This window comes from Myodes glareolus, chromosome 10, assembly GCF_982192425.1.
Source record: "Myodes glareolus chromosome 10, mMyoGla1.1, whole genome shotgun sequence".
In the NCBI taxonomy this organism is placed as follows: domain Eukaryota; kingdom Metazoa; phylum Chordata; class Mammalia; order Rodentia; family Cricetidae; genus Myodes; species Myodes glareolus.
In genome coordinates this window covers 21,003,021-21,071,398 of record NC_142035.1, presented here as the reverse complement: position 1 = coordinate 21,071,398, position 68,378 = coordinate 21,003,021, and the positions used below count along the sequence as shown (strand labels likewise).

Sequence of the window (68,378 nt, the reverse complement as noted above, 5' to 3'; positions counted from 1 at the left end):
TGGAAGAGAGGCTGTAAAAGCCCTGGGGCCGGGGAAAGCAGAGAGGATAAAGGATGGATAAAGAGAATGTGGTACTCGCACGCAATGGAGTTTATTCTGCCATAAAGAAGAGCAAGATTATGGGACTTGCAAGGGAGTGGACGTGATCTTTAGGCAAAACGCACCCACTTCTCAAGACAAATAAAGAGTATCTTTCTTATACATAGAATCCAGATGTCTGTGTATGTGCACGTGCATGCGTGTGTGCATGAATGTGTGCATGTGTGTGCATGCATGTATGTATGACACAGAAGCAGAAGAGGGTCTGTTTCAGAGAGAAGGAGGGAAGTTGGGGATTGAGCAAGAATGGGTAATGGGGTTGATTATGAGCCAAGGAGGTGACGTGCCTGCGTGAGAGTGTCCTAGCAAAACCCGTTACTTTATATGAACATTTAAAAAAAACATCCATTTTCTCCATGAAACTAAACAGACGAAAGAAGCAAGCAAGCAAGCAAGCAAGTAAGCAAGCAAGCAAGCAGGAGAACAGGAGAGTGCATGACTTCCTGGACAGTCATCCATGCTCAGTTCAGCCAAGTGTCAGCAAGCTGGACTACATTGCAAGATGGTCTAATTTTTCCAAGAGAAGCTGGACCCCTGGATTTACACGTGAAAACTCTTTCAGAAAACCAATTCGCCACTCTTATTAGAAGCCGTTCCCCTCCTCTGGGGGTCAGTGGCAGAGGTCCTCACAACAGACTGTGTGTGGTCTGGGGAGGACTCTGTTCTAGGAACAACCCACTAGCTTTTGGACAGAGCTGAGTCCCATCCTACCTGAGTGCGAGGGGTCAGGCTTGGAGCCCAGCCCTGCCTTCAGGCTTCTTGTCAAGAGTCTTACTGACCGTGGCACTGGCGGCCCCGTCCTGTCTCTGGGTCTGTTTCCTCTCCTGAACATGAAGAGATGATGGATTTCTGAATACCCCCTTCACCCCAAAGTTGTGTCATTCTGATGGACTTATGTCTTCCAAACTGTCCTTTGTCATCAGAAGGACTCCGACTGTGCATGTGTGTAAGAGAGAGCATGTTAGTAGTGTGTGAGTCTGGTTGTGTGCGTGGACACATGTATACATGCATATGAATGTATGTGGACACATGTATACATGCATATGAATGTATATGGAGGCCACAGGGTTGCTCAGGTGTCGTTCCTCAGGTATCATCCGCCAAGTGTTTTGAAACAGAATTTCCCAGTAGACTCAGTTGGCTGGCCATTGGGCTGCAGAGGTCTGCATGTTTCCTGCATCCCTTGAGCTGAGATTATAAGTGATGAACCAGCCTCGGGATGAGATTCAAGCCAACATGCTCGCCATGCAAGAGTTTGGTTGACCGAGCTATCCTCCAGGGGCCTGTTTGGTTTGTTTGTCTGTCTGAGACAGGGTCTCCCTACGGAACCCACTTGACCTGGACTTCCTGGTCCTTCTACTTCAGCTTCCCAAGTTCTGGATTCTATGTGTGCCACTGTACTTATTGTTAAATAAAATTCAATGTCCGTGTTTCTTAAATAGCCACCAGGCAAGAGGCATGATGGGTACAGTCAGCAAAACTAAACCCAGCTGGAGCTGAGATGTGCAGTTAGCAGAGTGTTGCCTAGCACCCCATAAACAGAAACTGGTGATGCATGCCTAGAACCCCAGCACTCAGGAGGCAGAGGCAGGATCAGATGTTGAGGGTCATCCTTGCCTACTTGGTAAGTTTGAGGTCAGTCTGAACTCCCTGAAATTCTATCTCAAAAAACAAAGCCAAACCCACAGTCCGTGTTTGTCTGGCATAAGCAGTCTTGAGATAGACGTGATAACAAGTCTCCAAAAGACATGATGACAAGTCTCCAAAAGAGAGTGGTAGCTGGGCATCGTGGCGCACGCCTTTAGACCCAGCTCTCAGGAAGCAGAGGCAGAGGCAGGCGGATCTCTGTGAGTTCGAGGCCAACCTGGTCTACAAAGGACAGCCAAGGCTACACAGAGAAACCCTGTCTTGAAACACACACACACACACACACACACACACACACACACACACACACACACACACAGAGAGAGAGAGAGAGAGAGAGAGAGAGAGAGAGAGAGAGAGAGAGAGAGAGAGGAGAGCGCTTTCAGAAGGTACTGTGAGAAAAGTTCACCTTTCTGGGTGAAAACTGGCTGGGTGGATAGGGACAGCTCCTCCGAGGAAGGGACTCGAGCTCAGCTCCAAAGGGCAATTAGGGGTTAGGTAGGACAAGAAGGCCATCCTAGAAGAGGAACAATGTGGGAAAGCCTGGATGGGGAGGGTGGGGAGGGTGCAAGGTTAAGTTAAGGTCCCAAAAGGCCATGTTGTCTCATGTGGTAGGAGAAGGCCATGCATAGTAAGGCCAGCAAGGTTTGGGAAGAGCTGGACATGCAGATCTTGGGGTCTAAAGCTTGGATCTCTGGGAGAGTGCCATGAAGGTGAATCTGCCCCCAGTCTCTGTGAATCCATGGGTGCCAGGTCCCAGCAGCAGCTTCCATGGGGTAGGCAGCCTCCAAGGCGGCCCCATGAACCCCTGGTTTCCCTGCCCTTTTATCATTATCGCATGGATTCATTGGTCAGCTGGAATCCAACCAACCAGAGGCCCCAGGTGGAGAGAGGTCAATGTTGTGATGGCAGGTGACAGGCTTAGACGTGGATTTTCTGAGCCCTGTCAGCACCTGGTGAGGAATTGTGGAACCTGATCTCACCCCAGGCAAGCCTCAAGGTGACTGTTGGTAAGGCTAATGCCTTGATTGTAGCCGCCCAGAACCCCAGTGAGTCAGAAACACTCCGCTAGGCCTTGTTCAGAACCCACCCTCAGAAGCAGACGGAATTAGTTTATGGTTCTGGCAGTGATGTCCTGGGTGACTGATACACAGCAATAGAAGACCATCACAACTCATCCCCCTCGGGCTGTGCCTGGCTCCACTGCCTGGGGATGGAAGGGGGAACCCTAGAGTCTGACTTGAAGGAAGGCAGCAGGGATTTACTGAGTGACTAGGGGCATTGGCACTGCTGCCAGCCGGTCCCGGCCCTCCCAGGGTGCTGGTCAGAGGAGGGGCTCTTGTTGGGGATAGGGACATTCTGAAAGCTGGTATTTATTAGTGGCTTCTCCACCCTCCATCTGTCCCTGATGAACCAGTTATGAATAGAACAGCAAAGCTGGCCCAGATCCCCAGCAGGCATCAGCTCCATCCTCAGATCTTCTGTCTTAAGAGTCAGAAGAGGGACTTTAGGGTTATCCCTGGTACCTAGGCAACAGGGAAGGAAGCCTCTGTGATGGGGAGCCCGTATTCTGGCCAGCTCCATCAGTTCTCGGCGAAGCAGGCACAGCCATAACCCATTTTATAGGGGAGAAGATGGGCTATGGGTCTTGCAGAGTTCAGGACTGTCTGTCAGTCTAGCCCCAAAGTTGTCTCTGCCTCCTCAGCTTCTCCCTGATGAGGATTAGTGCCTTAGCAGTCTATGGGAGCTACTTCAGAAGAGGAAGGGTAAGACAGAGCTATAGAGGCAGGAATCCTTATCCACACCTGCTCTTATGACACCCACTGGGCCATGCCATGTCATGGAAAGTTCCATTTGAAACAGCTACAAACCCCAAAGCCAAACCAGGCAACATGGCTTTTCCAGAATTTGTGGTCTGCTCAGAGGATGTTCCAAGTCTCAAGTCTCCATGTTCTGTGTCACCTGGGAGCTGACAGAGGTTCCCAGATCGTGGGGATTTATGATGGGGACTTGGGGGAGTCAAACATGAAAAGCTGTGAGAACAAGGTGACCTCTCGGGATGGTGCTGGGGCTAGGCCACCGTTTGTTTTAGGATCTGTAAGCGAGTGTGCCGGGTGCACTGTGGGAGTGGCAGGCATTCCTGAGCTAGGAAGCAGGCATAGTAGGTGGGAGTTGGTGGAGGGAGGATCTGGTGGGTTTTCCCCTGAAACCAAAAGCCTATTAGACAGGCAAGAGGAGGGATTGCTGCCGCCACTTCCCGGAGTCATAAATCTTGGCTCATTTTATTGGCAACATCAGGGAGATTAAGCGGACTCTGAGAGGAGCCAGAGGAGCAGAGGCTGCCTCCCAGGGCCTCTGAAGAGCTAAGGGCCTGTTTGGGGAAGGACCAACTTCTCACTGAGCACCCAAATCCTTATACACCAGCTTTGGAGGCAGCTGGTCCTGTCCCCGCCTGAACTCTTCCGGTAATGCTTCTTTGCAAGTGGAGTCATCTGTTTCCACAGGGGTCACCCCGAAACGCACAAGAACTTCTTGCCTATGCCACATAGATGTTTTGCCAGCAGCTTCCTTGAGGGCCCGCCGCATGTCTGTGGTATAAAGAGGGAAGGACTGGGCACTGAGTAGGAATGAGTCTGAATGTTCGGGAGGTCAAACAGATTTATTCAGTCGTCTCTTATCTATGATGGCCGAACTTGGAATTTTCTGGCCCCGTGATGGCGTGAGAACAGAATACATTCAGTAGACTTTACTCTGGTCTTTGAAATTCATTATTTTGTGGGCTAGTGATTTGAGGTGCAGTCTTTCTTGAGGTGCCGGTCAGTGACAGGAGGGTCACGACTCCAAATCGCCCATGCCATCACCAAAGAAGACATCACAGCAGGGAGCATGGCAGCAAGCAGGCAGGCACGGTGCTGGAGCAGTAGCTGAGAGCGCACATCCTGAACCACAAGCATGAGCAGAGAGCTACTAGGAATGGCGTGGCTTTTGAAACCTCAAAACCCGCCTCCACAACTCCTGGTGCTACCCAAAACAGTCCCGCCAGCTGGGGACCCAGGCATTTAACAATGTGAGCCCATGGGGACCATTCTCCTTCAAACCACCCCCAGGATAGTCAGTGCATTTTATTTAAAACATTTTCACCCTCAGAGGCTTAATCTGATTGCAACCCTGTCCTAAATTGCAGGCGGTAAGTGCTGTGAGAGAAATTAGAACGGGTGAGGACTGTAGATGTGGCTCGGTTGGCAGAGAGGCTGCAGAGATGGCTCTCGGTAAAGTGCAGGGATCTGAATTTGGTCCTCAGCACCCATGTAAAAAGCCAGGCACTGGGTCACATGCTTGAAATCCCAGTGTTCGGGAGGTAGAGACGGGAGGGTCCCTGGGGCCTGCTTGGCAAGATGGTCTAACTGAATCAATGAATTCCAAATTCTCTGAGAGACCATGTCCCAAAAAGTAGGATTGGAGAGCAGTTAAGGAAGACATAGAGTGACCTTTGGCTACCACATGAACACATGTACACACATGAACATTTGTACACAATACATGAACATGTATATACACATGAACACACACATGCACAGGGACTATGATAGCAGTCATGCCAAGTCATGTCTGGATTCTACTGCTCAGGCTGATTTTGTCCTTGTGTCCTTGGGGTTTGTTTTTGGACCACTTTGTCTTGGAACCAGGTGCTGTGAGTAGCTGAAGCTATGTGGAGTGTCCCTGTGTAGGTGCCATGGCATCAGTGTCAGCTTGGCGGGGGGGGGGGGGGGGGGGGGGGAAGAGGGGTTGTCTGCTCATCCCACAGTAGAGGGAGCCTTCCGATGTCAGAGCCCTCCACATCTGACTGCAGCAGCTGAGGAGAGCCATCCACCGAGCCCAGTCAGTCTCCGGAGCCGTGAAAGGTGGCTGCCGTAAGCTGGTATGGTTAGAGTTTGGGGTGGTTTGTTATATAGTAAGATCCTACTGGAGGCCAGCAAGATGGTACAGTGGGGAGAAGCTCTTCCTACAGAGCCTGTCGGCCTAAGTTTGATCCCCAGTACCAACTTTTAGAAGTTGCCCTCTGACCTCCCACATGTGCTGTGGTATCTATCGTCCACCCCACCAGATAGAGTCATAACAGCAATGATAGCAATAGTAATAATAAACAAAGTGAAACTTTAAAACTAAAGGACTGGAATACTGGTGACCTAAATGGAATATCTTTCACTATAGGCCTCGAAGAAGCAAAGGGCTTCTGGTATCTGAAAGACCAAAAATGGTCAAGTTTAACGAGTCTAGCAGGCAGCTGGGGTGGCAGAAGCAAGCATGGGCCAGACCACAGGGACTGTTGAATGAACCCTTCTGGTGTCTGAGAGTAGGTGGCAGAAGGACACAAGACCCTCTGGGGTGCTATTAGGCTTATGGGTGATCCTGGTGACTTCGAACATGGAGGTCAGACTTAGTGGTTTGGGAGTAAAACTCATCAGGTCTGGATGGGTAGGACAAAGGTTGAGGGAAGGTGGTGGGGTTTGGTTTTGAGCAACTGAAGGGCCAGTGATGCCTGTTACTAAGGTAGGACAGGTCCAAGAAGGAGCAGGTTAGAAAAGAGAATTCTTTTTTAACCCATGGGAAACTTGGGGTCCTCAGGAGCAGCCTCACAGGGATGGCTGTGAGTGGACGGTGCATGTGTCAATCTAGCGTTTAGATGGATGTGATTGGACAGTGGATGTGTCAATCTAGCATTTAGATAGATGTGAGTGGACGGTGGATGTGTCAGTCTAGCATTTAGATAGATGTGAGTGGACGGTGGATGTGTCAGTCTAGCACTTAGATGGATGTGAGTGGATGGTGGATGTGTCAGTCTAGTGTTTAGAGGAGAGTTCTGGGCGGGTCAGCACACAGAGCTTCAGCTAAATGAGCTGAGCAAGTGGTGTCAGGTCCAAGACGGGAGTGAGCTCTCAGGGGTCCTGTCGTCCAGGGTCAGGAAGAAGAAGGGGAACAGAGTGAAGTAGATGAGAAAGAGTGGCACCATCAGACAAGCAAAAAGCCTGGTACCACAGGCCTGCTCTCTCTGTTCCCGGCCACCTTGAGGTAGGTCCTCTGCTCACTGTGCTGTCCCTGACAAAATGAACTGAAAACGCCTGAGTCGTGAACCAAGAACCAACATGAACCCTTCCCCTAAGGTTGCTCCAGTCAGATATTTTCTCACAGCAATGAAACGTTTGGCTAACACACACACATTTTGAATACGTATTACTTATAAGATGTAGGTCCCCTCTGTCTGAGTCAGTAATCCTTGCCTATCTCTAGCCACCCCGGACCCTGGAGGCAAGCACCACATCCTTAAAACAGTCGCCTGGCTAATCACAGTGCAGACCAGATGTTTTCATCATTTGATCATTCTGTGTTTACTTTGAGGAAAAAGAAAAGGGTATTTCCACAATGAATAAATTGGCAAATCAGGACCAACATGTTCTGTTAGTATGGTGGTTCTCAGTCTGTGGGTTGAGGCCCATTTGGAAAACCTCTATCTCTAAAAATATTTGTATCGTGCCTCATAACCACAGCAAAATTGCAGTTATGAAGTAGCTATGAGAATAGTTTTGTGGTTGGGAGGGGGTCATGACTACATGAGGAACTGTGTTGCAGCATTAGGAAGGTTGACAACCACTGCACCAAGAGCTCATTTCTTGAGGGAAGGCTGAGAAAGTAGACATTTAGGATGAATCCTCTGCACACTTTTAAAGATGCCATTCATAGCCTGGCGGTGGTGGTGCACACCTTTAATCCCAGCACGCGGGAGGCAGAAGCAGGCAGATCTTGGAGTTCAAGGTTAGCCTGGATCTATGGAGCGAATTCCAGGACAGCCAGGGCTACACAGAAAAACCCTGTTTCCAAAAACCAAGTAAATAAATAAAAATAAAGATGTCACTGCTGCTATTGTTTGAATGTGAAATGTCCCCCTGCAGGATCATGAATCTGAACATCTGATTCTCACCTTACGGAATGTTTAGGTAGGAGGTTGTGGAACAGTTGTCGGGATGGAAAAGCAGACTAAGGCGGCTTAGTAGTTGGGGCTCTTGGGTTATTGCCTGGTTTTAGCCCGAGCACATTGTAAGGGCTAAGAGACTGACCGACTACAGCCCCTACCCAGGGTTCCAAATGTGCAATGCTTCTCCGGTGCGAAGGAGGAGGTGAAAGATCGCTATAGTAACTTCACACACACTCTGAGGGTCATGTCCTTCATTTCAATTGCTCTTTATTGTTCTATTTCTACTCTAGTACCTCATCCTACTGCTAACTTCTCCATACTTCTTCTAGCTTCTCCTTCTTCTATTCTAAAATCTCTTCTCCTATAGGAGCCTTGAAGCAATAAGGAGGTGAGCCACTCACCATGGCAACATGAAGGTCCAAGGCCATAGCAACAAAACGTCAACCAAACAGGGGGAGCACAGTGCCCAGTGACAACTTTGAGACACAGATCCAATGTTAGCAGACTGGCAAGTGAAGGATTGGCATGCTTTTTCTCAGTAACCTTGGCTGGACATCTGTGACTCTCACCTCGTGGAAGCTGCAACGTTTTCTTTTTACAAAAAAGACTTAAGTCTAGTTGAACTTGTTCTGAGGTGAAAGTGAACTAATTGTGTGTAGTTAGCAAGGCAGGCTTTTAGGTGTCTGTGGTCCTTGTGAGACAACAGACGTAGTTATGAAGCATGTCCCAGTATATATCCTACATGTAGCTAAATAAAAACTCATCTATCTACCATCCATGAATATGTGTGTCCATAAGATTGAGATGCAATCTTAAGATTTCATGTACACACTGTATGAAAATGCATGGTGGTGGGGAGATATCATAGCTGTTATTGCACAAGTGAAATTCCAGAAGACAGCAACAGTTTTTAGAGTCAGCTGTAATTGCTCCAAGGCCTGCAATAACTCGTGATGAACGCTCCTGACAGCACACTCCTGTTCCTGCCTGTCCCTTCCTGATCCACTGAGGTTTGAGCAAGCAGTCTCCTGCTCTGGCTGCCATGGACCTAGGTCATTTTGAAGGGTTACCATGACTTCCCTGCCCTGATGGACTGCACCCTATCAAACCATGGGCCTTGTTTCCTCTTTAGCTGCTACAGATAGCACAGAGGTGAGAACTATATAGTAACTGTATAGTTAACTATGGATGCCTGTGGCTTGCCATTCCCAGTGCTGGGCTCTGGGCACTCAGAAGGTAAGAGGATGAGGTCTTCTGTCTCCGGAAGCTCATAATAAAGTAGCAGAGGCAAGTTGAGTCCTTAAATCTTGTCAACTGTAGTAAATGTCAGAAACCCGATGGATGATGCCCTGTAAATCATCACATGCTGAGGGCTGAGAACCACCAAGGAGTTCAGAGGACAGACATGTGCTTCTGACCAGAGTCTATTGAAGAAGTCTTTGTAATGATCCCTGAGCCGGCTGGGTCATGGAAATTCACAACTCGTAGTCACTGGGAGAAACAGAAGAAGGTAGGGGCAACTCGAGAGAGACAACAGCCTGAACAAAACCACGAGAACCTTCTTACCTTAAGATTTCCTTTTCTGCTCGTGTGCGTGTGAGTGCAGTACTCATGGAGGCTAGAGGCGCCAGGTGCCCCTGGAGCTAGAATTTCCAGTGGTTGTGAGCAACCTGGTGTGAGTGCTGGGAATTGAACCAGGGTCTTCTGCAAGAGCAGCCTGAGCCCTTAACTGACGAGCTATCTCTTATCCTCACATCTTTTTATTTTAAGATGCTCTAATGAGATACAATGTATGAACCACACGCTCACCCCCTGAAAGCGTGGAATCCAGTATTCTCAAGTCTGCTTAGGACTCTCATGGCCACCATTGTCATCTTTTACTTTACAGGAGTTGCATCATTCCCAGAGAAAGCACTCAGCAGTCACCTTGGCTCCTCCCCCATGCACCCATGTCTAATCTACTCTCTGCCTACTGGTCTATTTGGGGCTATTTCACATAATGGAATCATACAATGTGTGGTCTGTTGTGAGCAGCTTCTTTCTGGTAGGAAAATGTTTCAAACCCCATCCGTGGTTGTGCACATATCACTCCTCACTTCCTTTTTACTGCAGGTCAATATTCCACCGTGTAGCTGGCCTCTATTGCCCCTTATCAGTTAGCGCAAGTCTGAACTGTGCCCACTCTTCGGCTGCTGTGAATGCTCACGGACAACTTTTGTGTGGACGTGTAGTTCACTTTCTGGTTTCACCCTGGGAGGAACCAGCTGGTCAGATGTTTGCTCTGTGCTTAACCGTTTGTAATATGCAATTGTTTCTCCCAACAGCTGCAGCACAGTGTCTCCAGTGGAGCTCTGAGAGCATCCCTGCTCTCCACATCCTGCCTAGGGGTCACAGTCCCCAGGACTGTGATGGATCGCTTTGTGGTTTTGAAGTGAAAACTTGTGACTAAATATCTTTCCAGGTGCTCCGTAAGCCTTTTGTATAGAGCCTCTCCCTCTCTCTCCCCTGACTTCTTGTGTGGTGTTCGTACGTGTATGTGTGTGGGGTGTGTGTGTGTGTGTGTGTGTGTGTGTGCACATGCATGTGTGCATTTTATGTGATGTAAGACTTCAGTGGCATTTGGAGAGGCTGATGATAGCAATTCATTCCTCCTCTGGGTCATTGTAAGGGGCAAATGGTAAATGCATGCACAGTGCCTCACCCCGGGTCCCAAATTGGCACGTGGTTACTTTTACTGTAATTATTGTTAAAATCTAGCTCTGGGCCTGGGAAGATGGCTCAGCAATTAAGAGCACTTCATGCAGAGGCACCAAAGCTACACAGAGAAACCCTGTCTCAAAACAAAACAAAACAAAACAAAACAAAAAAGGGCACTTCGTGCCCTCGCAGATGACCTAGATTCAGTTCTTAACACCCACATCAGGTGGTTCACAATCACCTGTAGCTCCAGTTCTAGGAGATATGACACCTTCTTCTGGCCTCCACAGACACCTGCATGCATGCAGTACACATGCGCGCGCGTGCGCGCATGCGCACACACACACACACACACACACACATATAAAATAAAATAAATGTTTAAAAACAGAGGTTATACCTAAAAAATTAGTCCAGCTCTGCTCATTATTTGGTGGTGACTTTGACCTCAAGTCGTTTCCCTTTGCCGGGCTTCATTTTTCTCAGGACCACCAGGGGCCTCAGCAACCAGATTGTGGCAGCATCAAGTTCAAGAATCTCTCCCCCTTCACCAAAGAGTGGGCCAGTGAAGCAGGGAAGAGAAAAGGGGGGGTCTCTGTGATGGATGAGAGACAAATCGCCAGGGCTGAGAGGATTTGGCACTGCAAAGCACTGGGTGTGGGCGGCTTGTCAGCACTGAGAAGAGCCAGCCAGGCCTGGGAAAGAATGGAGGGGGAGTTGGCAGAGAAAACTCTTTCCGGGGTTTGGGGTTGGTGGTGCCTGGTGGGGCTGAGCTGCTGGTGCTCATCTCAGCCAGCCCTGGAGGGCAGGACCACTGTAGCTCCCTCCTCCTCCATCCCCATCATGGCCCCTACCCAATTCCCTCTTTCTGGCTTTGCCCAAGCCTCCCAGCCCACCTCCCGCCTACCTCATCTCTGCTGTGTCCACCATGGAAGGCCTCTCTGCCATCTCCCTTTTTGGGCAAATTTGCCGCTGTCCCTCCCAGGTGTCCCCACTTCTACCCTGGCCCAACATCCCCTAACTGGATACAGCTTTCTAGAGGAACAAAAAGATTGGCTCCCAATGCTGTCCAACCCTCCAGGAGGCAACCATCATGAAAACACATCCCAACATTTCCCTGTTCAGAGGACAAGCCAAGGTTTTGAAGAGCCTTGTGCTTAAAGCATTCCCATTCAGGTTTAACATGTACATAGAGAGGGCACAAATCAGCAGTGTGTGTGGGCTCATGTCTGTAATCCCAGTACTAGGGAGCTGGGGCAGAAGAATTACTGAGAGTTTGAGGCCTAGGCCACTTAGTGAGTGAAATCATCTCAAAAGAACAAGAAAGGGGAGGGTGGGAAAATGGTTTAGTGGATAAAGGGTTTGCCTAGCAGCTATGAGGACTTGGAGTTCATATCCCCTCATGTAAAAGCCAGGCAGGCCTGGTGACCACCTAGAATTCCGGCACGAGGAGACAGGGACAAGGCATTCCCAGAGCAAGCTGGCTAGTTCAACTGGCAGGAATTGGTGGGCTCCAGGCTCAAGGAGAGCTCTCACCCCAATAAACTAAGTGGAGGTTGATGAAGGAAGACACCAATGTCAGCTTCAGCAACCCCTCCCCACACGCGCATGCACACTTGAGCACACGTACACACATGTACATTTGCATGTGCATGCACCACCTCACATGTAAATATACACATAAAGGCAGGCCTAGGGATGTAGCGTAGTTGGGAGAGAGTCTGCCCAACACACACAAAGCCCTGGATCCCATCCCCAGCACTCCATGCAGGGTTGGAGGCAGGAGGATGAGAAGTTTGGAGTCATCCTCTGCTCCAGAGCAGCCTGAGGGTCGGCCTGAGATACCTGGGACCCTGTCTTAACTAAAACATTCCGTTATTGTGATAAAATACAATGACAAAGGCAACTTCAGAGGGGGACGGGGTTATTCTACTACTCCAAGAGATACAGTCCACCACAGATGGGAAGGCACAGGCGACAGGACCAGAGTGCTACCTGGTCACATTGTATCTGCACTCAGGAAACAGTGGATTGTCAGTGGCCTGGGCTATAGCCCAGTGAGACTCCGCCTCCTGCAGGTTCCACAGCCATCCCCATCAGCACCACCAGCTGGAACCAAGTGCTCAAACGTATGAGTTTATGGGGAATACGAATTTCACATTCAAACCCTTCCCCAGGCGGGGGGAGGAAGGAGGAAGAGACACGAATGTTAAGTACACAGTTACTAGTGTGTTTTCTTAAACAGCATCCAGACTCCAAACACTGCAGCTTCCACCCCTGCCCTCAGAGCTCCCTGTTCCAAGTGCCCCTTCTGAGCTGTTGCCCATCTCCTAAAGGCCCCTGCCACCCTGACCTCCATCATTGTGGGTCAGTAATGTTTGGGATGGAGCTTCCAGTGAGTGAAACCGTCCCATCTGTGCTTACCAGCAGGTGAGATGCAGCCCACATGCAGTCCCAGAGTGCCGTGTGGTCATTTCCCCTCCCTATGGCAATATCTGCCCGACTGGCCCACGGATTCAGTATCTATGCTGTGAGTGTCGGGCCCTATATTGTTTCCAGCATTGGGGTATCTTGGAAGAAAGATGTCCTGAGAATTCTTTTTTTTTTTAATTTTTAAAATTGTTTTTGTTGAGCTATACAATAGCTCCCCTCTCCTCCCCTCCCTTCGTCCCCTTCCCCCTTTTACCTTGTCCTGTAACTCCCTTGCTCCCAATTTACTCAGGAAATTTTGTCTTTTTCACCTTCCTTTGTAGATCCATGTATGTCTCTCTTAGGGTCCTCTTTGCTGTCTAGTTTCTCTGGCCTGTAGGCTATTTTTTTTTTGCTTTATACATAAATGCCATTTATGAGTGAGTACATATTATATTTATCTTACTGGGTCTGGGTTACCTCACTCAATATGTTTTTTTCTAGCTTCATCCATTTGCCTGCAAAGTTCAAGATGTCATTATTTTTTTTTACTGCTGTGTAGTAATCCATTGTGTAAATGTACCATATTTTCTTCATTCATTCTTCAGTCGAGGGTCATTTAGGCTGTTTCCAGATTCTGGCTATGACAAATAACGCTGCTATGAACATAGTTGAGCACATGTCCTTGTAGCATGATTGAACATCTTTTGGGTATATACCCAACAGCAATATCACTGGGTCTTGAGGTAGGTTGCTTCCTAATTTTCTAAGAAATCGCCATACTTATTTCCAAAGCAGCTAAACAAGTTTGCACTCCCACCAGCAAGGGAGGAGCGGTCCCCTTACCCCACATCCTTTTCAGCATAAGCTGTCATCAGTGTTTTTGATCTTGGCCATTCTGACAAGATGATGGAATCTCAGAGTTGTTTTGATTTGCATTTCTCTGATGGCTGAGGATGTTGAGCATTTCCTTAATTGTCTTTCAGCCCTTTTGAGATTCGTCTGTTGAGAATGCACTGAGAATTCTTGCTTGTGACTTTTGGAGGGCATGTGGACTCTCCTCTGTCTGCTCTATGTCCAGCAGGGCTTGCTGGCCCAAAGGGAGAGATAAGCATGCCTCTATTTAAGCTTCTTCCTAATGTTCCCCAGGATGATGTGCCAAATCCCCCCTCCCACAGCCTGTTGCACATCTTTGCTGACAGTGTGTGTGTGTGTGTGTTACACTTACTGATAGACTGCTATTTAGACTTTACTGTGGTGTAACAATATGCTCACATGGGGATAACGTTCTTCACTTGTAGGGACACATTTAAAAATAAAAAATAAACAAACACAGCAGGGCAGGCTGTGATGACAAGACTGTAACCTTAGCACTTGGGAGGTGGAGGCGAGAGGATCAAGAAGTCAAGGTCATCCTTGGCTACAGAGTGAATTCAAGACCAGCCCGGGCTACAGGAGACCCTGATTCAAAACAAGAGAATGAATAAACAAACAAACAAACAAACAAACACCCCAGTCCCAAACCAGAGCCATGCGAGTGTCAAGCCTTTGTTGTGAAGTGGGCTTTGGCCCAGTCGTAGGCTGTTGGGGTGGCCAGAGCATCTCTGAGGGAGGCTGGGCTAACAAGGGTGTCCAGCTGGTCATGTAGCAGATACATTGTGCGGAGGAGGGTGAGGGGGTTTGCAGGGGCACTCTCCTGGGTGGGCTCAAGTGGAGGCCGGAAATGATATCCAGATTCCTTCCTCAATCACTTCTCCATTTTAATTTTTGAGCCAGGGCTCTCTCCAGAACTGGGAGCTTGATGTTTTCATCTAGACCGACTGACCGGCCAGGGAATCCTCCTGTCTCAGCACCCCAATGCCGAGGTTACAGAGGCAGTGCTGCCAAACTCAGCTTTTCACCTCCCGAGCCGTCTCCCATCCCATAAACACATTTCTCCTCTAAGGTTTAAAGTTATGCTAGGACTCACCGGAAGTGGACGAATGTGTACTTTTTTAATTCCTTAATTTTATTCCTCTGGCAAGACAACGGTAACTCTATTCTTCGCTTGGCGGATTGGATTTAAGGAGGGGACTACAAAGGGAAATGATGAAGAGCCGTTTGGACACAAAAGTAAATATTTAGTAAGACGGGAAAAAAACCGCAGCAAATTGCTGGAGACCTCTAAGCTGTGGATTCCTTTCTCCTGAAGTTTCTGAAGCTGTTCCCAGGAGCACTTTCTCTCGCTGGGCCCACACAGATGCGCAGATGTCCCAGCCGGGGTACCCTTTGCTCCCCTTCCAGCCTCCCCACCCAGCTCACAGGCTACCCTCCCTGCTTGTCCCTGACCGATCCCCCTCAGGCCCTCTCCACAGCAGCTTCCTTGCTCCTGCCTGAGTCTGCCCCTTGTGTGTAATGTACATTGTACCAACAAATGGTCACGTGCTGTTTGAGCTTACCGAGAAGCTGCCTCTGGAGGTGGGGTTCACCGCCCCCGTGTCTCAAAAAAAAAAAAAAAACATCCCCTAAGGCTCCTGTCTGGGGATGGGCTGGCCACCCTAACTCTGTGACATGGAGTGAAAGGACACAGCAAAACAGTCGGAGAATAGAAACACGTGTCCTTAAAAACAGTTAGAAGGCGGTCATTGCTGTGTTTATCCCACAATACAGAAGCTCAGTTAATAACCCATCCCCATCCGGTCTCTGCCCGATGTTGTAAACACCCAGTCTGATGGTGTTGCCGTTTTGGTTTTTTTGTGTGTTTTGTTTTGTTTTGTTGAGGCAGGATTTCAGTGCGTAACCCTAGCTGTCCTTGAACTCATAATATAGACCAGGCTGGCCTCGAACTCTCAGAAACCTGCCTGCCTTCGCTGGGATTAAATGTGTTTGTTCTTTTACGTGGAAGCCATACCTGAGGGGACACAATTGTTCTTTTTAAAAATATTATGATGTTGGGATGGCCCGGGCGGCCTGCAAGCCAGGCAGAAGCTGCCGCCAGAGCAGTACAGGGTCCCCGGGCGAGCGGCAGAGTCAGGCGGCTGGATGCGGTGGACGGCAGAGTAAATGGACATAAGGCTATACATAAAGCTAAACATTTATTACTTAAAGAAGGGGAGACATAGACAAACGTAGAGAGAACAAAGACATATGTACACACGACACAAAACACACACATACACACAGGCACACACACACAGGCACACACACACACACACACGAGAGAGAGAGAGAGAGAGAGAGAGAGAGAGAGAAGATGGCGGGGGGGGGGTTGATCAAAAGTCGCTGAGGTGGGCGTGGTTAGTTCTTAAAGTGTCCCAAAGTAATAACAGACACTATGCTCTACTTATTATGACTCTCTCTTTTGAGGACTGGGAAGCTGGGAACAGTGCCTGTGGGCCACCTTGTCTGGCTGGTGCTCTGGGCTCTACCATCTATTTCTAACCTGTGTGATCTTGGGCTGTGCAGTAACTTCCCTCGCCTCTCTTTGATCTGTTTGTTCTACTGCAGGACGGGGCTGTCAGGACCCAGGACCTCATGTATGCACGACTCTGAAAGGAAGCTTGGCTCTTAGGCCACCTGGCCAGTGGGCTCCTGGGACCCATCTGCCTCCACCCCCAATGCTGGGTTTACCTAGGTGTTGGGGATTCAGATTCAGGTCATCATGCCTACAGAATGACTCTTATCCGCTGAGCCATTTTCCCAGCCTCAGCTTGGATCTTAGCCACATCTCTACTCTTCTCTGCCCAAGTCCCTCTTCTTGGCTCATCTCATTTCTCCCTGGAGTCTGCTCAGACACCCTATAGGGTAGTCTTGCCTTGGTGACCTTCTGTCCCTAAAGCCTAGTATAGCACCTATCCGTATTAACTCTGATCCAGTCAGGTACCTCTGAGCTATAGCTTCCAAGACACACTGAACCCTGCCCCACCCCTCTGCCCACCCCGCCCCTGCTGGGCCCAGTAGCCCCTCTGCATTCCCTGTTGCAGGAGCTGAGAGCTGATTAAACAAAGGAGCCCTGTCCCTGGAACCTGTGCTGATCCCATCGGTGTGTGTCTTGCAGTTAGAGTTCCTGCTGGCCTCTGTGTTCTTGACCCTCCATGGTTCATAAGGCCCCTCCCTTCTGTAATCTCAGTCCAAGATTGGGTAATAGGCAGTGTCCAGGGTGCTCCATTATAACAGAGGCCCAGAGAGGACAAGTTACTTACTCATAGTCACACAGCAAGAGAGTGCTGGGAGATGGGGCACTAACCACCCAGAATTCCTCAATGGTACCATCTCAACTTGGATCCCAGGGCCATTGTCATCCCTTCAGGGATCTTGGCCACGTGGGGCCCCTCAGTTCTTCCAAGAAAGGCAGGCCCAGCTTTTGTTCTTCTTTGCATGAGCATGCTCTGATCCCACCCGTGTCTCAGTTTCCTGGCCATAAAAATGGTAATCTTAGCAAATGGAGGCGAACCACTGTTCTGGCTGACCCAGCAGGCATTTTCCCTTGGCCTGTCTGTCTGTCTGTCCATTCCAGAATCACTCCACAGGACTGGATGTTGAACTGGCGAAGCTAGACTCCCTGATCTTGCCTCTGTCTGTCTTTACTTTCTTTTTAAGAGGCAGGGCCTCACCGTGTAGCCCAGGCTGGCCTCACCACGCAGCCCAGGCTAGCCTCACCATGTAGCCTAGGCTGACCTCAAACTCATCCTCCTCCTGCCACAGCCTCAGTGCTGGGATGACAGGCATGTACTACACTGCTCAATACTTCCCGACCTAGGGCAGTGGCTCAGGACACTATCCTGAGGTGGCTCGTTGGCCCTCTGTGAAGTGTGCAGGTTAAGGGTGACCTGCAGGTGGCCAGAGCAGAAGTAGTGGTGAGTGATTAGGTGTTTACCAAGGCCCCGAGGAGCGCTCTGACTTTACCCTGGAGCACACGTAATCATGGACAGATGACATGAAACAGGTAACATGCTCCCACATTGATGGTGATGCCCCCTCCCTCCTCCCTCATTTCATAGCAGCAATAACAAAGACTCCGGGAGGGGATGAGATTTTCCCTGATAGTGCCCAGGCAGAGTCCCTGAGACTGAACCCAGGCCCCTGCTCTGAGCTCAACCCTTTCCCTCCCTAGGCTCATATTAATTATCTAGACAGCTTTGCTGAGATAGAACTCGCATGCTTCGCAAGTCACCCATTTAAAGTACACAGCTCGATGGCTCCAGTCCAGACAGCTGCATCCATCCGTACAGGTTACAGCGTTTCCATTACTGCTTTGGTTCTAGCTCCGCATCCCTCAGTTCCTCAAGCCCCAGGCAGCCACCCATCGGCTGGACCGATGCGTCTACTCCCTGTATGCCGGACAGTGCATTCCGCTAGCGTTCGCTTCTGTTTTCTTTCACTTACATGATGTGCGCATCCTTACTGATACAGCATGTTTATTTGTCTCTTACTTAATGGGTATCTGGGCTGCTTCCACTTTTTGTCTCCTATGAATGATGCGGCTGTGGACAAGACCAAACAACTTTCTGTGTTCGTGCATGTCTTCATTTCTCTTGAATAAATACCTGCAGGTGGCATTTCTGGGGTGTAGGGGAACTCCATATTTACCGGTCTGGTCTTTTCCATCCTGACTTTCTCAGCTCCTGGGGCTGCTGATGACAAAACTATGTGTGGATAAACTCAGGACTGGATAAACTTCCAGGTTCGGGAAACAAGCCCACCCCTTCCCTGCTCTCTCCATGTCCTCTCCCCTCCTCTTTAGGCCTTTCTTCAGAGAGTTGTGGGCCAGCAGGATCCCAGCTCCTTTCTGCTTGCTGGGGCTTGGGTGAGTCCGTGGCCTGTGACTCTGTTGCTCTGGTTGACAGTTGTGGATTCGTGTGAACTGTGTTACAAAATGGTGTTTCGTGTTTGCTGTTTCTCTCAGCGCACACTGAGAGTCTGGCCCTGTTCCTCAAGGCTAGACATGCCATTGGGCACAGCTTCTCATTTCGATGGACTATTTTCTTATCTCTCTTGTCAAGAACCCACGGGTTGCATGGGGTTCCTAGGCCCTGTGTACTTGCTCAGGCCTGAGCTCAGGAGGAAGCAGGGAGGCCCTAAATAACACCCCTGGCCTGACAATTGATACTCGTGGCATACACAACTTGTCTTTTCTCTCCTCCTCTCCTCCCCAACCCCCAACCCCCAACCCCCCCCCCCCCCCGTGGCTTCCCTTTCCTTGTCTTCCAGAGAAAACATACCTTTTGGAACCTAATAATTAACTGTAGAATGAACCTTTACCAAGAAAAGAACCAAAAAGACTCGAGTCACGCACTTCCCTAATCAGTAACTTTTCTTTAGACCTGCTGAACCCAGAGTACCCAGTGGCCTGCAGATGACGGCAGCTGGGGAGAAAGGCCGACCCCACCCCCAGCCGTTCTGCCCCCTCAGCCCTCTGTCTGTACAGGCACAGCGCTCATGCCTGGAGACGCTTTCTGAACAAATCTTTTCTTTGTCCCAGCCGCACGTCCTCCAGCCGCTGGCTTTTTTGACTGGGTGTCCCTGTAGCTCCAGCCCCGAGGTAAATGTGCTTGGAGGAGGCACTGGCTTGGCCCCACCCACCCTCTCTTTTGGACTGCATCAGTGTTCTGCCATTCCAGGCTTGGCCGGAGCTGAGGGGTGAGCTGGCAGACATCCTAGGCAAATAAGAGCAGCTGGAAAGGAAAGAGGCCCCTGGAGTGGGAGGATGGACCCGACCCCCTATAGGGCGAGAGCTGCCAGGCCTGTAGGAAGGCCTCCATCCCAGGAGTGCTGGCCCCTGGTGAACATGGAGAATGAAGGAACAGGCCTTCGTGCCACGCTCTGTGCTGGGCATAGCTGCTTGTATAGACTAAGGTTCAGTTTTGCAACCTGCCAGCTGTGTGACTTGGGGCAAATTGCTTAACTTCTCTGTCCCTCCATTTCGGTATCTACAAATAGGTGAAATGCCACAACCTCCAGGGTTTCTAAAGTCCCAGAGGAAGATTTGGGAGTGTGCCACATCAACACATTTGAGACATTCTGCCTCTCCACAGAAGACCCGCAACAAGAGCCAACCTGTGTGTGTCCTGTGCTAACACTTCTATTTCTCTAGGCTTTCACTGGAACTTTCTCTAAGTAGACAAAGGACCTGTTGTGTGAGTGTGAGAGTGTGTGTGTGAGTGTGTGTGTGTGTGAAACTGTGTGTGTGTGTGTGAAACTGTGTGTGTGTGTGTGACTGTATGTGTATGAGAGAGACTGTATGTATATGGGAGACTCTCTTTCTGTGTGTGTGTGTGTGTGTGTGTGTGTGTGTGTGTGTGTGTGTGTATACATGCACATGGAGGCCAGAGGTCAAGGTCAGGTTTGTTCCTCAACGTCTCTCCAGCTTACTTTTGGAGACAGGGTCTGTCACTGAACCCAGAGATCACCAATTTAGCTAGCCTGGCTGACCCTAAGATCCACTTACTTATCTTACCTGCTCAGATTTGTCCTCCAGGACTGGGACTGCAAACTTGGGTGCCATGCACCCAGCTTCTATGTGTGTGCTAAGGATCCAGACTCAAATCCTCACGCTTGCGCGACAGGCATTTTCCTAGCCGAGCCATGGCTCCAACTGTGGCTGTGCTTTCAGAACACGGGGAACAAACAACAAGTAGAAGTGTTTATTGGGGAGACGGGGCCGGGTAAGCAAGAGAGGGGGCACAAGTCGGCTGAGCTAGGTACAGCAGAGCTGGCTGGGGCAGCTTGGCCTCTCTGCATTAGGGGTTGGGGGTGAGCAGGCAGGCAGGCAACCAGAGTTGGTGGCCTAGACTTTCCCTGGAAGCCTCTTGCTGTGAGTCTGTCCCTGCCCTAGAGCACCCAGAACACAGGCAGGTGTAGAAATGGCTGCTCACAGCCCTGGCTGCCACCTGTATAAACATCTATCTAAGGCAGACGCATCTGGCACAGCCTAGGAAGGCCTCAGAGAGGGAACCTCGGTGGGGCCAGGTTTCGCAAGCCCAGTAAGAGTCCTCCATAACGGGAAGTCAATGACAGTAGGTCCCATCCAGCCCATCCTTCCCCTTGCTTGACCACCTCTGCTTTCCAGGGGACTTTCCCAGAGTCCTTTGCCAGCTGGTCTCTGGTAAGGATCTGCCAGCAGGTAACAAGGAGGAGGATTAGCCAGACCAGCCTGCTTCTGTAGTAATCCCTCTACAGTGAGATAGCCTTTGCCACCCAGGCCTTCCAGATTCCTGGGCCTTCAGTGCCTTCCAGGTCTTTAGGAACCCTTTTCCTTAGGAGAAGACAGTTTTATAGATAGTATATTAATTTATTATTAATTGATTGATTGATTGATTGATTGTGTGTATGCGTTCGCATGTGGAGACTAGAAGACAACTTCAGGAGTCTCCCCTTCCACCACGTGGGTTCAGTCACCAGGCTTGGTGGTAGGTACTTTTTCCTGTTGAGCCATCTCACTGGCCCTGTTTCTGACGTCAAGCATGTCACTTACTGAGACAATGCCCAAGCCACCCTAGCCAGCTCAGGAATATAGTGTTCAGGGACCACAGGAACTTGGCACCCAGGAAAGGTGATGTTGGGATTATTTTGCTTTTCGTATGTGTGTGTGCATGTGTGTATAGGTGTGCAGGCATGTGTCTGTGTGTGTGCGTGTGCACGTCTGTACCAAATGCTAATCCTAGGTGTCATTTCTCAGGCACTGTTCATCTTGTTTTTGAGATAGTCCTGGTTGGCCTGGAGTTCACTCAGTAGGCTAAACTGCTTAGCATCTGAACTGGGATTACATCCCTAGAGCTGGGTTTATAGATGGGCACCACCACGCCATGGTTTGTTACCCTAGCACACAACCAGAGGTGACCTTCGTGTCAAGCCAAGCAGATGACTCCGGGCACAGGGAACCACATGCAGAAGCTAAGAGGTGCACAAGAAGGAAGGACATTGGGGAACACAGGAAGTTCCTGGCTCTGCTAGTGGGAGGGCTTTGTGGGTAGAGCCTCGAGAGCCAGGAAAGTGTGGGGCCGGGTTAAAGCGTGGGTGATAAAGCATGGGCACAGGTGTGAGTGAGCCTCTCCACACCCCCTCAAAAGCTCCCAAAGGATAAGGGCAGACCCTGTTTGAATGTGAAAAATAGATCTTTATTTCAGTGCTCACACGTGCTTCAAAAGCATGCCTACTCCTGCCTGGAACCCGAAGCTCGCACACACCAAGAGAAGCAGAGCTGTGTGGGAATGGGGCAGATACATGGCTCATGGTGCAATTCTCTGTGTAAAGCGGAACGTGTTAAAGGCATCTATGTGATTCTTCCCAAGTTCTTCTCTGAGATTTCAGGGGGGTCCCAGAGTCTCAGACCTCATTACCCCGAGACCTCCCTCCACCTCCAAGGTCTTCCAGCTTGAGGGCCCAGACATGGGGAGGTAGTGGGGGTTGGTGACCCATAGGCTCCCATGCTTTTCTGTAGACAAGTGCTGTGTCTGAGGGTGCTGGCTGAGAAGGAAGGGCTGGTCGGTGGAGGCGTGGCCCTGGTGGGAAGTGACCAGCATGGACAGTTAAGGCTTCTCCTGTGAAGTCTAGTCTAGGCACTGTGAAGGCAGCTGCTGGGTAGTCCTGAGACTGTATGTGCAGGATCCGGACATAGGTCTGGTGCTGCTGTCTCCTTCCCAGAGTGCCCTGGGCCTGGGTGGCAGGTTTCAGAAGCAGAGGGCCAAGAGACTCTGGAGGTGGGACCGCCAATCATTGCTCTGGTGAAGGAGCATCAAGCCCAGAAGAGGAGAGCAAAGTGTGGCCCTCCTTGGGGCTCAAACCTAGGCTCTGACTCCCAGCTCCCCAGCCTCTCTGACCTCTCCTTACCTCCTCAGCCCAACTGTGTCCTTCCAGACTGGTCCCATATGACCTCTCTGACTCACTCAGGTCAGGGCTGATGTCACAGAGAGAGTACTAGAGTCCAAGTCAGATGGCATAGGCCCTGTTTCCAGGCTCACCCACTGGCCCTGTAAGTGGTGGCCAGCCTACTGGCACAGCGCAACATGGGCAGCCTCTGTTTCCACCCTGCAGTTTCTCATGCACACTGAACAGGTTGGTGACACTGTGAGAACCTGAGGTGTCTAGCACAGAGTAGTTCCCTTTTGGGGGGGACCGGGGGTGAGAGACCAATGGCCAGGGCAGCTGGGTTCCTTCATTGAGCCAGTGGACTCATCATCTGTTTGTGCTTGCTCTGAGGATCTAGGGACAGTCCAAACAACACAGGGTGCTGGCAATGGCTCTCCTCTCCCCTAGCTCTGTCTGCCAAGGCCAGGATTCTGACTGTGTTGGCACAGAACATTCCTCACAGCTAAGGGGACAGATGGGGAACAAGACCAGAGGAACGGGGTGGATTTGGAGTACATTTCCTCCCAAAGAGCCCCCAGGCAGCCATATCGGCCTGAAGGGGTGAAGTTGCTCATTATCTCGGGATTAAGACCAGGTTGAGTTGAGGGTTGGCAGCAGGTGGGGTGGAGCTGGGTGAAGGGGTCCCTTAGGCTGGGCCGATGATGACGTTCCGGTAACCCTTCACAGACTTCAGCTTGTCACACTGGAAGTTCACCACCAGCTTGTGGAGGCCAACTTCAGTCGGGAACAGGTCGACCCTCACCTTTACCACTTCTCCCGCTGGCACAGGGTCTGAGCTGAAGAAAGGAAGAAAGAGAGTGAGGAGACAGGCCTAGCTGCCACGTGAAGTGTGGGACACATGAGACTTAGGCTAGAGCCTCAGCAAAGGAGAACTAAGGCCAGAATTCATGACGGGTCCTGCTCATGGCCTCTGCAAGGCCTACAGAGTTGGTAAGCAGTTCCACACCTCCTAGAGTGGTGTGAGTGTGCACGTATTTGAGTGTGTACACAAGTTTGGGTGTGTTCGAGACGATAAGTATATATGTCCATGTGTGCACAAGTATCTATAGGCATGCACAAGAATGTTGCTTGTCGGGGCTGGAGAGATGGCTCAGAGGTTAAGAGCATTGTCTGCTCTTCCAAAGGTCCTGAGTTCAATTCCCAGCAACCACATGGTGGCTCACAACCATCTGTAATGGGGTCTGCTGCCCTCTTCTGGCGTGCAGGCATACACACAGACAGAATATTATATTCATAATAAATAAATAAATAAAAAGAATGTTGCTTGTCGATGGGCAATCATATGTGGTGAGTAGATGTGCCCATGTGCTGGCAGTGGGTGGTGGAGGAGAGGTAACACGGACATGCTCAGTGGCTACAGGAGAGATAATACATCGTGTGCATTGTGCATGTGCATTGTACGTGCACTTGACTTGTTTTGACTGTGTGAGTTACATGGCACCAGAAAAGAAAAACAGGATGTGTGTGTTCAGATGTGAGTGGGTGAGGACACACTCATGCCTGTGTGTGCATTTACACATAGACACATGTGTGGGCACCGAGTTCTGTAAGGACTCTGGAGACGGCACACTGTGACTGATGTGTCTCAGGTCAGGTGTGTGCTGGCGTGGGGATGGCCTGCAGTTGGCACACTGTGAGAGCCGAAAGGCTGCCTGTGGGTGCTCTGGCTTCGGTTTAGGGTGGGTGGGACGCAGGAGAGCAGGAGATGAATGGAGCGGGCTGGGTCTAAGGGCCTTGCCTCCTGTGCCTTCAGCCTCCGCCTCTCTGAGACTCGGGTTCCCAGCACTTACACTTCCACAGACTTCTGCTCCTTGGTCAGGCCAGCCCCCTCCACGGTGAAGACACAGTCATTCAGGGACTCAGAGAGTGGGTTCCTCAGGGACACCTCAGCCACCAGTTTGCGGTTCTGCTTGGGCTCCCCCAATGTCTGGAAAGGAAAGAGATGAAGGTTAGGGCAAGGAGTCAGGCTGGAGGCCTAGGGAATTCATCCCAATGTTTGCTAAATGAAGCTGCTCTCAGCTCTGACACTCCCAGAAGAAATCTTGGTGCCTGTTTCCTATCTGCAAAACACAGGTGATGGCTGCTCCCCAGGTCTCTTCCAGGGGGCTTTACTGAGGCTCCCCCATGAACCCGGGGTGTGTATGAAGGACCTCCTGTTTCTCAGAATTTGAAGTTGAGAGGTCAGGACTGGAGCTTACTGACCCTGCTCTGCTCTACTGTGTGATACTGGACGCTCTCTGAGCTCTGCAAAAGTTGCCAATTCTTCAGAACAGGTGAGCTAAGGTGTGTAGCACTCGGCAGACCCTGGCCCATGACCACAAGCTACTCTAGTGCAACTGAGTCTGGAACTCAGGAGTACCTCAGAAGGGGGCTTGGAGGAAGATGGTGGTGACAGCACAGTCGGCTTTTACCAAGTCTCCAAACATGCAGGGCACGCCCTAGATATTTCCTGTGGCCCTACTTGGATTCTCACAGCATCCCTAAGTGCCAGCATTGACCGGGTTCCACAGAGGAGTGAACTGGGGCTCAGAAGGGCGAATTAGCACCTTCGGCACCACCCAGGCACCATGGATCACCACGCTTGTCACCCTTCTCTGGCCCCAGCAGTATCACCAAGGTACATTGATCTTTTAAGACTACCTGGGTCCTAGATCCCAACAGTCCCCTGACCCCAGGGCTCAAGAAGCCCTTCCTAGAAGCTCCAGTCCTGCGTTCTCTTATCTTTATGACACTCTCCTTTTACCAGGATCCTGAAGCACAGAAGGGCTCCAGGCTGCAGGGAAGCAGGCGTATGCATGGGTGCAGGCTGCCTTCTCTCCAACCCTGGACTGTTCTGGGGCCCTGTCCGCTCCTTACCCTGATCTTGATTTCAGGATTCTCCAGGTAGATGTCTCTCTCGGCCAGCAGGTAGCTGTTGGAAGCTGGCTCGACGAGGAGACCCCGCACCTTGATGAGGTTTGATTCTGTCAGGTACTCATTGTACTTCTCGTAAAGGATGCGAAGGGGGATGCTATTCTCTGTGATGAGGGAGAGAGGGGCGAGGTGATGTGTGAGTTGTGAGGGCTGGATCCAACCAACTGCCGAGATTACAGACACACACCACCACACTGGAACAGAACCCAGAGTCTCATGCACGCCAAGCAAGCACTCCGTCACCGACTTGTGTTCCCAGTTTGCCTCTGTTCCTTCTAGCTGATGACGCAGCAAGTGTCCACCTTCTAGGACCTGTTAATAGGATCTGGGCGGTATGGGTACTTAGGAGGCTAGAAAGGGTTTCCAGAATGGGACAGGGAGGCACCTAGCTGCTGCAGGGGATGGACAACAGCTGGTCGCCAGACACCATGCCTCTCCCAAGGCCTCCCAGTTTACCTTCTTGACAACCCAAGCGTGACTGTGTTTGGATCATATCCCGGCTTACAGGCAAGGAAACCAAGGCTTGGGCAAGTAAAATGGTATTGTTATGCATCATCACACAGCTGAACATGCCACCCAGGCACCTGAACCAGAGCCCAAGCATCACCTGTGCCCTGGGGGTGAACTCACTGCCCACTGGGCCCACAGCCTTGACCCATTTTACAGATGAAGACATGCCTTCGCCAGGAAGCACTCACCAACTGGCTGTGTGAGCCCAGGAAGATGACCACCTTGTCTGTTCCCTCTGTTTCTGGGGCCACTAGCATATGCATGGCAGAGCTCTGAGCTGAACAATGGCACACAACTGAGGGACTGAGGGTGGACTTAATCTCATTTTTTTTCCGGCAAGAAAATGGAGGCCTGAAGGCAGTAGGATTCTGTGGGATGCAGGAAGGTTGGGAGAAAGGAGCCCAGAGCTGGGATCTACTGGCTTGCACAAACGTTCTGTCTCCTCATCTACTGAGATCCTGAGCAAATCCCTTTTGCTATCACATCATCATCACTACCATCACTATCAGAAGCATCCCCATCCCCATCAACAGCATCAGCACCACCACCACCTTCATCACCATCATCATCATCACCACCAACATCACCATCATCATCATCACCACCACCATCATCATCATCATCACCACCATCATCATCACCATCATCATCATCATCATCACTATCATCATCATCACCACCATCATCATCACCATCATCATCATCACCATCATCACCACCACCACCATCATCATCACCATCATCACCACCACCATCATCCCCATCAGCAGCATCAGCCCTACTACCACCATCATTATCACCACCATCATCATCACCACAATCACCACCACCATAATCACCAACATGATCATAATCACCACCATCACCACCAGCAGCATCACCACCACCACCATCATCTTTTGTTAAAAAAAGATTTTCAACATTATTTATAGCAAACTAATACCACAATAAATATAAATACAAACCAACAAAGTCTTGCTTACTGCACTCTGGCAGAAAGTTCACGTCACAGGGGCCAGGGCTAATTGATAATGAGAGGTCTTGCTAGGCCTGGGAAGCCAAGGACAAATTAGCACTGCTCAGCTCCTACCAGGAGACCGCTGCTCGGGTCAGCTGGAGGATTGACAAAGCTGGGGGCAGTGACCTGCTCAGTGTTGGCTCAAGCAGCAGGTGGTACAGACTTTAGAAAGCTAGGGAGTGGGTGGCCTTCCCAGGTGCATCGTCCCCAGAGGGACCTATTCCAGCCCAATGACATGATTGGGGATCCAAGTCCTGAGCTCATGAAGACAAAAATGTGGAATGAACAGCCCAACCCTGAGGGCAAAATAGAAAGAGAAAACACTGGACATTAGGAAGATGTGGCCATAACTGTTGGCTTTACTAGAGGGCCAGGCCAGGCCAGGGCAGGTCCTGGAGAGCCAGTGTTCACAGATCAGTGACCGGGCCTCGGCCTCAGGCCAAATGCCTTCTGGGAGGAGAAACTAAATGTTGTCAGCCTCAGTCCTCCCTTGGACATTATGCCCTGTTCTAGAAGGTCCCCTGGGGATAGTCAGTGAGGCACACTGACTGCTTTCCTGACCTACTGGTGGCTGAGGAAGGAGAGAGAGAGAGAGCAGGGTGGAGGAGGGGGAGAGCAACTGGGCTGCAGCCAGGCTGGGACAACTGGACTCCATTCAACTGTCCTGGGCCTGGTTTCCTGTCCATTAGCACATGGAAGTCCCCAGATCATATCATCAAAGAGCAATAAGCATCAGCAACTGCCAGAAAGGGGGAAGAATCGGTCAGGTGCTCCTTGGATTTGGAAGCCCCAACAGGCCATGTTGGACTAGCTGTACCTCCCAGCCAGAGCCCAGCACACAGAGCCCCTGCCCTGTCCTCCCTGTTCCCTGGGCTGTCCCTCAGGCAGGACACCCTCAACTGCACGGTGGGCCGGCCGGAGCTCCTGCAGCACAATGCAGGCACTCTGATGCTATCTGTGGGGCAGAGGTGATTCCGCAGCTGAGAGTAAGGGCTTGGCCGAGGTTCATCACTGCCTCCCTCAGGGTAGCTCATAAAAGGCTCAAGTGAGTGGTACAGCCTGCAGGGCCTCAAAAGATGCACTGATCTTTCTACAGATGGGGGCCTGTGGCCTACATGGGAAGAGAAATGCCCAGGGCAACAGCACAGGTGGCGGCAACTAGAATATGGGTATCCAGGCTATCTTACATGGCCGTGGTGATGAAGCCCTGCCCTTTACTTGGGATCCAGACAGAGGGGTCACTTGTGTTCTTCCTATGTCATCAAGGGTCGCAGAGATACCCTGAGCTGACACTGCCTCGTGTCACCCTAGGGGTAAGGAAAGACCCGGCCTCTCAGTCGCCCTGGGTCTCATACTGAAGCAGAAGCGTGGCTCCAGGTCCTGGCCACAGTGACTCCACATCTGCTCTCAGTCCCTAAAGCTGTCCATCAGGTCAGTGCCATTGCCTCACGTGATGGGCATGGTCACCTTGCCAGTCCGTACTTCGTGCACTGTGAAGGTGGCAGAGGCAAACGCCACGCAGGTCCAGCTGGCTTCAGAATGCATCTTTCCGTAGTGTCAGTGCTGGGACCCTGGCCCAGGCTAAGGGGATTTTCCAGGCCTGGGAGTCAAGAGCTGGTCCCAAATACAGGCCTGTCTGTCCAGGAAAGCTGACTTTGACAAAGGGCCTGAAGTGCAGGCAGGAGTGGGAGCAGGGAGAGTAACAGCTTGGCTGCCCCTTCTCCAGGCAGGTCACACCGGCTATCCATGACCAAGTATTAATGGTCCAACAGTACATGAAGTCCATACTGGCCAATGGTGAATGAGCTATGGAGCAGGACTGTGTCCTGGCACTGTGCTAGCTAGGTGTATGACCTCGGGGTCCAGAACAATTTTAGAAGAGCACCAAGGAAGGGAATTAGCTGTGGCAGAGGAGCACAGTGGCTGGGAAAGTCAGCAGGGTCGTGGGAAGATGCCATGAAACCCCTGGCTTGACCACTGTGTGCCTCCATCTCTTCATCTAGAAAATGGGTACAGGGATGGAATCTACATCCGCCCCCCCCCCCATCGCTATTTTTTTCTTGAGACAAGATCTTACTATGTGGCCCAGGCTGGCCTCAGATTCTTAATCTTCCTTCCTTAGCCACCAGAGATCTGGGATTGCAGGAGTGCTTCATCATGCCGCCCCCCACTTCTCTTTGGGCTATAAGAATTAAGCATGCTGGGAGGCTAGGGAGACCGCTCAGTTAGTAAAGTGCTTGCCTTGCAAGCATGAGAACCCAACGGGGGGGAGGGGTAGGGGGTTGGAGGGGAATTGGGGTAGCACAGAGTTGGAGGGGGGTGCGGCGGAGCCTGGCTTGTAATCACAGTGCTGGCAAGAAGGGACCAACAGATCCCTGGGACTAGCTGGCCAGTGAGAGAGCCTGTCATATACAAAAAAAGGTGGATGGTACCTGAGGGATGACACTGTGGTGCCGTCTGGCTTACACTCGCACACACTCGCGCCTGCATGCGCGCATGCCCATGCACACGCGCATACTTAAAACACCACAGTACTAAGGAAGTGCTTAGCATGGACTTGGCCCCCCGTGATGCCTGGCAAAGGGTCTGGGAAGTGAGGTGCACACAAGTACTGGATGCTCCGGGCAGGCAGAGCCTTACCAGAGTAGGGGTCCAGGGTCAGGCTGAGGTTCTCAGCGCCGCACTCGGGCCCCAGCACCCCGTTGTAGCTGACGGTGCGGGCGCAGAGCAGGAGGCGACAGTCACGGCTCTCGGAGGTGTCGTTGCCGATGTGGGCGAACACGTCAAAGTCGTTGCCCATGCTCATGCTCTCGCCCACGCGGATCCGCATGGACACCCCCGTCTCCTCCTTCTCAGCCAGTTTGTTCAGGTGGTTGGCCCTGGTGAAGGCTTCTCTCTCCTCAGGCGACCCTGCACAACAGGGAAGAGAACTCTGACATGATCCGCAACAATGGGAGAGGGTTGGGACAGGGCGAGCTGGCTACAAGGTTACATTTTTTTTTTTTTAAATCTCTGTGCCACATTCAGAGCTGTGACAGTGGCTGGTGCACAGGAAACAGGGACACAGTGTTTGTTTGGACAGGGGCAACTCCGCCTGACTGCCTTCCCTCCTCTTCCTCACTGAGTCTTCCCCTGTGTTCCGCTCACCTCTCCCCGTGTACCCTTTCTTTTTCTTCCCCGTGTTATTAGGTACGTATCTGTTCTTCATTTTTTAAAGATTTATTTATTGTATGTGTATGGGTGCTTATCTGCATATATGTATGTGAACCACATGTATGTCTAGTGCCCATGGAGGCCAGAAGAGGGGCTCAGATTCCATGAAACTGGAGTTACCAATGGTTGTGAGTCACTGTGTGTGGGGGTGTGCTGGCACTTTGGAGGTGCCGGGAACCAAACCATGGTTTGTCCTAAGAGCAGCAAAGCCATCCCTCCAGCTCCACATCTGTTTTCCTATTGGTCTATCAGCCCTGAACCTTTTGAAGACCAGAGGAAGCATGTTTTTTCCTTCTGTCTTCTCCTTCCCAGAAGCATGTACCGTATAGCATGTCCATACGGTACTAACCCCAGGCAGCCCTGGACTCAGCGAGGGACAAGCAGGGCAAGGATTACAGTATTTCAGTCAGCTCTGTTAGTGTCACGGAGGCTGGCACACAGTGAGACTTGGTACTGAGTGGGCTGGTGTACACACCCAGTCTTACAAAGCCTTTCCCTTACTGATTCTCCAGTAGCAAGAAAAAGATGCTGCCTCTGGGTGGGACTGAACCTGTTACTGTCAGGTTTCTAGGAATGCACCTCATGGCCTCTCTGGACTGCCAGTCTTTCTGCCACAGATATACTGTAGCAATGGTCTGTGTGCAGCTAAAGACCCCGCCCCAGTGTACCCCATTAGTACCATAAAACAACATAGACATACCACTTTCCCTCCTGAGATCCATGTCTCTCCTACTTAGCAGCTATGCTCTCCAGTTTTACTGAGACTCAGATCAATGAAAAATGAGACTTACAAACCAGGGAGACAAAGGTGGGGGCAAGGTCAGCTCACCTCAGATCCTTGGCAGTCTTGTAAGGACCAGGCATGGAAGTGCATGTCTGTAAGCCCAGTCTCGGGGAGCTAGAGATGGGGGCTCCTTGCAGTTTGCTAGTCAGCTCGTTTAGTCAACTGGTGAGCTCTGGGCTTAGTGAGAGACTGACTTAAAGACTGGGAGATGCTCAGAGGTTAAGAGCACTTCCCACGCCACCACAAGGGCCATTTCCTGATTTCTCCACAAAGCCTTGCTGTGGCTCTAGAACCTTCAGCTGGTGTGAACTATACGCAGGTACCCTGCAAATCCTGAAACTGGAGGTTAAGAAAGAAGGCCTAGGCTGGCAAGATGGCTCCGTGGGCAAAGGCTTTTGCCACCAAGCCTGACAATGTGACTGAGTTCCAACCCCAGGACCCATAGGGTGGAAGGAGAGAACTGATTCCTGGAAGTTGTCCTCTGACTCCCATATACATGCTAAGTCACACGTGCTCTGTAAAACAATGGTGACGGGGCAGAGAATGTAATAAAAAATTTAAATGAAAAAAGAAAGGCCTGAAAATCTAATTTTTCTATCTGGTACCAGACACAGTCCTCCAGGTGCTCCTGACTCTGCATGAATGATACCCTGATGAACCTTGTTTAACCTCGGTTGGTTTAGCAATGGGATAAGGAAAATACAGTGTCATTGGTTTCTAAATGCATGAGCCATGGGGGATAAAGGAGCGCTTCCTGTCCTTCCAGGGTACCTTAGTTCAGTTCCCAGCACCCATATCAGAAAACCCACACCTATCTGGAAAGCTAGCTCCAGTCCAGTACTTTCTTCTGGACTCCTTGGGCACATACACACACACACACACACACACACACACAGATCACATGAATAAAAAAAAAGTCTTTTTAAAGAATGGAGAGCAGTAGAGGAGGAAACTAACTCTTCTGGCCTTCAAATGCATGCATGTATGTGCATATGCATATGTCACATGGACACACATATACCAGATGCAAGCATACATGTACATGTGCGTATGTCACATGGACATGCACATACCAGATGCAGGCACATATGTGCATATGCATATGTCACATGGACACACATACAACAATTCTCTCTTTCTCTCCAGATAAAAATCTATTTTTTTTTAAGATCTCAGATTAAAGAGATGGTTCAGTGGTTAAGAGCACTGGCTATTCTTCCAGAGGTCCTGGGTTCAATTCTCAGCACCCACATGGCAACTCACAACTGTCTGCAACTCCAGTCCAAGGGGGTCTGACAGCCTCATACAGACATACATGTAGGCCAAATACCAATGCGTATAAAATAAAAATAAAACAAATTATCTATAAAGCAAAAAAAGATAAAGGGCCTTGCTGTGTTGGTCTTGAACTTATGATTCTCCTGTCTTAGCTTTCCAAGCAGTGGGGATTACAGGCATGTACCGTGTCCAGCTCAGACGAAATCTTTTTGTTGAATGAGTTTTCTAAACAAATCACCCTTTACTACTACAGTAAAGATACATCAGTGTCTACACCTATTTTCCAGGAGTTTCTTAAGATAGAATGTAACACGCGGGTCACTGACATACATGGGTTGCCATGTACACACATGTATACACAAGGCTGATGGGCTAGTAAAATTAGCTGCTCATCTGCAAGGCTCGGTTAAAGGCTCCGAGAGTGCAGACACCTACCTTCTGGGTACTTGTAGGTGTGGGTGATGTCCTCCCGCTCGTCACGGCCCACGCTCTTAGTGCTGATTTTCTGCCCCACCACCAAGGAGCGATTGATGGACTTGTGCACAGACCCATCTTCCTGCCGGATCCAGTCCACCACATCAGCATTGACCTCGGCGAACACAAAGGCTGAGTCGTACTTGGTGCTCAGGTCACCCTCCTTGATGGCCCGCACTGAGACAGGGCCACAGCAGTATGTCCCTGTTTGGGATAAGGGGAGAAGTGGGCAGAGCTACACAGAGGGTGACACCCGAGCCCTCCACGATTGCCCCATGTGCAGCAGACGCTCTCAGGACCAGACAACTCTTTGACCAGGGAGGTTTATCCCAGAATGCATCTGGGGTAAGGATTCAGGACACAGACTCCAGAACTGGATGTTGGCATTGAAGTCTGAGCAGCCTCCTGTTAGCAAGTCAATCACTTCTCCAAGCTGCATTTTACTGTGGAGTTCCGTCTGCACCCATCTGATGATGGTCCATGAACCAAAAGGTAAAGCTACTCTCTATGAAGCTCCATGGTCTTTGATAAGACAAACAGAAATGCACCCTAAGGCATCTTCAGAGCATCAGGAGGCCAGGTCTCACTCCCACCTACTGAGTACATTGAGTGGAAATCGATGCCCGTGAGAGTCTGGCCTCAGCCAATGCAGAATGTGAGATCTGGGTTTGTGTGCCTGGCACTGTCCACACCTACAGTGTTAGAGGCTAGAGATGGGTGTGGATATTCTGTCGTGTCCTGAGATGGGACATTGTCATAGCAAATAAAAACACAGGATTGTCACACTGCGATACGGACAAGGTCATAAAAGGTCACCTAACACTGACGCTCTTCACCAGCTCCACACAGTCCCTGCCCAGCGTCTAACAAAACCTAAGGGACCAGTGACATTAGGTGTAGAAAAATGACGTCTTTAACTTGCAGAACTTTGGCAACTTGTCCCCTAATGACAAAATCAAGTGACAAAGCACGGGGCAGTGACAACTGCCACAATAAGAACCACAGACATTCCCCGTGACCTTGCAGTTGTCCCAGATAGCAGGAGCTGTCACATATGCGGGCCCCAGCACTAGAACTCACTCTGTAAGGATCAAGTGTTACTATGCCATAAAGGGGTTTTTCTAGAACTCTCTAGAACTTTGACAGTCTTTGTATCCCCATGCCTTGAATTCTGTGCATTTAAAAAATATTCCGAGGGGATTTCCACGCCCTTTGTCAGACCTTGCCTTCGTGCTGTCTGTCTGTCTCACACTTACAAACATCATATTTGGGATTGCTGGAAGCAATTGATGAGGCTATTTTGGGAGGGGGTGAAGATGCTGCTTTTTCTTTGTGCTCGTTTGCATTTGCCTCCTGCACAAGGTGGGTGCCGATTTCACAGATGAAGTGCTGCCGCACCATTGCTGGCCTCCGGCTGGCATCTCAGCGCCACCATATTGCAGCTCCTCCATCCCAGCTCCCCTCGTGGGGATGCTGTCCCTACTAACCTTCGCTCTTCTCCTGCGGTGTGGGGTCAATGGCCTGCCACCCCTCGTAGCCCGGCGTTAGGTCCGGCCTGGTCATCCAGGACTCCACCCAGCAGTGGAAGTTCCTAGGTGGGGACAGAGGCAGGGGACAGTTTTCCAGTCACTCCCAGGGACCCTACTCACCACGGCCTATGGGAGACCGGGAAGCCCTGACCCCACCTCTCTGGCCTCCCCCGGAGCTGTCTCAGTAGCAAGTTCTTTAGTGGGGACTTCTTGTCCTCTGACCTTCCACAATCTCGGAACCCTTTCTTCTCCTCCAGGTCTGGCTGACTAACCTCTCCTTCCTTAGCTCTAGCTCCTTTCCTGGTCCAGGCTCCTCTCTACCCCCTGAGCACCCCAGCCCCAGCTCCCTGCTCCAATCCTGGCCTATAGGGATGGCTCAGTCCTCACCTACCCTGAAGCTTAGAGTAGTCCTGAAAGCCAGCCAGGATCCCAACTATCATTCCAGACCCCCACCCCCTCCCTTGCAGGGCTGCTTGTGGTGAACTTCCTCTCAGCCTCCACCCAGTTTTCTCCAGGCCAGTTCCCCTGCCCATTCCTGTTCAGCCATCGAGGTCCAGTTCAGCTACGGCCTATCCCAAGAGGCTCCACAGGTTTTCCCTGCCGGCCTCACTGCGGGCCCCTCACCAGATCATCTCGCTCTTGCCGCTCTCCAGCTCCCCAAACTCATTACGGAAGTACTCGATGAGCAGGTTGCTGTTCTGGTCGTGGGCCGAGTAGTAGTTGGTCACCACTCTGGTAGGGATGCCGAGGCACCGCAGCACTGGAGGTTGGGCAGTGGGGAGGTGAAGAAGAGTCCACAATGTTCTGAGGCTCTGGACAAAGCCACCCTGCTCAGGCCTCCACAGGCCCATCTGCACCCTAGCGAACGAGGGGCCCACCGACTGTGTGGTGAGATTATGCACCAGCAACTCTTGCCCGGCAATGATGCCTGCCTGGCTGGTCACCCCACGCCCACTATGTTCCTCTGTCATGATTCTGAAATACAAATAAAACCTTCGGTGGCGCCCATAGCACCGGACACCAAAGCCAGCTCTCTGGTGTGGCCCCTGATCACCTCCTTGCACATTTCACTGCAGCCATACCGACCTCCAGTACCCTCTGGCATGACAGCCCTGGGAGCAAAGGGCAGATGGTGAGGGAGGTCAGACCCGGTCTGGAACAGCAGGGGAGGAGCAAGGTGCTAAGTGGTCCGGGTAGGCTAAGCTCAACTCCACAGGCTCAATACAAAGAGGAGGACAAGAATCATAAATGCCCCTCTCCACTTTATTTCGGGACAGGGTCTCTTATAACCTGGTTGGCCTAACTGCGTAGTCAAGGGTGACCTTGAATTCCTGAACTTTGAATTTCTGTCCTTGATCCTCCAGCCGCCATCTCCTGTGTTCCGAGATTGCGGGCATTCACTATAACGCCCATTTATGTGGAGGTGGGGTGCCAACCAGGGTCTTGTATACGCTAGGTATTCTACCAACTGAGCTACAGCCCCAACTCTTTTGTCTCTTTGCAAGTGCCTTGAACCCACTAGGCAAGCAGGGTAACCCTGAGACACACTCAGCCCTTACTGTAAAAGGGACAGATTCACCAGGGTGGGAAAAAGAAAGTATCTAAGAGATAAAGCCAGACCAAAAGTTCACCGAGGGAGCCAGTCATGGGACTTGTGCCTTACTTTTCATTTTGATTGACTTTGAATCTTTGAAGGGGGAGGCTGGGTGTGGCCTTTGCCCTTTGCCCTACATTAGCTTGTGAAAAGAACTTCCCAGATGGCCATGGCTTCTGGCCAGGAGACACAGAAGTGTTTGGAGGAGGAGGGACAGCAGTGACCTGCTACCTCTTGCCTGGTTCCTGCAGCCTCAGCTGAAGTTGGTGTAAGCCCTAGGCCTTGTTCTACCTATATGCAGTGTGCCTCTGGTTGCCTGGTTGCTGTCATGGAGTCAGCACCCTTCCTGTCCCCGGGACAGTGTCCTGAAAGACCTCATCACCACAGTCTAAGGACTTGGGGCTTCCCCAGAGTCATACATACCTGGCTCAGGGCCAGACTGTGCCCTGAGCCAGCAGTGTGACCTTGGGCAAGTCACTTCCTCTCTTTCCACTTCCCACTGGGGAAGAGGAGCCTGTTATAGCAGCTTGCTAGGATGTGGCGATTCGGAGAAGACATGGGTGTGGCAGTCTCTTCTGCCTGATGCCCAGAGCAGCACTGGGAGGTACTATGGGACAGCCAGTGTGTCACATGTCCTCCAAGGCAAACGTCAATGTGGTTGGTGCTGCTGAGGGCCGGGCACTGATACCAAGAAGCCCTGGGACCCCACCCCAAACTGTTCTTGGCTTGAAGGCTCAGCTGAGTGGCACTGTCTCAGAGCTCCCTGTGATCAGTTTATCACTATTGCCTCTATTTCTCATGTGGGGAAACTGAGGCTTGGAGACACCGATTCTCTGGCCCAAATCCATCTGGAGACTGGAAAGTTAGACTAAGCATTGCTCCCTGGGTCTCTGAGCTGTGGACTTGACTGAGGGTTTGTCTCTTTACATACCAATCTGGAAGGTGGTCATAGCCAGAGACAAACGCACCTAGGTGTGAGGCTGGGGTATGGGATCTCTCTAGGAGACTTCAGGAGGTCCCTTGGAGGGAAGGGGTCTTAGGCTCTAGAGAAAAGGGTTAGTGTATGGAATCCATAGGAAAAAGAGAAACAGGAAAGGGACTAATGAGTTGCCACATTCTCCAGGCCACACAGTATCTTAAGGGCAGAAACAGTACTGACATTAGGTCTCCCTGTGTCCCCATGGGCTACCAGAAGCTGAGACTGGTCCCAGGCTACCCAGCCGCAGCTTACCTGTGCAGGCTACGGCCGCAAACACCCAGCATTGCCCGTACTTCACTTGCTGACAACCATGTTCCTTCCAGCGCCGCAGGATGTCCACGCTGCCAATCCAGGCCATGGGACTGATACCATCCCCATAATTGTTGTCCCACCGGCCCAGAAGTACACCCTGGTCATCATTGCAGTTGACCTGCAATCAACAGAGCATCATGGGTGGCAAAGTCTGGGTCAGGGTGGAGAGTAGGTCAGGAGGAGTAGGCATAGAGCAAGGGATCAAAGTCAGGTCACCCTAGGAGGAAGGGTTGGAGATGCAGTGTGCCATGGTGCACCAGATGGGATGTTAGGGATAACTGGGGATGCAGCCAAGGGCTCAGGAGACAGAGAGGAAGACCTAGCAAAGCCATGGGCAAGGATCTGATTCAAGGCCTGAACCTGCCTTGTGAATCCAGGGTCATGATGTGATTGAGTTTCCCAAGCACCCACACTGGCTCCACGTGTCTCTCAAGCATCCACTGCTTCCAGAACAGAATCCAACCTCTGGTCCATAGCCCATGGCTCTGGGTGCTCTGGCCCTGCCCACTCAGCTCTTTCTGCACCCACACATTCCCCTTGCTCACTCTCCTCTAGCCTCTCTTCATGCCCTCAGCACAGGCTGTGTATCTTTTCCTGAGCTCTGGGGACCACACCAGAGGGAGGTCCCTCAGTCCGCCCTGTGGTGAGATACTGTGCTCGGTCACTCGCTCGTGCTGCCCCCCCCACCCCTAGCCTGTGCCACTTGATCGATGCCTGTGCACTCATTCCTCATGTTTCTACTAGTGTCTGTGCCTCCTCTCACCCAGTGGAATACAGTATTATGGAATTTAGGGCCACACACAGTTTAGACCCAGCTCTGCCCTAGTGTCCAGGACATTAGTGGTCGTTAGTCAGTATTTGCCTGGTGAATGACTGAATTGCATTGGGAACCTCGTTTGTGTAAAGCTTTCTAAACTTCTTTTGCTGAGACTTATCTCTGCCCCAAGCCCTCATTATCCCCAACACAGAGCACGGCCTCATCATCCCAGAAGGGAACGGCCTGCCGGAACCCCCAAACTCACCATGCCGCTCACCACGCGGCCCACGTAGATGGGACTGTTGCGGCGTGAGCAGTCCCGGGCACGGTCCTTCAGGAATTTGGGGTTCACGTCCAGGAGCATCAGGCAGGTGTCTAGGATGCCATCTTCAAACTGTGTCCAAGCAAGCAGTAGAACAGGAAGTTGGGATGCCAGCCTCTCCCGGAAGCTGTCCTATATCCCCACAGCTGAAGGGACCACACTCCCTCTCACTAGTAGATGGGAGTCCAGCTGTTTCTGGGCATTCCAGGACTCCAGCTGCTGAAGGCCGAGGAGGGAACAGTGTGACATCTGGGGGGCATGGGTGTGGAGAGGGGGAGGGGCATGCCCATCTGGCACCTCAAGGGTTCTCCTTCCTTCCTCTGCTCCTCATCTTGTGCTGTTCAGGACCAAGCCTTGTGCCATGCGACAAAACAGCCCTCTAAGGGCTTGCTGTGGTCCCTGTTGTCATCAGTCTGATGCCAGGAGATAGTTACAACCAGGATTTTCCCCATCTCACCTCTTGAGGTTCCATTACCCACAACGTCCTTCTCAGGCAGGATTTAAGTTTTCCCCACCTCTGAGTTCTCCCCACAGAGCTAGCCTCTTGTATGGCAAACTCTTACTTGCTCTTCAAAGCCCAGCTCAGACACTTCCTATTTCTAGAAGCCCTCTCCGATAACCATGGACAGTGAGGATTCCTCTCCATTTAAGTCTCGGCAAAGAAGAACCATGGAGGTCAAAACAGAGACGCGACCCTGTTCCTCAGAAAGAGAATGCAAAGCCCTGGGAGCTGAGACTGATTTGTGGTTTATGCGTCACGGAGACACGGCTCACTTACTCCCACAGCCAGGCTGCCTGTGCTGGGTAGGGATCTCTGTTGCTATGATCCCTCAGGAGGAAGCTGTGGTCAGCATGACCCTGAGGCATACGGGAGGACTTCGCTCCACCCAAGGAGGGTCTGAACATCAGACTTAGATCCAGAGACTGTAAGATGCGCTCCACCCTTGGAGACCACCCACCACCCATGCACCAGCAGCCAGGTGTCATGGTTCTGCTTTCTAAGTTTTCTCTACAGGATCAAGAGGTTTTCTGGGAGCCTGGGTAATGAAGGAAATGAGTTTCTGGGTTTGCAGAACTGGCCCTGCCTGGGAACCGGAAACAGCAGGACAGATAGTCAGCCAGCTCGCTGTCTGAGCCCAGCCCAGCCGGGACTCCGCAGTCTTGCCATAGCTGGTCTCCATTTGTAAGGAGCCATGACCTGGTTGAATGGTTATTACTTTCAGCCACTTATGTGGTAGGCTTGTTTGTTACTGAGCAGTGGCTGATTCAAACACGTGTTCTCTGGACAGCAGCATCAGCACCCTGGGAGTGCTTGAGAAGGTAAACTCCAGCCCCACCCAGATCTGTCTATCAAAAGCTAGGTGTGTGGCTTGGCCACTTCTGCTTTCAGGTATCTCTGAGAGAGGCTGTCCTTAGGAATTATTGTCTCAACAAGGTCCTCACCCACTTCCTGGCACAGGCTGAGCACACACTGAATACCTGCTGAGTGCCATCACTAATATCAAGGGTCCTTCACTACCTCCTCCTCTGAGAACCCCAGCTGGTTTCATTGCTTCCCAGACTCTCCTCATTCTTCTCCCTGAGCCCATGGGTGCTGACTCTGCTGTGTGACTTTAGGCAAGCCTTAGACCTCTCTGGGCCTGTAGCTATATGGGCACCCTGCATTTCTAGTAGGATGGGACCGGTGACTCTGCAACCCCCTCACATCTTGGAATCTCAGGCTCCCCCAACACAGGCTGACTTGTGGTCACTGTGAGGGGCAGGCGCTGTCCTACCTGCCCGAAGTTCCAAGGCACACTCTTGATGAACTTGACCGAGCCCTGGTAGATGAAGCCCTGCTGGGAGAGGACGTATTCCCGTCGCTCCTCCTCTGAGTTTAGGTACACGTCGTCCGCTGTGGACAGAAGCAAGGGGGCTCAGCTTGAGCTGGCAAGTCAGGGGCCCTGCAACATGGCAGCCGGGAGCTAACTCCCTGGCCCAAGCCTCTCTCAATTAGAGAAACGAATCGTTTAGAGACAAGGCTGCCAACATCCATTTCCCAACATGCACATAGTTGTGATGAAAGCAGAACACACGTGAATCCATTTACTCTCTCTATATTAAAGATGGGGAAACTGAGGCTCCGGTGTGTACCGCAGTTGAGAAAGCTAACATCCAAATAAATGATGGGGGAGGCTGGACTAGTTGTTGTTGTTTTGTTTTTCACGACAGGGCTTCTCTGTGTAGCCCTAGCTGTCCTGGAACTAGCTCTGTAGACCAGGCTGGCCTCGAACTCAGAGATCCGCCCGTCTCTGCTTCCTGAGTGCTGGGATTAAAGGCGTGCACCACCACTCTGAGCATCGGCGCCCCGCTTCGATGCTCATTTTCAATGTGACCTGGGCCTTAGCCCATCTCAGCACCTCCTGGAGTTGCCTGAAAGTGCAAGGTGTGGCAGATGGGGAGTGCGGGAACAGACTCCTAAGCCAGCCTAGGAAGGTGCAGGACTCCCTGGGGAGAAGGTTCCAGAGCCATAGAGACACCAAGAAGGGTCACCGCCGTCCTAGGGAGGCAGAGCTTGGCCAGCTTTGGGGTCAGGGATGCTCGGTGAGACATGACCGAGGAGTCTGGAAGGTCACAGCATAAGCCTAGGACACCTGCCAAAGCTGTGGTCCAGAGAAGGTATGGGTTACAGGGTTTTCTGTGACTAGGGGGGAGGAGACAGGCCAACGAGGCTGAGGCTTAGTGGTCAGGCTGGCTTTATGATGTCAGGGAAACTGAGGCAGGGAGGAAAAACCCAGGGCCTCATAATGACTCTGGTAAGCCCCTAGCCTGGGTGTCTATTCTCTTTGGATTCCTCCCTCCATCACTGAGAAAATTCAGCTATGCTTGATGTCTTGATATCACACAATGAAACGGTTTACTTAAACAACAAAAACAACAAACGTTTTCAAAGGCAGGGTCTCATGGATCGCAACTTCAATTGCGATCAATTCAAACTCTATATGGAGCTAAAGGTAAAACCTCACATTTCTGATCCTCCTGTCTCTATCTCCTGAGCAGTGGAATCACAAGTGTGAGTCACCTTGCCTACTTTTTGTGGTGCTAGGTATCAAACCTAGAGCTTCGTGTATGTTAGGCTAACACCTTATCAACTTAGGTGCAACCCCAGCACAGACCTCTTTTTTTTTAAAAGAAATTAAAGTATCTTCATGGTGTCTAAAAAAATGGCAAACTCCAGTCTCTGCTGAACCTGCTGGAGAAAAGGTCCTGGGGCTACTGCAAGGCAAGGTTAGACCACCAGGTAGACCGTGCAGTGCCCAGCACCTCTGCATTTCAGGGAGGAAGGTGAGTGCAATGGCACCCTGGGCACACTGCTCTCTGGCTCCGAGCTGGGGCAGGGGCTGGGGGAGGGGTCTTAGCTTTCCATTACTGAGTGAAGGAGGGGAGTAAAAGAGAAAGTGAAATTCTGGGTTGCCCCATGGAGTGTGGTTATCACATGTGGTATTGGGATCATAGCTCTGACTTCTGGTGACGCTGAATGCTCTGGGAACAGGAAGCCATACACACACCGGCACTATCCTGTGACCTTAAATCCAGGACAGGGGCACCCATTTCCCGGCAGAACCAGCCCTTTCCCATCCATTCTTGAAATTTCCCTGCTACAGCTGTCCCCACCCGAGCCCAACTTCCTGTCTCCTCCAGACCCTGCAATGTGGGTCACCTTAGTCACTCCTTGTACTGCTTGGCCAGGACCCACTCCAACCCTCAGGGCAGGGTGAGGCAGAGCCAGAGGAAGGGGGACATCCCCGGGAGCTGCCCTCTCCCTGCCCTGTGGGTTGGCAAGGGATCTTCCTCCACCCAAACAAACTGCAGTTTGTCTCAGCAAAGTCACCTCTGTTCCAAAAAATCATTGTATTGTGTGCTCTGTAAGACACCCCACAGGCCGCTGGGGATGACCTCAAGGCCATTAACAGGTCACTGGGCAGATGCAGTCCATGTTGGCAAGAACCAAGGCATTTGGACTCTTGGAAAGGCTGGGCAGCTGGGTTCAGAGCACTGTGCACAGGTCTGAAGACAGCTGTAGGAGAAACCAGATTTTAGCTGGTTGGACCCAGGCCTTCAAGCATGCTAAGCAAGCACTCGGCCACTGAGCTACAACCCCAGCCTTCTCTTTTGAGACCAGTCTGGCCTTGAACTCACAATCCTCCCATCTCAGCCTTCAAGTATGAATATCAGGCCTGCGATATCAGGCCTGACCTTTCATGTTTGATAGAGGGCATCTTGGAAATAGCAATCTCCCCAGTGTGTATGGACAGAGCTTAGACTGACATAAGCCAGCAAACAACAGAGTCCCCGGTGTAGTGTGTGTGTCTCTGTGTGTGAGAGATCCAGTGTGTGTGTATGCGAGTGTGCATGTGTGTGTGTGTGTGTGTGTGAGAGAGAGAGAGAGAGAGAGAGATCAAGTGTGTGTGTATGTGTGAGAGAGCACTGTGTACATGTGAGTGTGTGTGTGCCTGTGTATGTGTGTGAGTGAGTGTGCATGTGTGTGTATGTGAGTGTGCATGTGTGTATGAGAGAAAGCATGTGTGTGTATGTGTGAGAGAGCACTGTGTACATGTGAGTGTGTGTGTGCCTGTATATGTGTGTGAGCGAGTGTGCATGTGTGTGTATGCGAGTGTGCATGTGTGTATGAGAGAAAGCATGTGTGTGTATGTGTATGAGAGCACTGTGTACATGTGAGTGTGTGTGTGCCTGTGTATGTGTGTGAGAGAGTGTGCATGTGTGTGTGTATGCAAGTGTGCATGTGTGTATGAGAGAAAGCATGTGTCTGTGTATGTGTATGAGAGCACTGTGTATGTGTATGAGAGCACTGTGTACATGTGAGTGTGTGTGTGCCTGTGTATGTGTGTGTGTGAGGGTGTGGGTGTTTGGCTGGCATATATGTGCACACCACCAAGGGTGTCAGAAGAGGACATCGGATCTCCCGGAACTGGAGTTATAGATGGCTGTAACCCACTATGTGGGTGCTGGGGTTCAAACCCTGGTCCTTTGGACAAGTATCCAATGCTTTTAACCACAGAGTCATCTCTCCAGCCCCACAAAATGGAGTGGTCATTTTTAACTGGGTGTGGAAGCAGGAGGATCGGAAGTTCAAGGTCATCCTCAGTTACAATGAGTTGGAGGCTAACCTGAATTATATGAGATCCTGCCTCTAAAAATATATTCTTTTTTTTTTAAAAAAAAAAAGGCTGTTCTGGCATCTGTTGGAATTAGACAAGTCAAAGTAGGCACAACAGAGGAATTTTAAAAGCCTCCGATTGAGTATGTCATAAAATTTCCCAAAATAGAGAAGAAAAGAGTTGCCTAACAGCAGAGGCCAGACACCATGGGGGAAGGGGCTAGCCTGGAAGGTCACTGAATTCCCAGGCTTGACAGCCTGAGAGTCCCCTCCTGCCTCACCGTGTCAGAGCAAGAAGCAAACAACTGAGATGGGGAAACTGAGGCTGGGGAGGGCTTTTCCCAGGTCTCCTCTCTCACTTCCTCCTTTGCCACTGTCCCCTGCCGACTGAAGGAGCTTCCAAGAACCACTTCACTCCTCTGAGTCTCGGTTTCCTGTCTGAGCAACAAGGAAACTGCCATCTTCATCCCTGGCAGCTGCACAAGGAGGCAGCTACCAGCCTGACTCGACCCAGTTTCCCATCCTCACGCCAACCTAGATGAGTGTAAACCAGGGCCTCGTGAGCAGAATGAGAACAGTGCCTGGCACTGGCCATGAGCTGGGGGTGCCTCTCCCCTAAGGGAGACCCGTGAACCACACACCGCCTTGTGCCCCCAACTTTCTTGCTTTGTAACTTAATTCCAAGGTAATGGTGCTAGGAGGGAGGTCCGATGAATGTGTCCTGTCCTTAACAGAGGACTGGGTTAGTTACCTCCAGGGTGGCTATAGAAGACTTTGGTCCTCTCTCCCTCTCTCACCACGTGATGCTTTTCAGCACACTGGGTCACAATAAGAAGGCCCTCACTGGATGTGACCCACGGTCTTGATCTTGTACCTCCCAATCCCCAGAACTGTCAGCCATGATTATAACCAGTCTATGGGATTCTGTGACACCAGTCAAATGGATCCAGACACCCAGTTGCTAGTGCTGTTGGAACTCATGGGCCCCAGACCTGGACTGCAGCCTTTGGTACCAGATGAGTCACCTGGCTTTCTGTCTATAAACTGGGATGCCAAAAGAATCCTTACTTTAAGGCTGGACAGGAGCTGACCCATGGCCCCACCCAATCAATCTTCTTTGACATTTCCTCTCTTGGTTCCTGCCACCCACTATCCCCCCATAGATGGAAAATGGCTCACCTGGGCACCAGGCATTGAAGAGCAGGATGAAGTGGCCCAGCACGTAGCTGGAGCCTTGGTAGCCAGTAGAGGCCTCCAGGCTGAGGCGGTACTGGCCGATCGGGGCATTGGCTGGGGTGCAGAGTTGCAGCGCGAGGACATTGTCCTGTTGGTCCAGCACTGAGGCTGTCCAGGATCCCTCCTCTACGTCATCAGACAGTGGGAAGCGGACCTTGGTCCCTGTCTCTTCACTGGGAACTGGGCCTGCCGAGGGAAGGGGAAGCTGTGAGTGAAGAGCTGGCAGGATACTGTCCAGGCTCCCAGGCCTGGGGTCAAGGCTTAATTCCACCTCCAGCCACAGAGGAACTCTGCCAAGAGGCCCTACCTCCTTAAACCTCTGTTTTCTCATTGACCAAGTAGGCATTGCAAGCCCACTTGAAAAGCCATAGGCATATGGTGAGCCTACAAGCAGAGAGAGTCGTCAGGAAGAGGACAGCACAGCCTAGGAGAGCTGCGGTGATCTACCTCAGATTGGAGGGGATGTTAGACAGGCCCAGAAAGCAGGAATGAAGGCAGATATTGCCAAGGACCCTCAGTTCTCTCTGAATCCCTCTCCTGCACACCATTGCTCCCCTCCCGAGATAGCTGCATACTCCTGAGACAGGACCTGAACATCTGAGATCCTGGCTATAGGCTGGTGGAGGACAATAACCTATCAGGTATCCTCGGCTATGGGTTCAAATCCCATGGGCGGCACATGAGGGCCATCACTTCCCTGCAGCCCTGTGCATCTTATAGACAGCTCTGACTCTCTGGGCTTCCCGTCAGCTGCTGGAGAGTGGAGAAGGGAGGCCTGGAGATCAGGGCTCTTAGGAGACCCTGGGTTTCTGGGGTCTTGAAGCCCTGGTACCGCCACACCGCCTCTTTTCCAAAGATGCTGCTTCCTGGTGGGCTCCAAAGGTCCTGTGTCATGGTCTGCACAGACCTCCTCCAGGTAAGGGGTGGCCTGGCCCACGTAGGCAGGCCTGAGTCACAGTGGGCAGGGCTGGTCACTTTGGCCTTGGGCAGAGAACTGAGAAACAGAGGAGCATTCTGATGAGCTGGGAGGTAGCCTGGCAGTTTATTTTTATTTCTCCACCCCCTCCCTGTGGCTCTGCCATCCACTGCTGACAATATTGGGTCCTGCTCACCGAGCGGCTCCCTTCCAGCCTCCACCCCTCCTCTCCGTCTGCCAGCACCACTGCACCCAGGCCCAAATATAACCGTGAGCTAATAGGCATGACACAGGCCTCAAGAGGCTGTCTGGGTGCCAGGGGCTGAGGTGGAGGCATCCAAACCCTCCCTGACTTCCAGAGCTGACATTTGGGAAAGAGCCAGCGAGGCCTGGGACTCAAGAGAGTTACCCTGAGTTTAGTTTCCACCTCTACCTCAACCCAGCACCGTGCAACCTAACCCAGGCTTCTCTGACTCACAGTATCTTCATCAAAGAATCAGGCTTGGACCACAGCTTCACGTCTGGAACTGGCTTGTAACTTTGTAGCAAGGGACTTTGTTTCTGTAAGCCAGAGTTCTACCTACCATCTGTGACATGGGGCCTTTCTCTATCTACAAAATGAAGTCATTCCTCTTAAGGTTGCCAAGAAGCTTCAAGAAGGCAAGCCTGGGACACAGTAAGTGCTCAGTAAACAGTTACTATGGCCTATTATTCTCGCCCTGTGTCCTGGCACAGCTGGTGGGTTCGGTGAGGGCACATGGAAAGCATCTGGAGCAGGAACTGTCCACAGACATGTTCCCTCCAAAAGGGACACGCGGATCTGAGTTCTCAGGCCAGATAGCAGGCTCCGAGGACCGCGACACAGACAGATACTTTTAGCACTATGAAATAGCTTCACAGATGTGGAAACTGAGGCAAAGGGAGTCAGGCTGGTTAGGAGTGGGTGGGACAGGTCAGTCAGAATTATGCTTGCGGCCCCAGCGCAACCCCAACCATCGCCCTTCCCTTCTCAGAAATGTCCCTGTTTGGATGATCAATTATCTGGTCACTCTGGTAACCTGTCTGGGTCAGGTCCCACTGCCACTGTCTCTATTGACATACCATCCCTAGGGCAGGGCAGGAAACACACATCCCACCTCTCTATCCGGGAACAGTCACACATGTACTTGTGTATGTACGTATACACACACACACACACACACACACACACACACACACACACCTTTCTTCCAAGAGGGCTTGCCGGGACACACTGTCCTGTGGTCCCACCACTGCTTACGTAGCTATCTTTGCAAAGTTTCTGACTGGGGTTCCACAAGATAGCCTTGGTGCAGTCAAGAATGCCATGACAGCCACTTTAGACCCATGTAACTCTAGAGACCCAAGGGGTCTTGGCACTGTCCAGACCATGGTGACAGCCTGGGCTGGGGCAAGTATAGCTTCCAGGGTAACACCTTCAGTGAGCCTCACAACTGTTCCCTTCTCCCCCCGTGGGCTGGCTTCATCTCCTGCTTCCACCCTCCAAAAGGGGAGTGTTTGGTCCTTCAACAAGGGCTGTTTGTCCACTGTGGCCTGAGACTGCTGCAGAGCCCACCAGACCCCAAACTGCTTAGGGAAAATAAATAGCTGGGGTGGGGTCATACACCCCTTTGCTGAGTGGCTTGACTAACTCTCTCCCTTCTCTGGGTCTCAGTTTCCCTGAAGTGGTAGGACAGGCTGAATATAATCTAGAGAGCTCTGATGGATAAGGAGGTCCCCAGCCAGGCTTGGACTGGGCACTGACTCAAGCCTGGCCTGGGGGTAAGAGCCTGGCTTCCTGGTATTGTCCCTCAGGCATCCCCGGCACCCGGGAGGGTCTTGGATAGTGGACAGGGAAGCCGTAACTGCCTACAGATGGAAGTGACCCATGGGGACTGGTGAACAGAGATTAGCTACAGGGTTCAGGAGGTCAGTGTACCTCCCAGTACTGACCTCGGTTTGCTAAGTGCCTCTGTTCCGCTCCCCAGCCCATGGAGATGGAGAAGAAGAAAGAGTCTGGGTCAGGAAGGAGGATGTACGTGGGTGCTCACAGTCTACTCAGGCTGACAGCTCACCGGTCACCCATGTCACAGAAGAGTACATTGAGGCCACGCAGGTGGACACGGAGTTAAATGGCAGAGAGCCTCAACTCACAGCTGGGTCAGGGACTGAAGCCTGCTGTGCATCTAACTACTGACGGAGTGACTTGGCCGTCTAGCCTTACCTCAGGCTCCCTGTCTGCAAAATGGGAGCCCATTATGGTTCAACCCTGGGGGCATTAGCATGGCATGAGCGTGGGCATGTGGACTACCCTGCTATGTGTGCCCCCTTTCCAAGCATGATCCAGCTCTGCACAACCACATAGCACCGCCCTTCCACTCCGCAGGGCCTGGAAGGCAAGAGTCTGGCTAGGACCCTGTGGTGGGTAGAAAGAACCCTACAGGTGCTGGGGTGGGGTGTCCCTGGGTAATGGCTCCATCTGTGGATGAGGAGGGAGGAGGAAGGGATGGAGGGGATATCCTGGCAGCCTGTGAACCCCAAGATAAGCTTATCAAACAGCCCTCAGATAGAAAGGGCCTCAGCTGGGCTGGGTCGACAAGTTCTGCCCGTCACTCTTTCTACCCCCAAAGATGGAAGAAAGCTGGCCTTTCTTACCCTTGGGCCAGAGTCCCAGCCAGGTGACCCCTTGCTGACCCTGAGGGAGTGGTTTCTACCAGAAGTCAGACAACTGATTTGGCATTCAAGGCCAGTTTCCTCGGAACAGTCAACCAGAGAGATTGGGGACAGGGTGGACAGGGTCCAGCACCCTTTGCCCATCCCAGGAGCCTCTGGAATGAGAGAGCAGCCACCAGTACCTAGGCATTTCTCAGGCCATCTTACTTAACCCTCCAGTGTGAACTGCTGATGAACTCAGTCTCAGAGAGCCTGAGGGTCTTGTCTTATGTCACACAGCAGGTCAGCAGTCCTCCCTTCCTCTAGAAGGCCCCTTTCGCCACCACCCAGATTTAAGCCAGATCCCGGAGGTCTGGTGGGTTCTAGGAAGCCCTGGTGAGAACAGACAGGAAGGTTGTTCGGTGTGGGAAACATTACGCTGGCTCACGCCGTGGAATAATCCTTTTGGACACTATGAGGATACGCTGCTCTCATTGTTAATAACTAATAAAAAGTCCCTGCGTGGTTATTTGGGAACTGGCTGGCGGGACAGAAAAGTCCTTTAGGATTGTGATGAACCTCCAAGGCAGAAAACTGTGGAAAGTGGCAACTCCCTCTTCTCTTCTGGGCCTCAGTTCCTCATCTGTGAAATGGGGCTAATGACAGCTGAGATCCTCAGAGGATGGGAAAGGCTTTGGAAAGAGGTGGAATTTATTCTCCCACCAGGAGCAGGACACAGAGGCGATCCAAGGTACCCACCAGTCACAGCACCAAAGGTAAGGTTGTCCACGCTGGACTCATAGCCGCGGCCCTCAAAGTACAGCGTCAGCCGGAAGCGCTGACCACGCCGCAGGACCAACTTGTCGTGGCACAGGTCGGCCGTGTGATGGTCACGGCCATTGGCCTGTATCTCCAAGTCACACCTCTCCAGGATCAGCTCTACAGAGAATGAAAAAGGGAGCATGAGCCGCCATGGCATCTCTCAGGGGGCTGTGGCCGTCAGTGATACAATCCCACTACCTACATATGGGGCCTCGGCACCCACTGTGACCTTCTTTAGACCCTGGTGACAATTCTCTCAGCCCTGACCCGTTCAACCCCACAGCTTCCCATGGTCACAGGAGTCTGACAAGGTTAAGTGTCTAATCACAAGGTCATGTTTGCAGCAGAAGGGGCCTGTGCTGTGCCCCAGTCATGGGATCGCCAGCAATTCAAAGTTTCTGGGCCTTGGCTTCCGGGACCTCACAGGGCCGTGGCAAGCATTAAGCAAACTGTGTGAAGATGCACAGGCCTCTGGTCCACACGGCCTACCACATAGTTATAACTTCCAAGTGGGTTTTAGCGGGATCTGTTGAAGTTACTCAGCATTTGCTGCCAGAGTCAAATAATCTCCTGCTCACCTCTCCTCTCCTCCCCTCCCCTCCTCTTCTTCTTTCTATTCCTTTCCCCTTCTCCCCTCCCCCTTTTGCTACACAGTCTCACTATCTAGCCAAGCCTGGCCTTAAACCCCTGCTTCCCCTGCCTGAAGACAGCCTGGACCCTCCTGTCTGACTCAGACCTAATTTTCAATGTACAGGGAATATCATAGACTAAGGATCAGGCTAAAGGACAGGACCAGGGCACAGTCAACAGAATTCAGGCTCCGGTAGCAAAGGATCTGTTTTCCCTAACACCTCAACTGCAAGAAAGAACAAACAAACAACAACAAACCAAAAACTTGAAGGGAGGCCCCATAATGAGAAACGGAGGGTGGTTCTGCCCATTGCCATGTGTGGGGCTTACTAATACTGGCTTTACATAAAGACTTTAAAACATTCCCTCTGCACAGGAGACAGCCGGGAATTGAATCGGTAACAGATCGGAGACCTCAGGGGATTCTGCTGACTTGTCTATTTGTGAAGCAGAGTCCTTATATTTGATGGCATGTGTTGACAGACTCATGGCTGATACGACATGAGATTTTTCTCCCCAAGCACAGCAGAGGGGCCCAGACCGCCTGGACGTATGAGTGGGTTGGATAGTGAGAGCAGAGGAATTTATTGCACCGCGTTATCTTCTCGGCTTTACAGATGACCAGTCATCTCCAGAATAAAAGGTTTTAAAATGACAGTTGGTGAGTATGACAGACCTTCATTTTCATTCACTGAGCTGCTCTGCGATCCTAGACAAGTGTCCCTACCTCTCCGTGCCTCCTTCTCCAACCCCTCAAAAGGTGCTAGGAAGTAAAGAGAGGACCCAGCCCAGGATAGAGGCGTGAGAAGCGGAAGTTCTAGTTTTCTGTTCCAGAGGGAGCTGGGCAAGCACAGGTGGCGGGTGTGTGTGGGGGGGTGGACAGAGGTCTGAGCAAGCTCATGGTCAGGACTGAGGAGTCAGTCAGGTCGGGAGTGGACACAATGCTCTCAGAGTTGATGGAGGTGGTGGGGGGAGAGGGAAGGGGAGCAGTGGAGGACCTGTGGTCCAATGGTCCACTGGAGGCCTAGGGAGTGGATGGGCCCCAGGTCATCCAGCCCAGGTGTTGGGCCTCCTGCTGTGCAAGAATTCCAAACTGAGAGGAAAGAAATGCCCCGGAAGTGCAGAGGGCTGCTCTGGGAACCACCTCAAACGAAATGCTGTGTGGTCCTGGTGGCTACTTTGGTTTGGAGCAGGACTCAAAGGTGGCCCTGGTAATGACCTCACCACATAGAGAAGTTAATGTGCCCGCTGTCAAGGCAGGACAGACAGACAAAATCCTCAACCATGGAAGGCTAGGGCAGGCGGGAAAGAGGCTGTCTCTCTAGAGACCCTGGGGATAACTATCCCCCAGCCTGGGGAGACAGGGTGTAGAACCCCACCCACAGGCTGAGGGTGCGTAGGCAGTTCAGGATCACAGAACCCAAGGCCTCATGCCTTCTGAACCAGTGGGATCCTGCTGAAGGAAGCCCCAAAGTCTAGGCCATTTTCCAGGTCCCCCAACTTTTGGAAATAGAGATGGAAAACTGCCTTGGGGTAAGTAGCCCCTTAGGTGACATATCACACAGCCCGTTGAGGTTCCAGAGAAGGGAGTGACCAAGGCCACACAGTAGGGCTAGTCCTCTGAAACTTCCCTGTCTACATGTTTCAGGTCCCTCTTTGTGTCCCCTCTCCCCTTGCCCCGAGTCCTTTCCTTGGGGTCACAGTGCAGGCAGAGGTCATCCCTGAGCGGACTTGACTCAATGGTCAGCTGGGATTCTGGTCAGACAGTTAGGAAGATCCTCCATTGTACCAGTCCTGACCCATGTGTGCCCGTGTGCTGCCTGCAAACATGCAAGAGCACATGGCACACGAAGGAGGCTGGCAGAAAACGAATAGAACCCCCGACCCTTTCCTCTCTTCTCAGCCCTCGTGGGCGCACCAAGGCTGGCACTATTGTCACTAACCTACAGCCGGGAGCATTGAGCTTCCTACGGCGGTCAAGGTCTGGGCTTGGAGGAGGGCTCAAAGCGACCTCAGAGAACAGGCCTGACTTCAGCGGTGCTCAACCAAATACTGGAATGCCCCTTCGACTTGAGGCTACAGAATCAGCCAGGAAGGCTGCACCTCGCCAAGGGGTGCAACCTTCCAGCCAGCATTCCTGTACCGGGCACACAGTAGGGACGCAGATCTAAGTAGTCAGGGAAAGGTGACAGTGCCTTACCCTTCCAGGTACACATTCCGGTAGCATTTTCACCTCATTCAGGGGTAGGGCTAAGAGCTGTGCCCTGGAGTTGGGGGAACTGAGCACACAACTTAAGGCCAGCAAGGTTCCCACCTACCGGCCCACCTGTTGTTCCCCCCTGAGGACTTGGAGCCAGACCGGCCTGGTCCCGACCCCACCTCCGTACGGCGCAGGCACTCACCCTCGGCCATGGCTAGGTTAGCGGAGACAGCTCGGACGCGACAGGACACTCGGGCGTGGACCACCAGCGCGGTGCTGCGGGCCAGCCGCCCGGCGCGAACTTATAGCCCGTGGCCGGGCGGGCCCGGGTGGGGCGGGGCGGACACTCGGGGCAGTCAGTTCAGAGACCAAGAGGGCCAGGAGCGCCCCCTGCCGGACACAGGGCGACTTCGGAACAGAACCCTGGACCGCGCGATCTACACCCAAATCAGACCAGAGCCACTGAACACAGATATGATTCACTGGCCGGATAAACCAGTGGTCAAGAACATGTAGTCCTCTACACACACATATGTACACATACCACACACCACTCATATCACATACACAGATACACACATACCCACCACAGGCATATGTGCAGATGCACCACATACACTCACACCCTATAACACACATGAACACGCCACACATATTCACACAGAGTAGACATGCAAAAGCAAGCGTATAGACATCGAGATCCGTTCCTGGTCCCCCAGAATCCACTAACAGTTTCGGACATGGTGATTTGGATCACATCTGACATTAAATCACACTGGAAGCTTAGAGATCAGCCAGGATATAGCCACACCTAGACATGAGGCTGGATTCCCACTAAGCCACATATAACCCTCAAATGAGTAGGTATCTGAATGTGGGAGCTTCCAGACTCTTTCTTGGCAGACAGGGGCACAGGTACTGGCTTGTGGACACCCACAGACACCCATATCCTTCCTGTCCCACCCAGTCACTCATCCCGTTAATACCCCACCCACCCATGCTCTCTCACCCACTCACCTATTCCCTTCTTCTCTCCCTCCCTCTGCCCCCCTTCTTTGTAGCCAGCCCACTGTGAACTAAAGCACCCCTTGCAGGGACCTCTGACCCTCCCCATGGACCAAGTCCTACCCTAACTCCTTCGGTGACAGCCTGTTACACTCCTTTACTGCCACAGAGCCTGAGTTGGGGGGGGGGATTCCTGAAGAGGCACAGGCCTGCGGGTCCCCCTAACCCTTCTTCTGGAACATTTTGCAACCTGGCTGCTCTGACCTAAAAGGACACACTGAGCTCTGTTTGAATGTCACTGGGGATGCCAGGACTAACTCACACAGTTTCTGGGGGCTCTGGGTCACCCCACTTTATGGCCATTCCACTTTATGAAATTGCTCATTGTGGCTGGTGAAGGATCAGGGGGAAGATTTAGTGAGTGACTGCCAGCCAAGAGGCCGACCCTGAGTGCCCATGCTGGCCCTGACAACTAAGAGCTCAAGAAGGTATCTCACCTTTGGGGGCTTCCTTTCTGCCCATGAAGAACAAGGACAAAAATTCATTCCTCACAGGTTTGAATGGGGGCATAGTCAAAATGCTCAACACTCAAGGACTCTTGAGGCCAGGCTGGCCTAATGGCCAGGTGACCCCAGGGTGTCAGCCCTGACAACAGAAAGGCCGAGATGCCTCTGATGACCTTTCCCCTTCCAGGAGGGCACATTCTTCCAACCTTTGTCTCCACCCTACGTGCCTCAGAGGACAGGAATGTCGTGAAGTTGTCCAGCCCCTTGCTACTACTGCCATAAGGCCCACAACCAGCCCCTCCGTGGCTGATGTGGAGGCCTGACACTATTGCCAACACAGTGTCGCTATTGTTTCGGAGGCTGCCCCTCTTCCTGAAGTCATGTCTGGAGTCCCCTCACTATAGTGTGGCTTGGGTTTCCCTTAATCATTGTACCTCAGTTTCCCACCTGTTCGATGGGGGCGTGCATGGAGTCACCATGCAGGGCTTGAGAGGTCTGTGTGGGCTCAGACAGTGATGTAGGGGTAGGGAGGCAGTGACTCACTAAGCAGATTGAGGGAGGACACCCCGTCAGTTATTCCTGATGCCTTCAAGAAACCCAGCACAGAACTGCCGACGTGCCTCTCACCCCACAGCCAGCCCTGCATCCTTACAGAACTATAGCCATCTGAGTGACTCAGGGCCTTAAGCCATACAGGGCTGGGTAGTTAAATCAGGACGGGCTGAAGGGAAGGTGACAGGCAGGGGCCAGGGCAGAGCTGAACCCAGAGACTTGGCTGCCAGTCCTATTCCCAGGGTCCCTTGCCCATCCTCTGAACTGTGAGCTTTCTGAGTTCTGGTTCTTCCCTCTGTAAAATGGAAGGGTCCCCAGCTGGAAGAATTAGATATTGTCTGCTTGGTGTTTGTCACAGAACTGGCCACATACACATATAGAATCAGTAAACATCACCAATGACTTCCTTAGGAAAATATCCACAAGGATCTGGTGCCTCCTCACACAGTGGAGCTCCCCATGAATGGGGAGCAGGTCATATATGCTGAACACGGTTTGCTGGGGGTGCTCCAAAGGGCTCCCTGTGCCCCGAGGACTCTGTGTGCCTGGGTCAGAGTGCTGAGTGTTAGAGCCTTTAGTTCTTGGTCTCTCATCTGAAGGGATGATTGAGTCTCACAGTGGTGGCCAAAGGTGAGCTTTTGGACACTTGAATTCTCCATTTATGGTCATGTATCCTGTTGAAGCCTTGCTACATGTTTCTTACCGTTTGTTAAATGACGTAAAAGAGGACCAAAGAGATGATGGAACTTGCCTAACTTCACATAGTCAAGGGCTTTAGATAAAAGATTAGGTTGACTCTTAGGGCTCAGGTCAGCCCTAGGGAAGTCCTCAGGGGCCTCTGTCAGTTCAGTCTTGAGCCCTCAGCAAGGGAGGCCCTCAGGGCTGCGGCTCATGAATTTGACCTGTGATCTGTCATATGCTGAGGGAGTCCAAAATGTCTGCGACATTACAGCAAAAGGGATGAGTTGGAAAAAAAAAAACTGAAGGAAAAAATAGCAAAGAACGGCAGAAGGGGAAGATCAAACTCAGAGATTGAGCAAGCCTGAGGTCACACAGCATGACTGGGCTCCCAGACACTATCTATTCCCATAGGGCAAAGGTCCCTGGGCCAGAGCTGACCCTGGGTTGCCTGAAAGGGTGGGACAGGGATTGGAGGGGTACTAAGACGCCTTCACTCGTCTACCGATGGTGACTAACAGGGATGAGCCGTATCTCAAGTGAGGCACCCGGGGCAGCTGGGCCACTCCCCTGAGCTGAGATGATGGTGCTGTGGGGCCATTAGCATGGGGGACGTGTGGAAATGTCAAGGGGCTGCCAGACCCTGCAAGCCTTCGGAGAAGATGGCATGTCTAGGCCGCAGGGGCGGAGACAGTGGTGCTCTGACTGGAAGGCCACCAGCATTCCCACCAGAGGTCAATGTTGAATGGCTTTATCTACGCTCTACCAGCACTGGGGTTCCAGGCAGGTGTTTACCATGCGTTCAGCTTGCGTGTAGGATCAGCTAAGGTCCTGGTGCTTGCCCGACAGATCCTGTACTAACTGAGGTATCTTTTCGACCTTCCTGTCTTCGCTTTTCTCTTGTTCCCGTGATAAAAATCCTCCGACAAGAGCAATTTAAGATGGAGAGGGTTTGCCTGAGCTCTCAGTCCGAGGTTATAAGCCATCACTTCGGAGGGAGTTTGGAGTCAGCAGCTTGACGCAACAGCTCACCATATTGCGTCTACAGTCAGGAAGAAAGGAGGGATGAACACATGCTGCTCTCTGCCCCACCCTTTCTCCGCGCAGTCCAGAGTCCCATCAAGGAATGGTGCTCCCCACAGTGGGTACATCTTCCCATATCAACTGGCTATGACAACCAAGGTACTTCCCCACAGGCATTCTCAGGGGTCCATCTCCCCCATGATCCCAGATTCTGTCAAATGAGTAGTGACAGCCTGCAAAACCTTTTAAGTCCACCGCTAACAGCGTCACAACCCAGGAACCCAATACAGGCTGGGGGCGTAACAGACCTTAGGTCAAGTTCAGCTCAGCCAGCTATTTTCTGTGGTCTGTTGGGTCACGGGGTCGCTAGTCTTGGGAGAGGGAACATAACATTGCCAGCAGGATTTTCTCACGGGGATGTCCACTCAGGTGCAGCTGGGATCTTGGCTCAGACAGCAAACAATCCCAGGGACAACCACAATGAAGCCAAGTTGAAGTTTATTAGGAAAAGGACTGGGGAGCTGGAGATATGCCTTAGTGAGTAAGGGAGCTTACTGCTCATGCAAAGGCCCTGAGTTCAGCTCCCAGCACCCACAAGGCAGTTCACCATCTGTAATTCCACTTTCAAGGGTTCTAACATCCTCTTCTCGCCTCCACAGGCACTGAATACACGTGGTGCACATACGTACAGGTAAAATATCCAAATGTATACAATAAGAATATCCTTGAAAAAAAGAGAGGCATCGCCAGGCATGGTGGCACACACCTTTAATCCCAACACTTAGGAGGCAGAGTCAGGAAGTTCTCTGTGAGTTTGAGGCCAGCCTGGTCTAAAAGTGAGTTCCAGGATAGGACAGGTAGGGCTACACAGAGAAATCCTGTCTCGAAAAAAAAGAAAGAAAGAAAGAAAGAAAGAAAGAAAGAAAGGAAAGAAAAAATTTGTATCTGAATGTCTTAGGTATAGTTATATGGAAAAACTAAAGGCCAACCTGAATTACATAAAATTCTGTCTCAGAAAAAAAGCAAAAAAAAAATAGACATTTAAAAAATTATAACTACAGTCATTACCGTTTCTGTGAGCATCGTAGAAGCACACAGACTTACAGAAGGCTGTGTGATGAGGTCACACTATGTTCTGGCTGTTTTAACTGTTGTGTTTGAGGTATTACCAGAAAGAAGGGGGGGTATCTTTTTTTTGGCCTCCATGCAGACAATCTTCGCAACTGTTAGTTTTGAAGTAATGCCAGCCAGTTATGGACTGAAATCACATCCGCGCCCCTCCTCGTGGCCTCATAACTTTCCCTGTCTTCGATCTGGTCTCAATGGTCTACCCCAAGCCTCAGTTTCCTCCTCTGTAAAGAGGACAGTGACCACAGGACAGAACTCAGAGGCTTTGAGTCTAACCCCACACTTGGTAGGCCTTGAGCACTCACAGAAGGGGGCTGCTTATTGGAATAATGATATAATATGCTGAGATACCCTAGGGACTCAGGACTGCATGTGGGTAGATGAACTAGCGGCCACTGACCAACCCGGTGCCACGCAGCTCTGCTTTTATGACACCAGGACAGGCAGATCTTTGGAGACAGAGTGGATCTTCACCACCAAAAGCCAAGGAACGATGGGTAATGAGTGAGGGATTTCTTTGGGCACATAAAGAAGACGTTATAAAATTAGAGTGTGGTGGTGGTTGCCCAAACCTGCGAATCTGCCAGAACCGCTTTAAATGGATGACTTTTTTCTCATGTGTGATTTATAGCTGATGACGCACGTTAATGACAGGATGCGAAGGGACCAGTGGCGGGTCACTAAAAGCAAAAGCAGAAAGCCAGACCTAAGCCCAGAAGCTTCTACAAATACTGACCTGCACACAGAGGGTCCGGTGCACATCTGGCCAGCCATGTGCAGCAGTTCTCAGACTCGCAGCCCTAGGTCTTCTTACACATTTATTTCTTTATGTGCGTCCCTGTGAGGACACCCCTGTGCCACAGCACATACATGAAGGTCAGAGGACAACTTGTGGGAGTTAGTTCTCTCCTTTCACAGTGTGGGTTCTGAGGATTGAACTCAGGTTGTTAATCCAGGGCAAGGGCCTCTACCGCTGAGCCATTTTCCTGGCCCCTGTTGACATCTTCAAATCAATAGGCTCACCTACCTCCTCAGGTCCACATCCGTGAAAGAGCTTGAATCTCACTTTGTACAACGTCGATTGTTATATCAAAAATCAGCCACGACCTAAGGGCTCAAAAAAGGGGTTTGATAAATAGGTCACACCAAGGAATATTATTTAACAACAACAACAAAAAAAAAAAGGTAGGGGAAAGAGGTAGGGGACTGATGAGATGGTTTAGTTAGTAAAATCAAATAAACCTGAGGACCTCAGTTTGGATTCCTCAGAGCCACAGAAGAGTTGGGCACAACAGTGTGTCCTCAATACCAGCACTGGGTTCGAGGTGGGGCTGACAGAATCCGGAAGCTCAATGATCAGCCAGCCCAGCCAAACCATACACTTCAGGTTTAGTGAGAGACCCAGTCTCAAAAAAACAAAGACAGGTGTGCCATGCAGGAGGGAGGAGCTCACGAGGCCTGACCCTTCACTGACAACAAGGGGCAGTACTTGGGTGGGGGCGAGGGGTCATTTTACAAGTCACCCACGTTCCAACCTCCCACTCATGTTCACACAGAAGCCACAGTTAAACCAAGTGGATCAAGGGGGGACAAGACATTGAAGAAGGAGGGGACTTGACAAGAAAGGGAGGGTTTTATCAAGAGAAAGAGGTGAGAGGGGGGGTGAAGGGGTAAAACTCAGTGTGTGCTTTATGAAACTGTCAAAGAGTTAGACACTTTTTAAAGACTGATTTTTTTTTTTAATTTTCTGCTTATGGGTGTTTTGCCCGCAGGTATAGATGTACCATGTACTGAGTCTGATGCCTTCGGAGGTCAGGAGACGACTCCAGATCCCCCGGAACTGGAGTTACAGAGAGTTGTAGGTGCTGGGATCAAATTCAGATCCCCTGCAAGAGCAGCCAGTGCTCTTCACCCAACCACAGCCCCCCTCCCCCAATTGTTTTTTTAAATGAAGGTAAACAGCAAGCAAGAAAAAAAAAACTGTATGTAGACCTTGTCTCTGCTCGGATTTGCCCACATCCAGACTAACAAATACACACATACAACACACACACAATTTTTTTTTTTTTTTTGAAGAAGAGACAGGGCTAGGGCTGTGGCGTCATGGCAAAGCTCTAGCTTGGCCTTGAATTAAATACTCCTCAGTTAAAAAGAAAAAAATCTGAGTCTCAGTGTTGAGCAAAAGAGCAATTTGCAGGGCAGGGGGTGGGGTGGGGTGGGGTCTCTGCTGACCAGCCTGTTGTGTGGGGACAGACAGTAAACATGCGCTCACTGTGTGAATACAAACTTGCAGGGAAGGGTTTGGAAAAACCCAGCCAAGTTGCCCACAGTGCTGGGAGGGGCCCTGGCCCAGCCTGGTGGTGGGTTGCTGCCCTTAAAGGTTTCAGTGTTCCCGGGGAGGAGAAACATTTCTCAGTGGAGAAATGCTCTTCCGCCTCACTTAGGTGGAGGTCAATTTAGGAATGAATGGCCTGTTCTGCACTCTCAGAATGGGGCTTTCAGAGCCATGGGGATTCTCCAGGATGGAGGAGCTGGAAACGTGGGTAGATACAGTGCAAAGATAAAAAAAGAAGGGACACATTTACTCTACACCCACAGTCAACGTAGAAAATACTGCTGTGGATACTGGTGCCCTCCTGACTGTGCACCTCACAGCCCCGTTTTTTTGTTTTTTGTTTTTTTATTTTTAATCAGTCAGGCTGTCACTATGCTGGCTGGCCTAGAACTCATTATGTAGACCAGGCTGGTCCTGAACTTGCCCCATCTGCCTTGCCTTGCTCTGGAGGTTGGGATTAATGATGCTTGCTGCTAGACCATTCCACCTCCTCAGACTCAGGTCCCCGAAGGTGCTAAGGACCATCACTTTCTATACAGTAAGGTTTAAAGAGGTGAAGTGAATGGTCCAAGGTCACAGAGCACAGAAGAGATGAAGGATGGCCATCAATACTGCTGAGATAAAAGAGAAAGCCACCTGAGTATGGGCATAAGTGACCATCCAAGTTTCCAAGGCCCAGTGGGGCTGCCTGGGATGGTGGGATCCTCTGCCCGGATTCTGCAGGGCTGCTCTGCTCATCCCTCCCTCTGACTCAGGGCTGTGTCTGCCAGACACACCCAGTTCAGTCAGACAGAGCCAAGCACACTTTCTTTCATGGAAACAAATGAGCCTCTAGGGCCCCAGCTGAGGTTGTCCTACTAATTTAAATACATTCGCTACACTGTCTATCGCATGTATCCAGAGCCTCCTGAGTGCTTGTCATCTGTAGGGGCAATCAGTGCGATACACTGAGGCCGGATCCCCATGGTTCTGGGAGAAGGGAGGTCTGGTTCACACCTGGGGGCGGGCATAGCTTGAGCCCTGGATCAGAGCCCCTGGCACAGTGACTTCTAAATTGAGCACCCTCTATAAACACAGCAGGCCCAGGGTTTTGCAGCTGGATTATGGTCCTTTCTTCAAGCTCATGTGACTGACAATCAAGTGGTCTTATCCAATTCTACTTCATGGCCAAACTCAGCCAATTTGACACTCTCCTGGAACTTTGGATCTTTACAACAAGGACATAATTTTTCAGCAATTCAGTTCGAACTTTTCATCTAACTGGGCTTTTCTAGGATGTATACACACACACACACACACACACACACATATATACATGTATATATATATGTATAGGATATACACACATATGTATATATACATATATATATATACATGTGTGTGTGTGTGTGTGTATTTTTTAAAGACGTCTGAGTCTGAATTATAATTTACATGCCGTCCTCCCATGCTGGATTCCATACAGTACGGTTCACTCAGGTCAGCTATGACTCAGTGGGGATGCTAGTTCATAGTCATGATCTAGATTCTAGAACGTTCCTGTTGCTCCTCAAAATTGTCTCCAGGCTTTTTTACAAGCATAGCTGCTCCCTCACCTCTGTATCTGGCAATCGCTGATCATCTACAATGCTGGATTGGAACCCACAGCCTCTGGCATGCCAGGTCATGGCTCTACTTCCGAGCTCCAGCCCAGGGACTACTTTTAAATGTTTTTTTTATTTTAAGATAAGGTCTCACTAAGAAGCCCAAGCTGGCCTTGACTCACCCTATATCCCAGACAAGCCTCGAACCTGCAATCCTTCTGTCTCAGCTTCTCCTGAGCATCTGGTAGGCTGAGCCACCAGACCCAACTTGGCTGTTAGGTCTCTGGTTCCCTTGTTTCCAGAGAGTCCTATGAGTGGAGTTTTATGTAGCTATGGCTTCCAGTGCTCTGCTTCTCTCACTTAGACTAGCATGGTGGATTCTTCCACTCGCTGCAGACTTCATCAATTCCTTTTAATTACCAAGTGATATTCCACATCATGGAGGTTCCACAGTTTATTTCAGTGTGACTATGTGACTGGTTTCAGATAGTTCTGGGTGATGCGGAGGTGATGCTGTCAGCCTCCGGGTGCTGTTCTGGGAGGACCAGGGTCTTCACTCTCTGGGTGAATGTCTCCTGCTGTCCTTAAGTACCTCCGGTTGATCTGGGGAATGTCATCCAGCTGGAGACTGAGTGGACGCCCTCACAGGCCTCCTCATCTAGTGTAAAATGATGACTGTAAACCCATCTTGCCTTTAATGATGCTGTCATCATTCTGCCCAGAAGACCAGAACCTCCGGACACTCATGAACACACTCATGGACACAGACTGGACTTGGGGACTTCCTTTAAGGTAAGGTGTCAGAGAACCATAGCCCCTGTCTGGGCTCCATGGCCTTGGAGGTAGGCAGGCACCTCCCCAGTGGAGGAGACAGAGAATGTCCCGAGACTTCCCATGGGCTGAAGGAATTCTTGTATATTCTTTTTCCGGGCCTCAGTTTCCCATTGTGAAAAGATTAAATGGGATCAAACAATGCACATCCGATGGTTCCACCTCCTGCTTTTTTTGCTGTTTGCCGTGACTGGGGTGGGTGGGAGGGTGCCTCATCTGCCTCTCTGCTGATTCCAGGGGGTAGGAGCTGCTGGGTGCCTGCCGAGTTAGCATCCTAGGCCATCAATCCCAGAAGAGCAATTTGCACTGTCTGCCTTTTTGGTTTAAGAAGAGAGATACCCCTGTCAGTTTAGATTAGTGTCATTCCTCCAGAGGAACCTTCTAGCAGGCTCGGCCCCCTCTCAGAGCCAGTATTTTCAGAATGTTGGAGTTCCTAAATGAGATCTGACAGGTCTTTTTTTTTCTTCTTCACCTTTTAAAAATAAAGCAAATAGTCCCTGCACAATCTGGAGACTCTGATTAGATTAACCCTGTCACTTCCTAGTGGCTGTATGCTGTGCAGTAGCCATGGCTGAATGAGGATGTGGGAGATGGTACGACCTGGGTGGCCCCTCCTGGGCAGACCCTCCCCTCCTTCCAGTCCGTTACTGACTCTTGCTGTTTGCAGCCTCACCTGACCCCACATTGTCATTCTCTGGGCAGTTCTCAGCAAAATGGCTTCATGCCCTGTGTTCGTGGAGGAGGCTAAGGTTGAAGAGCTCAGGGACCTGCCTATGGCCTCTGCTGGGATTTCCTGTGCTGGGATGAGTGCTGGATCCATCTCTCTGGATCCCACACGTCCTACATCAGCTGCTTTACTCTTCCCATCTCCAAGTGAGTACAAAGTGTCACCTCCCTTCCTTGCTCAGTCTCCTCAAAGCACCCCACACCAGCAACCCCCTGTGCTGGACTCAAAGCACCCCCACCAGCAACCCCCCATGCTGGACGCAAAGCACCCCCACCAGCAAGCCCCTTGCTGGAACCAGGTCTGGCTGGTCTGAGACTGTCCCCAGTCGTCCTTGGGCTCATTGCCTCTTGATTCTCACGTCCACCAGTCCTCCCCACCAGGTCCACAGGAGGCCCAGAACACTAACTAGCTTAGTTACCACTCATGCTCCACCCTCTTACAGTCGGGAAAACTGAGGTGTTTGCTCAGGACTAGGGTTGCCTGGTTCCTGTGCTCATGCTTCTCGGAAAAGGACAACCCCAGTCCTGGTGTCTTTCACTTATGTTAAATCTTCCTGCTTTCTGTCCCCTGTCCTTAGTCTATGCTCCCTCCTACACACACACATAGTAGTCAGAAGGACCCTGGGCCTGTTAGGTTTAACTGTCAACTTGACACAGCCTAGATTCCCCCCGTGTGAAGGGAGCTCTAATTAAGGAATTGCTCATACTGGGCTTTGGTCATGCCCAGAGTCAATCATCTTGGTGGTTAATGGATGTTAGAAGGCCCAGCCCACTGTGGACGACGCCATTCCCTAGGAGGTGGTCTTTGGCTGCATAAGAAAGCTAGTTAAGTGTGAGCCTTTGAGCGAGCCAGCATTCCACCAGGGTTTCTCCATGGCTTCCTTAGCTGTGAGTTCCCTGACTGGAGATAATGCTGCATGCATGAAATAGCAAGCAGCCCTGCCTTCAGGCTCCTGCCTTGCCTCCCTCCCTCAGTGCTGAACTGTGACCTGGAACTGTAAGACAAGCCAAACCCTTTCCTTCCCTAAGTTGTCTTTGGTCAGCGTGTTTAGTCTCAGCAAGGGAAAGGCAACTAGAACAGCTCTTTAAGACCTGAGGCAGATTGTCTGAAGCAGGCAATGGCTCCTCTCCACTTCACGTAAGCTGAAGTGCTCATTGCCTCCTGTTATACGGCACTTTTCTCTGGCCATAACAAGATGCCATTCTTGGACTTTGCTCCGTAGCCATGGCAACTAGAGCAGTACAACACACTGGTAGCCAGGTCTGTGGTAATGGGGCTGGAGCTACTGACCCTTCTGAAGGGGTCATCAGACGCTTGCCTAGCATTCCAGCCATGGATCCTTCTTCAGCTGCAGGTGACCTTGGGAGATGCCAGAATATACCAGAAGAGAAAGGCTAATTAAAAGCGGGAACTTGGATGAGGTCACCAGTCACGATGGGGTGGGAGTCTGTGGTGATGCAATTGCTAGGAATCACCCCCATTCCTGTAAGCAGCTCCTCACCTGTGCTCTGCAGGAAAACCAGCAAACTCATTGGTCTCACTCAGGTGGACGCTTCAGGCGCCACACCAGTCTAGGCTGATCAGACATCTGCCTGCATCTGCCCCGCAGCTCCTGCATGGCCTGACCATTGTTCTTGGTCCTCCCCTCCCAGCACTGTCCCCGCTCCCGTAACTTCAGTGGAAGTTCATCATTTTTGTGTTGGCATTTTCCCTCTGTCTGGACAGGACAGACAGACACACTTCCCCAGCTTTGGGAATCTTGGAGAGAGGGAGCTCCACCGTGGAGATTTGGCCCCATGTGTTAGGCCTGTGTGGCCTCGAGGTCAGCTTCACTTTCCCTGTTTCCTCTTCTGTAGAACTAGCTGGCAGCTTCACAGGGTCCAGACTGGCCACAGCTGTGAAGAGACAGACAGAAATTGGACATCATGAGATCATGACCTCAGAAGCAGTTAGTTCAGTCTCCCCTCCTTCCCGTCTTTCTTCTACCCTTCCTCCTCCCCACCCCCATCTTCCCCCTCCTCTTCATTCTTTTCTGGTGTTAGCGGTGGAACTCAGGGTGCACTGTGATACTGGGCCAGCTCTTTACCACAGTGCCAGGCCAGCGAGTGATAGCTCCCATCGTCAGAGGCCCCTACAAGCTTAGAGGCAGAGCTGTGAGGTGTTTTGGAGCTTAACTAATTGACAGAATAATTTCCTGAACATCTATTGAGCTCCTTGTGTGTCCTGAGTTGTAAACAGAGTTTTGTTGAGGAACTATTGCCTCGGTGGGGTAAAGAGGCAGGTTCCAAGGTGCTCACCATGTAATGGGTTCGCAGCTTGAGCTCAGACCTGCAGAGGGGAAGATGTGAGACCCAAGGGACAGCCTGAAAAATCAATTCAGGCTCCACAGAGGTGACAATCTGGGTGTTGCTGCATGAGTTAGTCAGGCAAGACAAAGTACAGTATTTCCAACAAGAGACCTGGATGTACACACAGGACCAAGTCCCAGAGGTGAGAAGGCATGGAGAAACACGACAGGAGTGTGACAGACTATTGTTTACACTGTGAAGATGTGTCTCTGTCTAATAGACACTAAATGGCCGATAGCTAGGCAGGAGTGGTTAGGCGGGACTTCCGGGAAGAGAGAGGAACTTGGGCTGGATCTAGGTGCGCAAAAGAGACGCCAGAGAGACATTGAAGAAGTCGACATACAGCACAGAGGAGAGGTAACTGAGCCACGTGACAGAAGGCAGCCTAATAGAAACAAAAAGCCTAAGCTAAGGCCAGCTTTTCATAATTAATAGTAAGTCTTTGTGCTGATTTTTGTGAGCTGGCGACCCAAGGGAAAGTTTGACCACACAGGAGCTTCAAGGCCATGGAGGGAAGGAACAGAGAGTGGATCATAGATAACAAAACACACCAGGCTTGGGTTTCGACAAAGAGCCGATTATTTTGACGCAATGAGAGTGGCATGTTTGGGGCAGATTCTGGGGATGATGACAGATCATCAGCTGTAGGCAATTAGAGCTGGATTTTGTGATGTCAACGTCCCTGGGCTCCTCTGAAATATGAATACACTGAGGCCAATGGTGGCAGTGGTACCCACAGTCACCCAAGGCAGCAGCTCCCACCTAGTCTGTCAGGGCATGGGGGACGTGGTTGAGGATGAGGTTGATCAGCCCCTGGGCCTATGGTGACACCCCTCTCCATATCTTCCTTTCAGTCCTGCCCTGGATTCTCACAAGACCTTGGTGGGGACAGTGATCCTCACCGTACACATTCTTTTCCCAGTGTGTGACCCTGGCTGTGGTGTTGCCCCTCTGGATGGGTGTGATAGATGTTACAATGGCTCTAAATTTACAAGGGTACCAAGGAGGAAGAGGGCAGCTGTCACCAGGAGTCCTGTCTACCGGCTGACTGTTCGCAAAGGTGGAGAAACTGAGGCACATAACTTGCTCCATCAAACCCAGTGAGTTCTGGATAGCAGAAGCCTCCAGGACTTTGCTCTCATGCCTCTCTCCAGCCCAACACAGTGGCGTGGGCACACTCCCATGAGGGTCTCCTGGGAATATGCTAGGCAGTCCTGAGGAAGGTCAGGCTTGCCTAACCTCCCATCTCCAGAAGGCCTCTGTCCCTAGGTACAGCTGGGAGCTTTGATGTCAGGCCTGGCTTGGGAGCTGGCACAGCAATGGCCCAGGGCCCCGAGGGGTGTATGGAGGAGCTGGACAAAGTCACAGACCCTGTCTTTCCAGCCCCTGAGCATGGCCTGAGCCAGCCTTAGCAGTGCTTAAGACTGGACCTTTCAAAGGGCCCCAAGCTCCGGAACTCAACCAATTGAAACACTACCAAAGAGTTAGGATCACCCCGGAAGCTCAGTTCCCCTCAGTCACACACCACACACCATAGACACACACACACACACACACACACACACACACACCAATGTCGAATGAGCACACACACACACACACACACACCAGTGTCAAATGAGCACACACACACGCACACGCACACGCGCACACACACACACACACACACACATAAGAATGTCGAATGAGGCTCACACGGCTGCTTAGCAAACAGGGAACAGCTCCCACTGTGGGCCCAGTTTGGCCAGCCCTACCAGGGAAAGAGCAATGAGATCAGTGTGTTTTCCCTCTGAGGCTCTTCCAGAACATCTGCGCTCTCTCTAATTGATACTGATGCCTGCTCACTGTGTGACATTTACAAAGTTCAAAGAGCTAAAAGAGGAGAGGGAAAGCCACTCTGAAAGTCACCAGCAGAGAGCAACTGTTGACATCTCCCCCGCCCTGCTCTATTATATCCGGGCCACTGTAAACTTGCAGAGCTGTGCAATGCGTTCCTAAAAGCAGAATCACTACATCATTCAAGACCTGTGTTTTGAGGGCCTCCTCTGTGCTGAGTACGTGTCAGGTGATGGACAGGAAGGACATGGTGTCTACTTTAGTGAGAGTTGCCATGTGACGTGTGAGCCACCTGCCCCCTTTCGATGTGTCTACTGCTTGTTCAAGCTGCTTGCGTTGGTCTAGAATTTCATGCAATAGATGCGCTCTTTTTATCCATCTCATTTTATTGCACACTTAAGTTGCTCCCCTTTGTGTTCATTACTGCAAACAGAGACAGCCCTGTAGCCGGAGGCTCATGTGGTATAGGTTGACTCATTAAGTGTCCATTTCAACGCCCTTCTGTGTGGTTTCTGGTATGCAGAATCCGGAAGGAGAAAGAAGGTATTTCCCAGACACCTTTGCATCTAGAGTTTGGAGATCAACTAGGTTATGCCTGTTAAAATGCATCCATGGAGGCCTGGAGGTGGGGGGCCAGAGAGATGGCTCAGCAGTTAAGAGTATTTCCTGTTTCTTCAGAGGCCCTGGGCTCAGTTCCCAGCAACTGCGTCCGGTGTTTCTTCCCAACTGCCTTGTGACTCCTGTTCTTCTGTCTTCTGCACACACACACACACACACACACACACACACACACACACACACACGAGAGAGAGAGAGAGAGAGAGAAAGAGAGGGGGAAGCACATATACATAAATGAAATCTTAAATACTGGCATGGAACGGACATATACATCCCAGCAACTGGAAGACAGAATCAAGATTCTTGGCCCAACTTTGAGTCCTGTCAGAGCCATAGTAAGACCATATCTCTGAAACGAACAAGAAAGCACTTGGGTGACATACAAAGACAAAGAAAGGTAGAGGTGACCTCTTCACACTCGTGGGGGTGGAGGCGTTGAAACGTTTTGTGGCTGGGTCTTGGTTACCAGCTCCTGGGCTAAGCAGTGATTTGGGGGTACCAGCATTATTTCCGATCCTTAGATAAGAACTAAAATACACACCTTCCCAAACATGATCCCTAATCTGGGCTGTCAGCAGAGAGAATGACTTCTCTAAACAAGCCAGCTTTGCGGTGACATCTGAGAGTCAGTCCTAAAGGTCCAGGGTCACTTAACCAGGTCTTTCGACAATTTCGCAAGAATCCAGTTTCCTGTATTAGATTACTTTCTGTGTAGGGCAGTAAATGTGGTTTTTCTGGGCTCTGGGTGTGAACCCCCAGTAAGAGCCTGTCAACAGCACTCTCCTCAGAATAAGTTTCTGCCTGGGTAGACTTAGGTCAGGCTTCCTCATTCCCTCGGTTGTTTTTGAGATGTGAGGTACCTACCGAAAAATGTTCCACCCCCGAGCCTCATAGATTACAGAGCTCAGCTCTCCATTGTCATTAGTATTAGGATACTGTCTTACTTCCGGAACAGGCTTCGCTGAACGGTAGCGGCACACATCTGTTATCCTAGGCTGAGTTAGTTGGCTTCCTTCCCAGCTGTAAGTGTCTTTATGCAGCCTGGATATAAATTCCTTGAGAAGTTAGGTGCTTTTCCGAGCATTTTTTCCTTGGTGATACTCTTTGTAGAGTAAACGTATTGTTGTTGTTTGTTCATTTTATTATCTATTTACGTATTTTGAGACCAGATCTCACTATGTAGCTCTGGCTGTCCCGGAACTCACAGAGATCCACCTGCCCCTGTCT

General features: G+C 51.2%; 1 protein-coding gene across 1 annotated transcript; it reads right to left on the bottom strand.

Annotated features, from left to right (window-relative positions):
* Window positions 1-21,896: 21,896 nt before the first annotated feature.
* On the bottom strand, window positions 21,897-52,308 carry Tgm2 (transglutaminase 2). Its single transcript, XM_087911055.1, has 13 exons — window positions 52,187-52,308; window positions 49,092-49,271; window positions 44,690-44,932; window positions 40,128-40,246; window positions 38,296-38,424; window positions 37,214-37,391; window positions 35,013-35,148; window positions 34,347-34,450; window positions 32,821-33,063; window positions 29,751-30,020; window positions 25,526-25,686; window positions 24,460-24,596; window positions 21,897-23,445 (listed from the first exon to the last, which is right to left on the bottom strand). Exons 1-13 carry the CDS (start codon window positions 52,194-52,196, stop codon window positions 23,295-23,297), a joined length of 2,061 nt encoding a protein of 686 aa, XP_087767181.1. The 5' UTR covers window positions 52,197-52,308; the 3' UTR covers window positions 21,897-23,294.
* Window positions 52,309-68,378: the final 16,070 nt, after the last annotated feature.

What these genes read in the sequence shown, in the direction of transcription:
- Tgm2 (XM_087911055.1), bottom strand. An exon ending in ACCGCAGGAGAAGAGCGAAG is followed by an intron (nt 33,064 to 34,346) that starts GTTAGTAGGGAC and finishes TATCCCAAACAG; the next exon opens with GGACATACTGCTGTGGCCCT. An exon ending in CACCTACAAGTACCCAGAAG is followed by an intron (nt 30,021 to 32,820) that starts GTAGGTGTCTGC and finishes CCTGTTGTGCAG; the next exon opens with GGTCGCCTGAGGAGAGAGAA.